The following is a 60,948-nucleotide window of genomic DNA, read 5'->3' on the forward strand; positions in this document are numbered from 1 at the left end:
TGGTCACTGGGAGGCTGTTATTTATCAATGCCCCACCCAGTGGCACAGGCTTTCAAACCCGTTAGTGGCACGGCTTGCTGGGACAATCCCTTTGGCTACAGAGGCAACATCATCTGATGCCTTTGCTTCAGTTTTGTTTTCAGAAAATCTCGAGTAGCCTGACTCTTAATGGGGCTCAGAAAACTCACCAGCAAAGTGGCTGTTCTACCTAGACCAGCGGTGCTCCAAGTCTTTGCAGATTTTCGGTAGGAAGGGCTTGGTTTCTGATGCTCTTTCTCAGGTCACGTAGTCCCTCACTCCCGGGGCTGGAGCTGTCTAACTGAAGTCAACTGCATCACTTGTCCATGGGGTGCTATTTGGCATGAGTAAGTGGGTCAGAATCTGAGCATCCAAGATTATTTAACAAAATATTTTCTTGTGCCTGGCATGGTGCTGAATTCTGCTCTGCTTGCAGCCAGGCCCTCCCAGGGAACAGGTCACTGGGTCATGGTACCCACTTAAGGAAGGCAGCTGAGGCATTGGATTTCGTGTTGTTTATGTGGCATGGTGAAACAGGAGAATATGTGTGATCAGTTACAGAACCCTGCCCCGAAGGGCTAGCCACACAGGGGACTGCTGGAGCTAAGGTGAACTCACACACCTGGAGAACATTCGCATGTGTGCTAGGTACCTGAGCAGCCTGGGCTAAAGCTACATCCTCTTGTTATAGCTGGAATCCTCTTGTTTTGGGGGCTTACATGCAGTCGGCTACTTGCACACGCAGGGAAAGAAGTTACTCTCCTACCCCACAACTTGATGGGAAGGTTAGAGTGGATGAGAAGCTGGGTATGAGTCAACAGTGTGCCCTTGTTGCCAAGAAGGTTAACAGCATATTGGGTTGCATTAGTAGGAGCGTTGCCAGCAGATTGAGGGAAGTGATTATTCCCCTGTATTCGGCATTGTTGAGGCCACATCTAGAGTACTGCATCCAAATTTGGGCCCCTCACTACAGAAAGAATGTGGACAAAATAGAGGAAGTCCAGCAGAAGGCAAGGAAAATGATTAGGGGGCTGGGGCACATGACTTATGAGGTAAAGCTGAGGGAACTGGGCTTATTTAGTCTGCAGAAAAGAAGAGTGAGGGGGGATTTGATAGCAGCCTTCAACTACCTGAAGGGGGGTTCCAAAGAGGATGGAGCTCGGCTGTTCTCAGTGGTGGCAAATGACAGAATAAGGAGCAATGGTCTCAAGTTGCAGTGGGAGAGGTCTAGGTTGGATATTAGGAAAAACTATTTCACTAGGAGAGTGGTGAAGCACTGGCATGGGTTATTTAGGGAGGTGGTGGAATCTCCATCCTTACAGGTTTTTATGGCCTGGCTTGACAAAGCCCTATCTGGGATGATTTAGTTGGTGTTGGTCCTGCTTGGAGCAGGGGGTTGGACTAGATGACCTCCTGAGGTCTCTTCCAACCCTAATCTTCTATGATTCTATGACTCAGTTTGCCTCTGGAATACAGGTGGGGCATCTAGTTCATCCTCAACAGACAGCGAAGGGCATGTATGGTGTAGCATATCCGTTAAAATAAGTGCATGGATATCCAGAAGGCTTCTGCCATGAAGGCGCTGCCAGCAACTGGAGACCAACTCGGCACAAGTGGAACCAGAGTAGTCCAGCACTGGGAGTCCAGTCTGGCACTCGTGGAACCAGAGCGGTCTGCCATTGGGAGTCTAGTCTAGCACTGCTTGAGCCAGACCAATTTGGCACTGGTTGAACCAGATTGGCCTAGCTTTGCTGGAAACAAAGTGGCTGGGTCGCATCAGACCATTCCACCTCCTTCAGTTTATGCTAATAATTAAAAAAATAGAGATGCAAATGAGAGCAGTTAACAGCTGGCTAATAATGATCTCATCCTGGCAGAGTCTATCTTTGTCTTATCGAGGAAGCCCACCTTGCGGGACTGTGATGCATCCTGACAGCCTTGGGAGTGATGGATGGGTTACTTTGTTTGCTGAGTAAGATGCTGAATATTTTATGAGCCACCTTGTTTTGTTTTTAACCTGCCTTTTGCATCGCCCAATCTGTCACCATCGCTAGACAATTTAATCACCATAATGAGGCTGTCACAATGGAGCGGGCTCTGCTGCTGTCTGTGTCGGTGGGGAGGGAATATTCCTTCTCTCTGCTGCTCCTTTCTAGAGTTCATCTCCTTTAGCCTCCTCAAGGCCTGTCGGGGTATGGGTGGCCCATAAAGCTTCTCCAGCCCTGGTCTTGAACCTGACAGACTATGAGGCACAATGTATGCTTAGGAGTAGGTGTGACCTAGTACCAGTTTTTCATAATGTCCCCCCTCCTTGAGTCATCAGCAGAGTTCGAACCTAGGGCCTGCAGTACTAAGCATGAGCCTCTACTACCTCAGCAGCTTCTCCAACTGGCAGCTCTAGCAGGCTCGTACCCTCTTACCTAGACCAGCCACTAGAGGGAGACAAAAATCACACTCTGCTAGTATGGATTACTTCAGGGTATGTCTTCTGTAGCTGCACCTGTGAGGGGTCAGCACATGGACATCTGAACAAGGGGCGCTGATCTGCAAGCTCCTCTGCCAGATAGCTGGGTTATTTGTACACCTTGTACTTCCTGCACAAAGGAGACTTATGAGGACTAAGCTGCACAGAAGAATCACAAGCACCCACTTCTAGGGGTGCTGGAACTTGGGGTGCTGGGGGGACTGCCGCAACCCTTGGCTTGAAGTGGTTTCCATCTTATCCAGTGTTTACAGTTTGGTTTGATGTCTCTCAACCCCCCCCCCACTATACAAATTGTTCCAACGCCCCTGCCGATGTCCATAAACTATGGTTCAAAGCAGAAGATTCCAAGGAGTGAGACCACTGTCCTGCTGATCACCAGCTCAGTATATTGACTAAGGATCTGGTGGTGAAGTTAACTAGATAGCTTTATGGAGAAGTTAGTGGCTGAACATGACATCAGTTTGGTAAATCCACATTATTATTTCTCCTACCATAGTGTCAAGGAGCCCAGTCATAGGCCAGGCCCCCAGGTGCTAGACATCATCCAAACACAATACAAAAAGCCCAATCCTGCCCCAAAGAGCTGACGATCTGAGGTTTACAGGAGACAACAGCTGGAGCCAGACAGACAGATGGGGGAGCACAAGGAAACAATGAGACACTATTGGTCAGCGTGACAGGCAGTGGTCTCAGCGCACCAGTGGTCAAACCATTGCCAAGGTTTGTGCAGGCATCACAGGGAAGGAGAGTTTTGAGAAGGGCTCTGAAGGTGGACAATGAAGTAGCTTTGCAGATGTTTTTTGGGGAGCTCCTTCCAAGCAGGAGGGGAGCCCAGGAGAAAGCACAAAAGTCCTTCTTTAGAGATGTAACAAGTGGGCGATAGAGGCTGGCATTATGGGCCAATCAGAGGTGTGGTTCAACATTTCAATAGTGACTGAACGATGATCGGTCAGGTGGGGAGATCTGTCTGCTACTTAAATCTCCACTTAGCAAAGGACCAGTCCAAAAAGTGGGGCCAAATCATTAGTGCCAGTGTCCCCTGGACGGTGAAGGGTCTGATGGCAGATCGGCATGGCTGACATGCCATGCACCGGGGCTGCTGTAAAAGCATGGGCGGCACAACCTGCAGGGGGCTGAGTGACTCCTTCACCTATCTGGGGTCTCACCTTGTTGTGAGTTTGTAACTGAGACTGATAAACTGTGGAGCCATCCGTGTCACCTTCCTCAATGACAAAAGGAATCAGCTGACAAAAGAGGTGAACACAATCCATGAGTTCTAGCTTACTGAGTGGGTGCAGCATCCCCACCCCACCAATGACCATTGGCTCAAACTGTGGCTGCCCTGGCCTGGGAGTTTATTCTGAGGGCCCTTTGGAGAACTGATAGTCAGAGTAGCCCAGTCAAGGATGAGGGGGAGCGGCAGGCCATATGCCAGGGGTGCTATGGCACATTACAGACTCATACAGCTGTCTGCACAGCAGCCATTAACCCTCTCTCACATTCTGCTTCCTACCTAGCTCTGACCCTCAATTTTAAATCCCCAAAGACACAGAGCATTCTCTGATGCTCCCTCGCCCCTGCATTTTTCCAGTCCACAGGTTCCTTCTCAGCACTCAGGTGCCATTTACTGTCTCCTCTCCCCTAACCTGGCTGATCCAGGAGGGTACAACGATTACCTACTCTTTCTAGGTAAAAAGGGAGCAGATTCTCTTTACTCCTCCATTGCAGAACAGCCTGTGATTTACTGCAACTTCCCTACTGTCAGTCTGGAGAACTGTAAGGTCAGGGAGCAGTGAAGGAGGCTCACCATCAAGCACAGACCGGTCACTGTCTGTAATACAGGCTGGCTGCTTTTATAACAGTCTGCCTAGTGATGTCTGCACTGAAAGAACAGACTGAAAATACCCTGTGTGGTTGCTGTGTGAGATGAGTCCCTATAAAGAGCAAGAATGGAACCGAGATCTGTTCTGACCCTCTCTGGAGCCAACATCCGTAATGTCTGAACCTGGAGATGGGATTGAGGTGTTAGGCTTCCATTATTCTGCCTTCCCTCTAAATCTCTGCCACTGGGACCCCTTACTGAATGTTCTGCTTGCCATTTATCCCCGCTCTGGAAGTACAGATATGTCAGAGAGAGAGAAATCTCAGCCATAATGCTGCATTGCTCCCATGGTTTGTATTTAAATCATGTTTCGCTGGCCCATGGAACAATAATGTCCCCTTTAAAGGACAGTCTAGCCTGCTCAGGGTAACTCCTCTGGTAATTTTACGGGCTTTGATAATTGGGCTCTCGGTTTGTAATTTCTGGCACGCTCAGGTGTGAAACCCCAGTGTGATTCCTTGGAGACGAGTTGCTATTTGGCAGGTGTGTGCTACTCTGAAGATTACAGAGGTATGTCATTTCCTGTGGCTGTCACACATCCTAATTGAAGAGGGCAAAGTCTTTTCCACACATCCTGTCCTGCCACCTCCCCTTGAAGGGCCTAGTTTTATATGGCAGCCTCTTTCATTCCAGAGTCTTCACACCCACTCTTCCCCCAGATTTCCAGACTGGAGAGAAATCTGGTATGAAAGAGAGACCCTTGGACCTTTGAGCCTTCTCCCTAGAGGTCATTCTGGGGTGTGTTCTGCAGGAAGCATTACTGGCGCAGAGCTGAAGAGAACCATTCACCAGAGAGGAGCACGGTCTTTCAGGTGTAATCCCTTACAACCCCTCTCTGAAGTAGGTTAGTATCATTATTACCCTGGATTTTTTGATAGAAGAAGCACAAATTGATCTAAGGTCACTCAGTGAATCAAGGGTGGAGCCGAATCAGAACCCATATTGAGGGTCCAAAGGCAGGTGCAATCTAGCATAAAAATATATTAACAGAAATACAGCCACAGGAATGAGGGACCATCCTTGCTGCCTTTTTGCTTGTAGCATGCTTGGTAGTGAATTTAGCATTTACTGGTTTCTCATCGATTTTTATGTCAAGATTACATTTCTGTCTTGAAGCCTCTTCTCTGCTTTTCCCTGCTGGGTTTTCACTGCTTCGGTGCATTTGGAGAACAAATAATTTTGAGTAGAAAATAACTTGCACACTCCGGATACACATGCACTTCGATGCCCGGTGCTGCTCTAGTGTCCACAATAGGAATTATTCTCAAAGGCTTGGCTCCCAACTTCCATGAAAAATCAGATGCCCAATTCCCATTATCTCCAATTTGTACTTTTGAAAGTCTCTCCCTATATGCAGAATAAAATGAGATGGAAATACTTCAAGCCATGTGAGTGCCAGGGGATATTTTGGCAGCTTCTCTCTGTCTACCTCAGGATTTCCATCATGTGAAGGGACAGAATTTGTCAATATGTGTGAGCTACCATCCTCAAACTCCCCCGCCTACTGGGCTCCATGCAGTGCCCCCTGCTGCTCCAGGATTTGGGACGTGATCGCTGTGAGCAGGGACTGTCTCTATGTGTTTGTACAGCATTAAGCACAAGGGAGCCCTGGCACTGCTTGGCACACTTGCTGGGGCTCAGGCACTGTCCCACTGCTATCCCACCTTCTGGCAGTGTGCCATCACCACCCCAACCACTGGGGCCTGCATGCTGCTCCATTGGTATTCTTTGGCCAATTTCGTGCATTGTGTAGCTGCATTTGAATGATGTATTATCTGCTGGATTATTGATGGAGATACACAATAATCATATTGTGAACAGGTGGGACCTGCTCTGCTGCAGTGATGGGATCTCCCAGGTGGGTTAACATCTTGCCTTGCTCCACTGCTGGATAAAATCCCTTGTGCAGATTTGCTCATCTGCAGAAAACCTTGTTTGTGTTTAACAAGAGACGTGTGTAATGAAGAAAACATAGATTATTTTGTTTGTGAGAGGAGATGAATTGAAATAGGCTTAAAAGAAACCACAAGTACAGCTTTGCTCTCGGTGATGAGATTCCCGTGTAATGCCAGCTTTCACATAAGCTTTTGCCTAAAGCCCGAATCCCCGTGAGCATGTTGTCTAGCTGCAGAATAACAACAACCTGAGTAGCTGCTGTGGATTGATGTGAAGCCAGAAGCACCCCTTAACTCTTTGCAACACCTCTTGCAGGAGAAGAAGCTGTTTTCAAACTAATGCTGCTTTTTATTTTGGGCTGGTGCAATGTTTGAGTCTGCATATGCAGAGACCAAGGAGCAGGCAGGTCATAGTGTCCCTCTGTATAGCTCTAGAGAAAATGCACCTGAGATGGTTCTGAGCACCACCTTACCAGAAAGATATTGACATACAGGAAGGAGTTCAGAAAGGAACCATTGACTCCTAAGGAGACATTTGAAAAAGCTAAAGATGGGAATTTCAATGTGTCCACCTAATTGAGTTAGGAGCACACAGTCCATTGAAAATCAGGGCCAAAGTAACTTAGGCACTTTTTGAAATCATCCTCTAAATCTGGATAGATAATGGCTAGGAGGGTAGTGGTGACTGGGACATGATAACACGCTAAGAAAAACTGGAAGGGTAAATTCCCAGAAGGGAAAGGAGTTGTATAGGGTTATACAAGGAGGTATAACTAGGAGTCATGGGATGGAATTAAGAAAGGGAAATTTAGGACTAATGTCAGAAGAAACTTACTGAAAGTGAAATGCATTAGCCTGTGGCATCATATCCCATGGGAAGTGGTAGTAGTCCCACAGCCTGGGACATTTAAAACCAGGGCAGGATGAAGCCCTGTGAAAATGATCCTTTGTTGTCTGGCTAGGACCAGATGGGGGCATAACAGGGCTTTTGCATCTCTAGTGCATTGGAGCAACACATTGGATTGTGTCAGCCATGGGAACAATCTGATGATGGTCCCAGTTGCATGGCATTTCTCTAAAGTCACTTTCTTGGAAAACCAAATGCAATTAGTTGGAAAGAGGAAAGGATCAGAGCCATGGTTTATCTGGAAAAATTGTTATAAATGTAAAACTCTGCTCTGCTGCCCACCACAGGTTAAGGGGGCCTCCCTTCTCACATTACCTCTACTCCATAGAAGCACTTGTGCTATGGGACATCATCCCCCTAATGCTCCCTGATGCAGGGACTGTTGTAATACTTGGACCCACAAATTTACCCTAATTGTCAACTCGACTGTGAAAAGTGAGCGAAAGTTCCTAAGATGTCACAATAACCCATAACAAGTGTTGATGGGAAAAGGGGCAAAAAACAAAACCAGAAAGACTGAATTAGCCAAGACTGTATATTTTGCCCACCTCTTTAAGATGAAAGTGGCAACTCAATTAAAGAGGCAACTCAATTCAATGCCCCAAGTTTGCAAGGTCTTGGTGTGGCTGCTAAGACCTTGTGCTCTGCCTGTGTTCTTCAGCAGTGAGGTTGCGAGTGAAAGTCAAACCCAGAGACGGGGGCTGCATTTTCTATCTTTTCTCTCCCTCTTTTGTGTGTGTTCGTCTTGTTTCATCTTCTGGGAAACAGGATCAAACTTTAACAACAACAGCTTCAGTCCATCTTAATGAACTCTTTTCCCCGAAAATGATTGTTAGGACCATCGAAGAGACTGCCAAACATCGCATTTTTCCCTCTAAAGACTCTACCGCTAAAGTGAAAAGGAACAAGGCATGTTGTTAAAATAAAGCCTATTTAATACTTTACATTTCAAATGTTTTAACTGGTTTTCCTTTTTCTGTACTTTTACTGAAAAGTTAAAAAGAATTTGAATGGTATGTCTGCCATGGTACTAAGCAGGTTGAGGCAGGGGTGCTGGAACAATTTTTATAGAGAGGGTGCTGAGAGCCATTGAACAAACTGTAAACCCTGTATATAATGGAAACCCTTTCAAGTTGGGGGGTGCTGCAGCACCCCCGTACTCCTAGGTCCAGCACCTATGGGTTCAGGTCTCTATATATCAAACCCCAAGCCTTGTTTAACATTGTTTAATGTTGGACAGTAAAACAGAGTCATGTTGACACTTTTGACTCTTCGGGTTCCTTGATTCCTTTTAAATTAATACAACATCACTCCCGTTTGCACAGATGTCAGACCCGTGATCCATCTCCCTGATCCTCTCTTTAACTCTTCTGAGTTCTGCCCTTTTACAATCTCTCTGGGAGAATGAGATCAGATCCAGAGCTTGTATTTTTTTCTCACTGGAAGTACAGACCCATACTGCTCATCCGCAGCAGAGCTGCAGGCAATCTTACGCCTCCAACGCCACGAAGCACAAACAGGATATAGAGCAGGCTAGACCATCTCACATGGCAGATGGAACCATGAGCAGTCACTGGGGCTTAGATAACATGCACTAGAAATACATAGAGAGATGGACTGGGTCTCTTAAGAACAGAGATTAAGGGTTCCTTAAAACAAATCAATGTTGGTGCTAGTTTCAATAGAACAGAGAATTTATTAGAACTCCATACCTATGTGGATGAGAACATCCTGTTGCATGTGACAGAACTATAAACCAAAAACCTTCGTAGTGTGGAAGGGATCTAAATCCTCCTGCGGAAGATACAAATGAACCTCTAACTGGATGGGGTCAGGCAGATACTTCTAGGTGCAACTTAGTCCACAGTTTACCCCCAATGGGTTCTTGCTCCAGTCTCTGAAGCATCTGATGCTGGCCACTATCAGAAACAGGATGCTAGACAGCATGGACTGACTGATCTGGCAAGTGCTACATCCCCATGTATGGGATCCAAGCACTGGGATCTGGCTTGGCCCTGAATGCATGTCCTGGGTGCTGCTGCTCCATACTCATGTTCAGTTTTGACTCCAGTCACTTTTAAAAGATCTGGATTTAACTCACGTTTTCATGGGGTGCATCATACTGATGGCTTCAGTGGTGCACAGCTCCTGGCCGCACATGCACACACGGCTATCTGTAAGACACGACTGAGACATTTCTCAGCAATAACTGTAACTGGGGTTCTCAGGGCATAGTTAAAAGAGTTAATTGCCTCTACCTGCGCATGCCAGAAACAACACAGCAATTGGCACCTTGTGTATTACCCTGGAGCTCACCCAGCCTTTTATCTTTCATGCATTGAAAGGGTCAAAGAAAACAAGCTAGGCAGGAAGCTGAGGATGCCCGTCTGTGGTGTAAGGAATCTTTGAAGTGCTGCTAAATCACATTAAGCGTGTCTGTAACAGTTTTATTTCAAGGGGAATTATTTTGCCTTTTCTAACACATTAATAGATACTAAAGTCAATTAAAAACTAGTCTTGTTCCAGGCTGCTTTGTAAGAGGTGATATATGGAAGGCTCTGAGAGGGTTATAAAAAGGGCAGCTTGTTGCCTGATTATTGTGCAAGAACAGTAAGAAAAGGAAGCTGCATTCCAGGCCTTCGGAGCTCTTGCATCTTGCAGCTGACATACACGTCTCGTAGCATTTTAAAGACCTGCCTTTTAATTGGGTTGGGAGGAAAAGCTGTCTCCAGAAGAACAGAAAGGTGTTACTTTTCTAGTGGCAGCAAAGGGTAAGATTTCCCTGAGCACTATATATATTACAGGACCCGACCCAAAGCTCATTCAATTCAGTGGAAAGACTTCTGATTTTAGTGAACGTTGGATCAGGCCCATAGAGATGAATGACAGACAGACATGGAAAGATGTTTAGAATCCAGACATCAGAGGGGTAGCCGTGTTAGTCTGGATCTGTAAAAGCAGAAAAGAATCCTAACAGATGTTTTGGAGCATGAGCTTTCGTGAGTGAATACTCACCACTACATGCATCCGACGAAGTGGGTATTCACCCACGAAAGCTCATGCTCCAAAACGTCTGTTAGTCTATAAGGTGCACAGGACTCTTTGCTGCTTTTATAGAATCCAAGGATTGGGTCCATTGAGTTCTAGCAGTTGTAAATCAGGCTAAAGTTGGGCCTACCTTCCTGAGAGCCAGATGGATCACTTCAGGAGCTTTCAAGAGGAGCTTTTGGAGGAGTCTCATCTTGTGTACATGGAGGCTTCATCATAATTAAAAGGAGAAACATTAAAGCATATTAAAGATGTGACTAAACAGAAGGCAGAAATTCAAATGGCCAGGGACTGTGACTTGAGCCAGACCCATCTTTTTACTGAGCTGTTTGCGCTTTGATCCCTACGTGTAGATTTCCAACCTTTTAGCGCTCCTCTAATGTTAATTATTTCCTGCCCAGGGAGCCAGATCCAAGCTGGAGCTGGTATGGAGTTATCCGAACCAGGGCAGGCATCAGCAGATGGTAATTAACTGGCAACACATGCAGTAAACCAGGATTTGGAAACCACAGCCAGAACTGCAGAAGGGCCTCTCAAGGCAGTACCTGTGAAATGTTACACATTTTGCAGCGATGTACACAATCCTGTTCCTCGACCAAGCAGGCATTGTATCCTGCCTCCTGCCATGAGAAATGGCTCCCATTGTGTTGTCAAAGATATAGTCCTGGGTCACCTCAAGGCCTTTGCTCTGTGGGATTCTGAGCTTCTCCCAGACGGAATGTGCAGTGTGCGGTTGAAGAAGAGCAGAAAGAGGCATCTTAAATTACAGGTCACCATGTGTTACATCCCTGCTGTTGCAAACACTGCTTAACAGAGGTCCAATGCCTGATTGTCAGGGTAATTAAGATCTGGTAATACCTCAGTAGTTCTGATGCTGGGGCTGTCCCTGACCCAAACAATGGGATCTATACCATAGGTTAGAGCATGGAGCAGGTATTCTGAGTGCTACTGCTCTAACCTAAGGGATAGAGCCAGTGTAATCTAGCAGATTGGGCACTGCACAGAGACCTAGGTTCTATTCCTGGCTCTGTTACTGACTTGCTGTGTGACCTTGGACAAATCATTTCCTTTCTCAGTACCTCTGCTTTGCCTTCCATGCTATGTCTATGTCGTCTATTTAGACTGTAAGATCTCTGGGGCAGGGCCTCTCTCACTCTGTGTCTGTAGAGTGCCTAGCAAATGGGATTCAGGCCTCAACTGAGACTTCTAGATGCAACCATAATACAAACAATTAATAATTATAATATTAAAGTTCAGTAGCTAAAATGCAGAAAGGGAATTGTCTTGGCCTCAGACAGATCTTCCCAATTTGCATAAGATATAAGGAACTATCAATTGTAATATATATTACAATATAAGCTTCCACTGTGCTGCAAATACAGACCACACACATGACAGCAAAGCGACAGCCAGATGACTTAATTATGGCAAAGCAAGGAACTGGCATTAATGTGGCAGAAAAGCAGCTTGTTACCTGGCCAGATTTAATAAAGGAAGACTCTGGTTCTATAAGGATTTGTATCAATTGTGGATCAAGAAGCCTTGACTTTTCACCGAGAGTATAAGTGAAGCTGCGGATCTGACCCTGAGCTGCTGTTGGGGTTCTAGAGATCAGTAAGATGTTCTGTATAAATGCATTTAATGAACGTAACCCTGATACCTGAGGAATATGCATGAGTTTGCCCCTGAGCAGGCTTGCAAGGCTTGAGCATCTCATTGTTCCCCTTGAAAAATCAACAGTTTAAATAAAGGGGAAACATAATGAATGAAACTCAAAATTTTCATAAACCCTCAACTTAGGGAGGGAGGAACAAACAATTCCACCAGTTTGACAAACTCTAAATAGCACCAACTTCTTGTTTTCCCGTCTTCCTCCACTAACTCTCAAGTCTCCAGATATGGGAGAAATGTCGATAGGAGAATTCCATTCTTTGCTGGGGTCACATTAATATAGAAATCATAAACATAATACACACATCTCTGAGCTCCTCTGATCAAAGTGCTATAGAAGCACAAAGTATATTATATACAGTAACATCTGTCTTGAGTGACCAGTCAAGACACTGATAAAAGTCAGCTGCTTGATCAAGCTGATCTGCTAATGAAGGTGGATCGGAACTGATATTTCCAGGGAAGTCTCCTAGGGAGGGAGGTTGTTTAATAAAGATGGTCTCTTGTCTGGGTTTCACTGTAATAATAAGCCTCTATCAGGCACTGTGGAGAGAACTAGGGACATACAGTACTAGTGAATTAGGCCAGCTATTTTTGGTATTTCTGGCCTGGAGTAAATAAACTGGAGATTTCACTTCCTCACTTTGGGATGGACTCAGCAGAAAAACTGATAGATCGCGAATTTGTGCTTATCTCCAAAATGAGGCTTGTGGAATGTACAGAATCAGTGTGCTCTTGCTCTGCAGGACATGAAGGATGAGATGCCTGCTTCCAACAGCTCCCTAGTGCTGTTAGAAACCTAGTTTAAGAAAATCGATGGACTGCTCTGTAGGCTTATGTGGAAAAAGAACAGACTCTGCTGGAAAATTGTATACTAGTATTGTGCCAACATAATGATAAATTATGCTATTGATTCTCATGGCTGCAGTCCCTGCTGCCTTGGTTTATGGCTATGACTCATCCTTACACGCAGCCATAGAAAAAGAACCTGTAGCTTATGTAAAGATCAGATAATCTGATACCAAGAAAGCAAAATTCTTGGCTGAATTTTAGGGAAGGAGAATGCTGTCATACACCACAGAGTAATTAAATCACATACACCGACCTGGGACAGAGAGAAAAACTCCCCTTATGCAACTGTAATTAATGTCTTTGTCACTGAAAGTTCTACAAGAACAAGTCTCTAAATGAGTGGTCAAGGTGGCTCCCGGCCAGCAAGAAACTAGTTTGCTGATGCTGGCAATGCTGAGGTGCTTACATCATCTTCACTTCCAGGAAGAGAGCAGCTTACAGATACATGTGATGCATTTGCTCATCTCCCACCCACATATCCAGAACTGCAGCTGTAGCAGAAAATGAACTCCCTAGAGAAACTGTATCTGCACCTCAAACAGCACTGTTCTGTTCAGCTTTATATATGCAGTGTTGTTTTAGCTGTGTGGGTCCCAGGAGATTAGAGAGACAAGGTGGGTGAGGTAATTTTGTGTTGGTGATAGAGACAAGAACTCTAATAAGGAGCTCTTCGCCAAGTCTGGGAAAGGTACTCCAAGTGCCACAGCTACAGGGGTGTTAACAGGCCACTTCACCTTGAATGGTCCCTTACAAAATGTGCTAACTACTTATGCTAAACTATCTGTTTGATCTTTATTTAGCTGTGACACTCTAAGCATCTTTCCCAGACCTCTCTAGCTCGAAAGCTTGTTTCTCTCACCAACAGAAGTTGGTCCAATAAAAGGTATTACCTCACCCAGCTTTATATAGTATGTCCATTGCCATGATATCTGAGAATGCTGTATGGGCCAATAACTTTCTTGTGTCCTAGCAAGATTATTCTGTATTCATTGCACAGCATAATGTCGGAATGTTGGGGAGCATGTGACTCCTTCCTCACCGAGCAGATTGGAAGTGAGCTTGATTTGTGGAGGTAACATAAGCCCAAGCATTTTACCTATAAAAACATACAGAATGGAAAGTTACTGTCCTGTCTATAGACTCCTGATAAACTTATTTCATTCATTTACTTTTGTGGCTTGTCATGGTAACTGGATATCAATAAGAACGGAAGCTATTAATAAAATATTGAACTATTTGTAGCTTCAGAGGGGTTCACAAGGTCTTGTGTTACTCTAAAGAGCTGCCTGCATAAAGTGTACATCTCCTCTATATTTGGAACATCAGATATTTAACAAGCCTTCATAAATTATTCATCTTATGCCCTATAAAGGTTACATTTAATTTGCATTTGTCAATTCCCCTTGTCAGGGGGTTACAAACAAGCCCATTTATAATGTTTTATAAAGAACTTCAAAGTACCATATTTAGGTGTCCTCTGTAATTAAAGAAAGAGACCCTCCCTATTAATACAGGACAATTATAATTGTATCATTGCATTCTGCTCTGACAGGGGTGGAGCTGGCATGACAAAAACCAGCAGTCTGCCTAATTCAGCTTCAGACAGAGAGCTCTAAGCTGAGAAGTGGGAGTATTTATTTTTTTTAGTGTTGGTTTGCATTTTTTGCAAGAAATGTGCTGACAGCATCTCCTATTAATACCATGCAGTTCTTGGAGGATGAACATGTTCCCAGTTGAGTTTTATGATGTTTTTCTTTTCTTTATTTTCAAACAACTAATTTCTCTACTTTACAGTCTCTTCTCCCTCCCAGAGGAAATCACCTAATGGTAAGATCCATCATTTGTACATGACATGACTCATGAACATGTGACAGACAAAATGTTAGATTCAGCTTTGCTTGTGATGGATCAACAGAACTAAGAATCAGGCAAAGCCTCTGGAAAGCATCCTCTAACACCAGGAAATCCACTAGCGACCTCATTATTACCCTGAGAGACACTCAGATACTATGGTGGTGGGCACCAGTACAAAGCCCTAATACAGAAAAATAGACTCTATGCTTCTAATGGTAAAAATTCACAGGGAAGACCTGTGGGAAATTAACAGGAACTTTCCAGTAACAAGCATGTCTGTGAGATGCAAACAGCTTCCAAGGCCCAATCTCCTAAATGCTTTATAATGGAGGGTACAGTACCTTTTGTGAAATGAGGTGAGCACTCCTCATCCCAACTAGGCTGGGGTTTAAAGAGTTGTGTTCTATTATTTTCCTTGCCCAAGTACTGTATTGGGCTGTGCGCATGTGCACTGGGGTGTGTCAGACCTGACCGTGTTTATCTCTTACTTTTCTTTCTTGAGTCAATGGAGTCACCTCTTTAAACTGGTGAGGCAGAAAACTGTATTGTGGTGAAGGTTAATAATTCTGTTGCTGACCCTGCTGTGTCTGTCGCACACCATCCCTGCATGCACACAGCCACAAGTTACCCCATCATAGTACCTGACAAGGACATTCTCCAGGTTAGTGTGGCTGTGTGGGACTGAGAAGGAAGGGACACAGAGGTACCAGTCTACTTGGACATATGCAAACACCCTGCTCCCCCTTTCTCATAATCTGTAGCCCACAGCTACAGCAACACATAAACAGAAATAAAGGCTTCCTTAAGTGGCTGGCTTTTAATTTCTACCATTTGGAACTGACCAGTCGGCTTGCTGTGAGGCTGAGGCTGAGGCTGCACCATGGTAGTCCTGGAACATATTCAGACAGCACACTTGGATTGGCACATTATGTAGATCAGCATGTGCACAACAAAACAGCCCGGTCTGTTTTTCTAAGTGAAAGTAGCCCTGAGAGGAATTCAGTGTGCCTGGCTATTCATACTGCAAATCATTAAAGGAACAGCCTATTATCTCACATAGACTAGCAACGTGGGGCCAAGTCACCTTATCATTGTGGATGATATTGCTTTGCCCTGGGATTTTGGGAAGCTCTCTCTGAAAAGCTCCTGAAGGCTAGATAGCAAAGCCAGCTCATACAGAGAGAACATGCTGAGAGCATCAAGCAAACAGGGACAGCTAGGTAACAGTGGATACAACAATGCAGCAGCTGCTACACTATGAGATCTCTAAACAGCTGGGAAGTTATAATGAGACATAAATGGGAGATTTTCACTGGAAAATGCATGCCAAACAAGGCTCATCCCTAAGGGTCTCAGTGTCAAAGTGCTGTCTCATGTGTTACTCAAAAGGATAGTTGGGCGACCTCACTGAAGTGCAGCCACCAAAGTAAGTTAGTTAGGGCAGGCCCAAACTACTTCAAAACTATCTGATGTTAGGGCCCCATAGGGCTGGGCAAAGTCTTCCCAGAGCTTGTGTCCAGCCTCTCTCCTGGTTCCTGTGGTCCTTAAATGATGACAGGAAGTTGCCTGTCCCAGCACACACACCAGACTGACAGTGATAGGCTAAGTAGCACAATTTCAGTCTGGATTTTGAATGCCCCAGAGTCCAAGGGGACATTTCTCCATGTCTTGGTTCTGTTGTGCTTCTGTCCCCTAGTGCATGCAGTGTTGTTGTAACCTTCACCTTGAACGATCCCTGGAAATATGTGTAATTACTTATGATAAATGATCTGGTTTGCAAGAAAGGAGATTGCATTTAGCTGTAACACTAGGAATACCTTTCCCAGACCTCTGGGAGACCTCTGTATGGCTCGAAAGCTCGGCTCTCTCACCAACAGAAGTTGGTCCAACAGAAGATATTACCTCCTCTACCTTGTCTCTCTGGCCTCTACTGGCAGCCAATGAATGTGCTACAGGCTGCCCCCTGTCAGTTATGTCTTGAATGAAAAACTGTGGGGAGGTGTGTTTGTGCTCACAAATGAACATGTGGGGTGTGTGCATGTGCCCACACTGGACTGTGTGATATGTGTTTGTTGCTTTATCTTTTCAAAATTGAGCCCCGGTGCTCTCTGAACACAGGACATTTTCTGCTGGATTAAAGGCACAGCGCTGCATTACTTTGCAGTCCTGTTCTGCTGCAAACACTGGCTGTTTAAAGCAAAACACACTCCACTTTCATTTCTGGAATAAATATGTATTAGGTGGTAAGGAGCTGTTTATGTCACACAATGAATATACCAGCAACTACTCTGATGCGGAGGATAGTTGGGAGATACAATGCTGTGTCTATTGAAGTTGGCTCCTAATAGCAGGGTATAACACTACTATATGTAATTATAGGTATGCACAGGGTAGTCACTCTTCATGCAACTTTGTGCTGTATGGAATCACCCTCTCCATCCTCTTCTGTCCTTTCCGTGCTTCCTGGAGATCAGCTGATGGAACGAAACTGCAGGTGTGTGCTTGATAAATGTATTTTTTAGTCGTCATCATAGCATGTTCTTATGTGCCCTTGTGATGACTGTCCAGCTTCTCCCACCCCTTGTCAGGACACTTGACCTCCATGCCATATGATTACTGGGTTTTTGGTCCACCTCCACAAACATGGTGAATTGTGTGCAGACTAGCCTTGCAAACCAGCGAGCACTTTGATACTGGGAAGCCCTGGGTTTTCCTCTCTGGAGGGCACCATGAGGGGACACTCATCTTTACTGGTTTGTGGGAAAGGAGATTGCTACGGTGTAGGAAGTAAAATTCCAGACCCTTGGCATAGGAGGAGAGGAATAGCTCAGTGGTTTGAGCATTAGCCTGCAAAACCAACGGTTGTGAGCTCAATCCTTGAGGGGGCCATTTAGGGATCTGGGGCAAAAATCTGTCTGGGGATTGGTCCTGCTTTGTGCAGGGGATTGGACTAGATGACCTCCTGAGGCCCCTTCCAACCCTGATATTCTATAATTCCTTTGTCCAGTTTGGGACTGCAATGAGGTAATGCTCACCTGACTCTGAAGGGGGAGTGGCAAAGCCAAGAAAGAACATGATAAAAGGGAGAGACATTTGCCATACTCTCTCTCTTACATCTACACACACCACACCAAGCAACTGAAGCATTGATCAAAGGGGAGAGCCTGGCTAAAGGGCAACTAGCCAGCCTATGGGGAAAAGCATCTAAGTTTGTAAGGGCTCTGAAAGCGTTAAGATCAACTTGGAATGCATTTTGCTTTTATTTCATTTGACCAAATCCGACTTGTTATGCTTTGACAAATAATCACTTAAAATCTCTCTTTGTAGTTAATAAATCTGTTTGTTTTTTCTATCTGAAGCAGTGCGTTTGGTTTGAAGCATGTCAGAGACTCCCTTTGGGATAACAAGCCTGGTGCATATCAATTTCTTTGTTAAATTGATGAACTCGTATAAGCTTGCAGCATCCAGTGGGCATAACTGGACACTGCAAGACGGAGGTTCCTAGGGTTGTGTCTGGGACTGGAGATACTGGCTAGTGTAATTTGATTGCACAATCCAAGGAGCAGCTTACATGCCAGAGGCTGTGCGTTCTCAAAGCAGAGCAGGGTCAGGCTGGCTCCCAGAGTCAAGGATTGGAGTGACCTAGCAGATCACGGTCTGGATAACACAAGGGAAATGTCACAGAAAATCAGTGGGAGCATTCTCTTCCTTTTCTTGGTTCAGTGACTGTAGCACTTAATTGCAATGGGAGATGGTTCAAATTGCAGCACAGCCAGGTGGAACAGAGCAGGGACAGGGACACAGTCATTTTCAGTTACATCACAGATTGCTCATTTTCACTTCAGCAGCATAAATCAACATTATTTCTGTGATCCTGTAAAGAGGAGGCAGTTGCCAGTGATAGCTACGGGTGCTGCCACCAGGTAATTACAGCTGAGCCCTCAAGAGGACATGGGAGTTGGAGTGAAACTGAGACTGGAAATCAATGTACGTGAAGGCCTCTGGGTTTACCTATGACCTTGATGCCTCGACAATGTGGGTCTTGTCTAGTGAATCTGTTCACTGATGCATTCCTGCCTATTATTCTCTTATTCTCCCATCAGCCTGTCTTTTGGCCCTCTCAGTGCTCAGCCCCTCTGGCAGTCCCCAGGGCAGCTCCACTTCAGTCTGGCTCTTGAAGTATTCCATTGGGTCACAGAAATGTTAGAAATCACGTGCAAAGAATTGTGCATGAATCACGTTAGAAGATCCACACTCCTCAGGGAAGGGGAAGAAATGATGTGACGCTTCTCTGCAGAGCCTGGGAGACCACACTGGCCCCCAGCAACAGCTTTTCAATCACTTGTATTTGCACTCATTGGTGAGTGTTCGATTTAGCTTCCCCTCTCCACCAAAATATCATGACCCAGTTCCCCTAATGGGTCAGATTTGGTCAAGATGATGCCATGTTCTCTCTGGTGCACTGGAATAAAGGGGCTGTGTTACAGGAAGGTGATGTTGGCTGAGTCTTTGGAGTCTTTGCTGTGCCTATGTCTTGAGCAGCAGAATTCCTTGGTTTGATCAAAATGTAATTTCTCTCCCTTAACCTAAACCTGTCATATGTATTGCTGAGTACTGCAGGATTCTAAGGGGAACCAGTGCTGCCCTGTAGTGGGCATGGGACTGTCTAACACCATGACAAACACTGTTTAGTGAGGGAATCTCCTGGATCCTGCCAGCTCAGGTTAGTGTGTTCAGTGATTTCAGATCACACCAAGGCAGCAGGCTATGCTGAGCCCCTCAGACTTCATGCATAGCTTTACTTGACAATGAGGCAATTGCATTGATCCTGGAATAGGCAGGTGAAGTGAAATTGCCTTATCTTGCTCCATAGCCATTGCCTGTGCACCATGGTTTGTATAAGCTGATAGGGGATGCTCAAAGAAACATAGCATCTCTGGCTCTCTCTGTGTATAGACTCGTTGCGCACTGCTGGCTCAAGATTTGGAAATTTAGCTTCTCTCTTCATGATTTTTGTGCTATTTGCCACATAAAGGGAAGAATCCAGCATCATAGATTGAATAAAGAGGTGGAGTGGGGAGAGAGAGAGAGAGATGTTAGCTCTCTAAAGCGTGCACAGCACTTCTGAGTTTGGCATAGCAGAACCACATACCAAGAGAGAACTGTGCTGTATCTGTCTGACTCGTACAGCTGGCCAGAGATATGTGTAACTGTTGATAGTTGTGGGGGGTGGCGTGGGGGGCACAGTTTAAAGGTTCTGGTGGTATGAAGCAGGTTTCAGGGCAGGGTATATATTCCCTGGCAGAAATCGGGGGTGGGGGGGGGTGGGGGGAGCACATGACCCCACATCCCCATTCCCCACCCACACCCACACATGCATTGCCTCTGGCTCTGGCAAAAACAAGAGTTAAGGGGAAGACTCTGAGGTGGAAATTCTATTCCAGGGCAGCAGGTTATAAAACTTATGGCATTCCTCTTTAAAGCAAGAGGGAATTTCAGGTCAAATACACAAAAGCTGAGGCTGGTTTTATCTGGCCATGTTAGATTGTGTCCTGGCATAAGAAGATAAGACGGAATGACAAAAATAACTGATTGCAGTAAACCTAACATGGTGATGAACTGATGCTGACATTAAAATGCTCCCATCACATCCCTACTGTTTGTGTATCACTGCTTTTGGTGAATTCTGATGGTTTCCTATGAGATTTATGGTCTAATCAGATATTCTCCTATCACCTCTTTGTTCAGGTAGCAGACAGGACAATCAGGACTAGACCTGGAGCTTTTGGGGTATTTTTAAAAAAATTAACAGATCCCAAAGAAACAGCAGCAGAACCATGTCAGTACGTGAGGAATTCACTCCTTGGTTACAGCAGCATAACCCTCAGACAGCAGGAACAGTTTGTACACATTCCAATCAACAACAGTCCCTCACACTTCGTTACTCTGGAGTCTCTTGTATTTCAGCACAGGATTTCATGTAAGTGTGCAAGTCAACATGAAATCCAAACAATACCAATTACTTCACTAGTGCTGGATTTCCAGTGGGATATTAGAGCATGTATTAGTGCCCTCAGTTTTTTGCTGAGTGCAGAAAGAGGCCTCCCTCTTGTCATCTGGCCATTCTGATCTCTCTGGCCTAAAGCAATTGTGTTTTCCATCAAACGGCAGCCATTTGATATAACTGACCTGTCTCAGCTGTCACAAAACCTGATGCACTTCCCTCACTCCCCAGAGAGCACCCACATGGATATTCCCTTCCCTGGTCTGCTACTATTAACAGGGTTATGGCACTTTCATCCTTTAAAATCCTCGCAGCTGGGCTCAGTTCCCCGAGGCAAAGTGTAAACAGTGCAAGTAGGAAGTATGGGGGTGTCTCATTCATTCATCAGTCCGAGGACAGATGCATGGACCCTGCCAGTGCTCCTACAGAGGAAGTAAATTGTTCTGATCCATCATTTCTGCTGGCAGAGACATAGGATGTGCTGAGGTAATGTAGCATTGCTTGAATGACTTGAGGCCCCGGTGAACTTACTATGGAGGTGGCTTATTTACCTGTTAAACATCAATAAGCGTGACAGCCTGACTGCAGTGGAATTGTCAGCAATGTCCTTCATTTCCTTACTCCCTTCCTTGCAGAGCAAAGCCTCAACAAAATACAGTCACCCTCTCTTCTCCCTTTAGTGCTCTCTAAGAGCACCAGCTTTTTGATCACAGGTGTGAGAGCTGGGAAAGCTCTGCTAGGCCATCTGGTCCAACTCCATACTACAGCAGGATCGGTTCCCATAGGCCATTTTTTTCTAGTGGTTTGTCCAGTCTAGTTTTCAAAGCCCAAGCAACAGGACTTCCTTGGCTTCCCTTAGGAGACCATTCCCTAGGCTGAAACATCTCACTGCTAGGGAGGTTTTCCTGAGAGCCAGCCTAGAGTGCCTAGCTCACTTTAGACACTGAATGAAGAATAAAATAATACATGTTCTCTTTCTTGATTCAGTCTCACTGTACCTCAGTGTACAACCCCAAAACATTGCTCCTCTTCTTGGCTTTTACATCCTTCAGATATGTTCAGATATGATTATGAACCCATCTCCTAGCTACATTATAAAAGTTTAGCTCTTTTAACCTTACCCTAAACATCAGTCCTTCCAACCACTGAACATTTTGATTGTTCTTCTCTGAGCTCCCACCAGTTTAGGAGGGCAGGGGGCCCTGGATGTGGGAGAAGTTAGATTTATAGGACCCTGTAAGGCTAATTCTATCGAAGAGGGATTACTTATGTCCAATGAAGACTCCCTGAAAATGGATAATGGAAATGATGAACTCATGCTTGCTTTACATAGTTTTTAAAATCAGTCTCCTCATCCTAGGGAATGCACTTGCGGCATTTCATGAACACTAGCTATAAGAGTGTGCCCAGAGAAATGTCATGCACTGTACGTAGATCACTGAGTGTATGTCAGACTCCAGAGGAATTCACCACTCCAGCAAATCCTTGTTCGAAGTATTGCACTAGTGAAGAGTAATTTGGCTGCTAGCAGAACAATGCTGGCTTCTCCCTGTTGCTCTGTTAAGGGTCATTGTGACAGATGCTGGTGTCATGTGCAGCTTGGTCAGGCCTCAGTGTCAGCAGGCATGACTCTGTTTAATGCACTTTAGGTACTTCTTATATTTAACTATAAATGTGTAAAAAGGACTGGCAAAGCTACGGTAGGACAGGAAAAACTTTCCCCGAGAAAATGGAAATATCTGTGAGAAAAACAATTGGTCAATTCAAGCCTATTATTGTTATGTAACCCTTCTGCCCTTCTGAGCAGGCAGCAACAAGGGCCGGGTTCAGTATCCAGGGGTTCCGTTTCAATAATACAATGCATAACCGGCTCGAGCCCCCACCCAGTGACCTGGGACATTTACATACCACACCCCCCCGGGCGCCTCTAGGAGGCAATACTTCCCCTTTCGCAAGCACAGAGTCTGAGTGTAGCAAAATCCTTTTAATAAAGGAAGGAAACAATGCAGCATCGCATTGGAGAAACACCACAAACAGGATTATAACACAAACCATAAACAAAAACCCACTTCCAAGTATGTTTGGCAATGTCCTTTCCCCCTTAGGGTCTTAAGTCCAATCACCCCAAAGTCCAACAACCCAAAAGTCTCTGGTCAGTGCCACCCCAGAATTCAAGAGTTTATCTGCAGAGTTTTACCTGCCCAGCCTGGGTGGAAATGGGGGGAGTCCACACAGGGTGTTAAGGGGCACCTTATGTGAGCCAGGGCCAACTGCTCCGCCTCTCCATGGAGTTCTGCTGCAGCCTTCACCATGACCAGCTCCACCACACCAGCTGTGCCGCTCCTCCAGCTGTCCCTGCAAACCGCTTCACTCTGCTCACTGTTCCATGGGCTGCTCCAACACGCTGCAAACTGCTCTGCTCTGCCAGCCGCTTAACGGTAGGTCTTCAGGCTCCCCCACTAGTTAACACAGCACTCAGTGATTCTCAGCTCAGCTCTTTCAGTGATTTCAGCTCTTAGTAGGGGAGCCCTGCTGCTGGTGCACCATTGGCCCAACATGAATTCAGCTCAGCAGTCTCTAGATGGACTCCTAATGGAATCAAAATTAGCTCTACTCTTTAACAGTGGAGAAAGGAGGATGTGCAATTGGTGTTCCAGGCCCTCAAAAGGGACCCATACCATCAGGTACACACACCAGTCCCCAACCTCTCTCAATTCACTGGGTTTTGGAACCCATGTCCATTGTCTAGCAAGTGTCATTTAATTTATATTGAGACATCTCTGTCATAAAGCAGTCTCGTAATTCCTCATTCACATAATCAGGTGGCAACACTTTATTTATCCTGCCCCAATAACAAAGAAATTGGGAATCCCAGAGCTGTCAAAATAACCATCTCAGGCTGCCTTGCTGGGTGTGCCCATGCAAATATTTGAGATTTCACATTTCCTGACATTCTTTCCGCACTTCCCATAATTCACCACCAAATGTCAGGGTAGAGCTCATCCTGACTCTGCTTACAGTTATAGGAAACAATAAACATGGGGTTTGATCAACCTGCTACTGGCAATGGTGTTTGTTGAAGTTCCTCACAGTGCTGCAGCCTTCCTTTCAAACTTCTGCAGCACTTTGTCTTAAGGTCCCACGTTGTACTGTTGTGGGACGTTTACACTGGTGCTTGGTAAGACCTAGCCTACTTTGGGCTAAGTGCGAGTCAGGGAATTTTCACTTTTCTGTGAAACATAAGGTATTGCTGCTGGGGGCAGGATCCTGGATTAGATGGAGCAGTACTTTTACCGGGTATAGCAACTCTTATGTACACATGTAACCTCTCAAAACATACCAGCACCTTTCAGAAAGCCCAGCTTTTAAAAAGCATAAAGTCCTTTACTGCCACCGACTGGCCAAAGTGAATTACACATCTCTCTCTCCTGGCTTCAAAAACATAACTCTTTAGATTACAAGATGCAGGGCATCCATACAGTGAACGTGCAGCCCCAAAACCTTTTCAGACATTTTTCCCTTTGTGTATTTTATTATATTATAAGGGCTGAATAGATCTAGTGACTTTGCTCCTGAAAATTACATCTGATGTAAATCCCTGTTCTCCCCTTCTCAACACAGCCTCAGAAAGTGAATATAACAAGATGGGCAGTGAATAATAGAAACAGGCATCACCAACTCAGAACATTCAGGGCCCTGAGAGAAGCTGTGTAAGAGAATCTTTGGGCCTGCACTTGTACGTGGGAGCACAGTGCAGACAGGGATTCTCATCCATGTCATAGTCAATAGCTTTTCAGAATAAATTGGGCAAGCGACCATGGATTAGTAACTGGTTAAAAAATAGGAAACAAAGGGTTGGAATAACACTCACAATGGAGAAACATAATAGGGACCTAGGGGTTACAGTGGATGAGAAGCTGGCTATGAGTCAACAGTGTGCCCTTGTTGCCAAGAAGGCTAATAGTATGGTCCCCTAGGATCTGTACTGGGACCTGTGCAGTTCAACATATTAATAAATTAATTGAAAAAGAGGTAAACAGTGAGATGGAAAAATATAAAATTAGTCAAGATAGTTAAATCCAAAGCTGACTGCAAAGAGTTACAAAGGGATCTCACTAAACTGGGTGACTGGGCGACAAAATGGCAGATGAAATTTACTGCTGATAAGTGCAAAGTAATGCACACTGGAAACAACAGTCCCAACTATACAGACAAGATGATGGTGTCTACATTAGTTGTTACCACTCAAAGAAAGAGATCTTGGAGTCATCGGGGATAGTTAACTGAAAACATCTGCTCAGCGTGCAGCAGCAGTCAAAAGAGCTAACAATGTTAGCCATTAGGAAATGGACAGATAAAAAGATAGAAAATATTATAATGCCACTATATAAATCAATGTTATGCCCACACCCTGAATACTGCATGCAGTTCTCGTCACCCCATCTCAAAAAATATGTATTAGAATTGGAAAAGGTGCAGAGAAGGGCAACAAAAATGTTTAGATGACTATGGAACAGCTTCCACATTAGGTGAAATTAAAAACACTAGGAGTGTTCAACTTAGAAAAGAGAAGACTAAGGAGGGATACTATAGAGGTCTATAAAATCATGAATGGTATGAAGAAAGTGAATAGAAAAGGTATTTACCCCTTCACATAACACAAGAACAAGGGGTCACGCCCTGAAATTAATAGGCAGCAGGTTTAAAACAAGCAAAAGAAAGTACTTCTTCATACAATGCACAGTCAACCTGTGGAACTTGTTGCCATGTGATATTGCGAAGGCCAAAAATATAACTGGATTCAAAAAAGAATTAAATATGTTTCTGGAAGATAGATTTATCAATGGCAAGATTATCAGGGATGCAACCCTATGCACTGGATATCTCTAAACCTCGGACTGCCAGAAGCTAGGACTGGCCGACAAGGGATGTATGAATCGTTCAATAATTGCCCTGTTCTGTTCATTCTCTCTGAAGCATCTGGCACTGGCCATTGTCAGAAACAGGATACTGGGTTAGGTGAACCGTTGGTCTAATCCAGTGGCCATACTTCTTATCATGCAGACTATAGATATATTGCACCAAGAAGAAAATCTGTTCCCTGGCTATCAAGTAAGTGAATGCTTTTGAGCCAGGGCACAGAGAGTTTGATGGGAGGAATTAGCTTGGCTTCCTCCATATACACCACTCATTGGTCCACATACTAAGGGTTTTCCTTGGTAAGAGACTGAACATTAGGGTGGGAAATTTTGATTAAAATGAAAAGTTCTATTTAAATAACACTAATGGAGGTTGCACACTCACAACGGGATATACCAGGCCCTCTGAATGTGTCTAACAAAAATAAATACTTCAACTTTTCATGGATTTCTCCGCTCCTTGAATGTAACCACAGAAGAGAAGGACCACAGAGTGCTAGCTCAAATGTTACTTTTCTCCTTGAAAACTGTCATGACATACAAGGCTAGAACTCTTTTATGACCAATTTAATCAATGAGCCATGCAATTCCTATTTGGTGGAGCCACACTGCATCTGCATTGTATGTTGTGAGTCTTAAAAGGTAGATTTTTTTTAAAGAACTCAAATCTAAGGGAAGAGAGGCATCAGAGGCCAAATGCAAGAGACACGCTCCCTGTGTGTTGTCTCTGCAGTTCACTCAGCAGCATCTGAAATAACGTAATTCTGAATATATCTTCCAATATGCTACCATCTTTAGTTGGAATTAGGGCCATTGAAGCTCACACACGGCATCAGAAGTGAAAACTAATCAATATAAACAAATCAATATAAGACTATGGACTATAACGTGGATAGAAAGCTATCTAGATTGTCGGGATCAATGGGTAGTGATCAATGGCTCCATGTCTAGTTGGCAGCTGGTATCAAGTGGAGTGCCCCAAGGGTTGGTCCTTGGGCCTGTTTTGTTCAATATCTTCATGAATGATCTGGAGGATGGCGTGGACTGCACCCTCAGCAAGTTTGCAGATGACACTAAACTGGAAGGAATAGTAGATACGCTAGAGGGTAGGGATAGGCTATAGAGGGACCTAGACAAATCAGACATTTGGGCCAAAAGAAATCTGAGGAGGTTCAACAAGGACAAGTGCAGAGTCCTGCACTTAGGACGAAAGAATCCAATGCACTGCTACAGACTAGGGACCGAGTGGCTAGGCAGCAATTCTGCAGAAAAGGATCTAGGGGTTACAGTGGATGAGAAGCTGGCTATGAGTCAACAGTGTGCCCTTGTTGCCAAGAAGGCTAATCGCATTTTGGGCTGTATAAGTAGGATCATTGCCAGCAGATCGAGGGAAGTGATCATTCCCATCTACTCGGCATTGGTGAGGCCTCATCTGGAGTACTGTGTCCAGTTTTGGGCCCCATACTACAAGAAGGATGTGGAAAAATTGGAAAGAGTCCAGTGGAGGGCAATAAAAATTATTAGGGGGCTGGAGCACATGACTTATGAGGAGAGGCTGAGGGAACTGGAATTAGTTAGTCTGTGGAAGAGAAGAATGAGGGGGGATTTGATAGCTGCTTTCAACTACCTGAAAGGGGGTTCCAAAGAGGATGGATCTAGACCAGTTGTTCCCAAAGTTGTTCAGCCACTTGTGCAGGAAAAGCCCCTGGGGGGCCGGGCCGGTTTGTGTACCTGCCACATCCGCAGGTTTGGCCGACTGTGCCTCCCAGTGGCCGCGGTTTGCCGTTCCAGGCCAATGGGAGCTGCTGGAAGCGATGTGGACCAAGGGACGTACCGGTCACCACTTCCAGCAGTTCCCATTGGCCTGCAGCAGCGAACTGTGGCCACTGGGAGCTGCGACTGGCTGAACCTGCGGATGCGGCAGGTACACAAACCGGCCTGGCCTGCCAGGGGCTTTCCCTGCACAAGCAGCCGAACAAATTTGGGAACCACTGATCTAGACTGTTCTCAGTGGTACCAGATGACAGAACAAGGAGTAATGGTATCAAGTTGTAGTGGGGGAGGTTTAGGTTGGATATTAGGAAAAACTTTTTCACTAGGAGGGTGGTGAAGCACTGGAAGGGTTACCTAGGGAGGTGGTGGAATCTTCTTGCTTAGAGGTCAGGCTTGACAAAGCCCTGGCTTCCTTTTTTAAGGTCAGGCTTGACAAAGCCCTGGCTGGGATGATTTAGTTGGGGATTGGTCCTGTGCTGAGCAGGGGGTTAGACTAGATGACCTCCTGAGGTCCCTTCCAACTCTGATATTCTATGATTCTCATCCAATTACACACACACAGTAAATTCAAAGTTTCCAAGGTCACATTCCATGTCATTTTCCATGTTGTGCTCCAAACAGTCTGAAATACAGAGACTGATGGAAAACAAAACTCCCAGAGTAGGGTGACCAGATAGCAAGTATGAAAAATCAGGACAGGGGTGGGCGATAATAGGAGCCTATATAGGAAAAAGCCCCAAATATCAGGACTGTCCCTATAAAATCGGGACATCTGGTCACCCTATCCCAGAGAGCAGATGAAATACTAATTAAAGTATAATAGTTTTGTACAGTCCTCTTCATAATGCATTAGGGCAACAGCTTCAGTAACAAAGATATGGAAAATATCTGTTGCCCTTCCCTTGGCCAGTGCAGGATTTTCCCCTATTCTGTATAGGCAGCTGACACTGCAGTGCAAGTAATTAGCACAGTCAAATGATAACTGAAAGTCTGATTGATCTCACTGGTGTGCTCACTTAGTAAAGTGATGGCCGTTCATAATTTGTGTATCATAGTGTATTCTTCAGTACTTTGTCCAGTCCACTTATAAAAGTCTTAATAGATGGTGCTTCACCACTTGTTTAGACAGGACGCAGAAGCCATAGTTAGCATTGTCAAGTCTCTTACAAATCTTCACCTTGGATACAAGATGCAGTATTAAAACATCAGGATTTTTTTTTAACTTTTATTGACCCTGTTAACATTATGTTCCCAGCTAAGACATGCTGCAGAGGAATGGTTTTGGGCTTCAGTCTCTCATGCAAAGAGTTGATTCCTGCATGACACGAACATTGATGGCATAGGACAGCAGAATCCAGCATTTCTGTTGCAATGTTGCTATGCATTTCCTTCAGACATTGCAGGGATCTTTTGATTCATTAGCATATTTGGAGGCAAAGCATAACCAAGGCCTGTTTCCATCAGTATTCTATTTGAATATTTATGTTCTATTTCTCTGTTCAAGGGTAATGTATTGTTCCAACCCCCTTGGGGTGGTGAGGTGCTCACTATCTGTCCAGCTGAACTGCTTTTGCCTGAAATCCAATCAAGACTCTGAATTCCTCGTCCATCTGCCTCTCCCCCTGGCCATCAACACAAGACATTTTAGCTGCTGAATTATCATATTGTGAAGTTGGATGTCAATGCATATAAATAAGTCAGTGCTGCCAAGAGCAGAGTCCAGAGTTGCAATTAATGAAGGGATGGCAGTTGTCATGTGGCAAAGAGGGTAACAGCTGCTGCTCATTTTCGGTCATGGTAATGACGGGCTTTGTAAAGTCAGGGGAATGATACCCTCCTTTGAAGTCTAATCAGCTGTAGTGAAGCAGAGACACATGTTCACTGGAAGTGAGATATATACCTAAAGCCTCCTACAACTGCGTCCATCTTAGACCTGATCAGCCCGATTTCTATCAATCAGACTTGGCAAAGCACCTGTAGTAATGTGTACAGGACACATACAACAAGTATAGCCATGGGATGGGGAACTCCACTATCAGACTCTACTTCCATAGACAGAGAGCAATGGAAGCAGAAATATATGCAACGGATTTATAACCATGGTTAGGGTCATTATGAGTGGACTAAGAGAATCCCACTGAGAAAAAATAGTGGATCCTGGAATTTAAGGTTGTCTCTGCAGTTTTTAACGTATTTAGTGCTGTTTCCTAAAAATCTAACATTTCATGAAAAGATACTAAGTTTTTGCCTAGTGTCTTTTCTATTTTACTCTGGTTTTCTCAGGATGGGTTCTTATCTAAGAGTTCCATAAATGAATTTTTCTAGCAGAATACTTGGGCTGGAAAGAGAGAGGGATTTTTTCTTTTCCTTCAGTGCTGATACTTTGCCATTTAATTTCTTTTAAACTGCTATGCACCATTTGACAAAGGAATGCTGTGGAGACATACAGCCCTAACTTTTCTCTTGGGAAGACAGCAGACACATTTGCAGCTGTGATACATCAGTTAAGTCTCATTCACACTACGTGCAAATCAGAAACACTTTGCACTCCTGTAATACCTTCCATCCCAGGATTTTACTGTCCACACTAATTGTAAGGGTTATCCTTAGCATCTTTACATAAAAATGGCCATATAGGTTAGAGCCAATGATCCACATAACCTACTAGCCTGTCTTCCAACTGTGCGGTGCCCAGTCACCCAGTTTAGTGAGATCCCTTTGTTGTAAGTCTCCACCATCTATGTTGGACTTCATTGTCTCCGGTAATTTATACTATCACCTCACTGTTTATGCCCCTTTTCCAGATTATTTATGAATATATTGAACAGCACTGGTTTCAATGCAGATCCGTGGAGGACTCGGTTATTTACTTCTTTCCCTTGTGAAAACTGACCATTTATTCCTATCCTTTGTTTCCTATCTTTTAACCAATTACTGATCCATGAGAGGATCTTGTCAAAGGCTTTCTGAAAGTCCAAGTACACTATGTCCACTAAACCACCTTAGGCATAATTTCCCTTTACAAAAGCCCTGTTGACTCTTCCCCAACATGTCTATGTCATCTTCTTGCCTTTCCCTATAATACATAAAGTGTTTAACAGAATCTCACTCAAGACACAGGTCCCAGGGCCTAGGCTATAGTTGAGGCAGGTAGACCTGTTATCTCTTGAAACAGATAGGTATGTTGACTGTCCCTCAGAACATGATTCACAAGTGCATTAGGGATTTTATCCTTTATCTCTGATTGTAATTATTTTCACATTCCCTCATATTTTGGACATTAGGAGTAGAAAGTGTCTCACTATTCTGATCTCTTCTCTGTCACATTAGTTGTCAGCTGCTACTCATTGGGCTTGCACTCTGCTTTATATCTCCCAGTTTCAACCTATTGTTTACTGCCTTTGTTTCTGAATTTGGTAAGAGTCTACTTTAGCAACGCACATTTCACTGTGGTGAGGTATATGTGCAGGATGATAGTTCTGTATCAAACCTTTCTGAACTTTTCTTCCCAGTCACTCAGACATTGGTGTTTTTGGTGTATTGTATAATTTGTCTGGGAGGGTTGTTTGTTCCACTACTCAGCAGTTTAGTGCCCCTGGGCCACAAGAGTGATATTAGATAGCAGTGAATTTTAGTTTTGTTTGGATTTCATTTTGGGCTCTCTAGTGTTTTAGAGAGGGGAAGTGTTTGCTGCTTTGGTTGAGGTGGCACCAGAAGGGTGGAAATCATCAACTTCTGCTCTGCAGCCCATTGTTGCTGGAATAAATGTTGTAATAGTTACTTCCAGAGTTATGCATGTAAGGTTCCTGTGATATTTTGTCCCTGTTAGCATAGTTGCTAGACTTGGGTCCCTGCCTTCACTCCATACAATACAACAGGGTTTATATACTGTCCAGTAGGTTTAGCAGTAGCAATATCACTGGATTGTGTTTCTGTAGCGATTTCTGTATGGCAGAGAGAGCCTGCATAGCTTTTTCTTCTAGTTCTTTGAACCAACTCAAATCTTGATGTGTTTTTAGCATGGCCCAGGTGCCTAATTTAACATGCACTCAATTTCTCTGTCTCTAACAAAATTTGTTTTCAAGTTTTTCCAAAAACAATGTGACTTTGTGGATATAGGTTGCAGGATGACCTTGCAAGCTGGAAAATGGATGGAGACCTCTTGTGTGCAATAGTATGACCAGGTTACCACCAGACAGTAGTCATTTTATTCCTGGTTGTTTAGCTGGTGCCCTACATAGTGGATCTAGTGAAGCAGGTAGGTCACTGATACATAGGACAAGGAGGACCTGGCTCAGTGTTTATTTTCACCCTTCATTGGATGGGCTGGTGCAGGGATTTCATTGTGCCAGATGTTTTCCCTCAGATTCCATTTTGTGGCAATTTAGGTTTCAGCCTCAGGTTCTGGATTCAGCCTGGAAAGTTCCTGGAGCAGATGAGCATCTTCCCTTAGTGTGTATTGTAAATGTCTCTGAATGGATACGGGGGGAGGGGAATCTCCTCATAAATACGGGGGTGTGTGGTGGGGGTGATCTCCTCATGGATACGCGGCTGCGGGGGGGAATCTCCTCGTGTGGATACGGGGGGTGATCTCCTCATGGATACGCGGCTGCGGGGGGGGGAATCTCCTCGTGTGGATACGGGGGGTGATCTCCTCATGGATACAGGGCTGCGGGGGGGAATCTCCTCGTGTGGATACGGGGGGTGATCTCCTCATGGATACGCGGCTGCGGGGGGGGGAATCTCCTCGTGTGGATACGGGGGGTGATCTCCTCATGGATACAGGGCTGCGGGGGGGAATCTCCTCGTGGATACGGGGGGTGATCTCCTCATGGATACGGGGCTGCGGGGGGGAATCTCCTCGTGGATACGGGGGGTGATCTCATGGATACGCGGCTGCGGGGGGGAAATCTCGTCGCTACGGGGGAGGGAATCTCCTCATGGATACGCGGCTGCGGGGGGTGATCTCATGGATACACGGCTGCGGGGGGAATCTCTTCGTGGATACGGGGCTGCGGGGGGGAAATCTCCTCATGGATACGCGGCTGCGGGGGGGGGGAAAATCTCCTCGTGGATACGGGGGGTGATCTCCTCATGGATACGCGGCTGCGGGGGGTGATCTCATGGATACACGGCTGCGGGGGGGAAATCTCCTCATGGATACGCGGCTGCGGGGGGGGGGGAAATCTCCTCGTGTGGATACGGGGGAGGGAATCTCCTCGTGGATACGGGGGGTGATCTCCTCAGGGACATGCGGCTGCAGGGGGGGAATCTCCTCGTGGATACGGGGGGTGATCTCCTCATGGATACGCGGCTGCGGGGGGGAATCTCCTCGTGGATACGGGGCTGCGGGGGGGAATCTCCTCCTGGATACGGGTGGCCGGGGCAGTCTATCTCCTCACGAATATGCCCGTGAGGGGGCGATGCCTTTCACGGGCACTGGGGCAGCGAATCGCCTCCTCCCCAGGGCTGAGAGCGGCACCGGGCCGGGCATTGCTGCCCTCTCCCCACCTCAGGCCTCCAAGAGAGCGGGGAGGAAACGGCTGCCCCGCCCGCCAGTAGCCCTAGACCATAGAGGCGGAGGCGCTGCCTCCCTCCCAGGCCCCAGCCTGAGCCGCTCTAGCCAGCGCCGCCATCTCTATGGCCAGCGCCTTGCGTGCCCCCCAGCAGTGTGGTACGTGACGTTCCCGACGCGGCCCACCCCCGGAAGTGGATCGCGCTGTGTGAGTCGGGGCCGGGGCCGGGGCTATGGGGGACCCGGCGGGCGCCGACGAGCTCGCGAAGCTCGAGTACCTGTCACTGGTGTCCAAGGTTTGCACCGAGCTGGACAATCACCTGGGCATCAACGACAAGGACTTGGGTAGGGGCCGGCGGGGAGCGCGGGGCGGGCCGGGTGGGGCGGAGGCGATCCCCGGGAGAGGGGGGCAGGAACCCGGGAACCCTCTGGAGGAGGAAGGGGGCGGGTGGGGCGGAGCTGATCCCCGGGAGAGGAGGGCAGGAACCCGGGAACCCTCCGGAGGAGGAAGGGGGCGGGTGGGAGGTAGCCCCTGTGGTGATGCGAGGCTGGACGTTTGCCATGACAGGAGGCTGAAGTTGGATCCTGGATCTCAGCTCCTTATTCAGAGGCCAACATTATTTTCAAGTATCAGGGGTAGCCCTGTTAGTCTGTATCAACAAAAACAACGAGGAGTCCGGTGGCACCTTAAGGACGAGCAGATTTATTTGGCAAAAAAACAGGAGTACTTGTGGCACCTAAGAGACTAACAAATTTATTTGAGCACAAGCTTTCGTGGGCTAAAACCCACTTCATTGGCTGCATGCAGTGGAAAATACAATAGGAAGCTATATATACACAGAGGACATGAAAAATGGGTGTTGCCATACTAACTATAAGGAGAGTTATAGTTATATTTGGGCAGCCTACTTTTTCAGATGCATAGAGTGAAAATTACAGATACAGGCATAAATATATAGTGGCACATGAAGAGAAGGGAATTACCTTACAAGTGGAGAACCAATGTTGAAGGCCATTTCAGTCAGGGTGGATGTGGTCCACTCCCAATAATTGAGGAGGAAAAATTTTTTTTGTAGTGAGCCAGCCACTCCCAGTCCCTATTCAAGCCCAAATTGATGGTGTTAGGTTTGCAAATGAATTGTAACTCTGCAGTTTCTCTTTGAAGTCTGTTTCTGAAGGTTTTTTGTTATTGTTGTCAAAGAATGGCTACTCTTAAATCTGTTATTGAATGTCCAGGAAGATCGAAGTGTTCTCCTACTGGCTTTTGTATGGTACCATTCCTGATGTCTGATTTGTGTCCATTTATCCTTTACATAGAGACTGTCCAGTTTGGCCAGTGTACATGGCAGAAGGGCATTGCTGGCACTTGATGGCTTATATCACATTAGTAGATGTGCAGGTGAATGAGCCTCTGATGGTGTCGCTGGTGTGGTTGGGTCTTATGATGGTGTTGCTAGAGTAGCTATGGGGACAGAGGAGGCAACTGGGTTTGTTTTCAAGAATCTCAATGTAAGATTTATATTTTTAGAAATTTCATCAGATTAACAGGAGTGACTGTGGTAAAAAACTAAATCTGTAATTATGTAAATATTTATTAATTATATAATCAAATAAGGAATTGGGAACAAGGAACCAGCTTCAGCCTCATTGCCCTGACACTTCCATTATTGATTGTTTGTATTGTGGTAGTATCTTTGAGCTCCAGTAGTTGTGCTAGGTGCTGAACAAAGAGAGACAAAAGACAGTCCCTGCCCCCAAAGCGTTGACAGTGTGAGTTAGAAAATGAGCTCTCAACTCATCCTGAGACACAATCCCTCCAGGTCTGGGTTCCTGAAAATGAACTTAAGGCAGTGTAGAGTGTGAAACTTTCACTGCTGCAGACCATGCATTCCATGTTCTGTGGCTAGATGAGGGACATCAGGTTCCCAGGTTGCCAAGCCAGCCCCTTTCCTCGGAGTGAAATGCACTTGACCTGACTTCAAATTATTTTTGTTTCACTGTTGATCACCTTTTCTTTGCAGCTGAATTTGTGATAAATCTTGCTGAGAAAAACACCACATTTGACACGTTCAAGGCTGCCCTTACAAAGAATGGCGCCGAGTTCACAGTAAGTGAGATTTGAACACAGAGATCATCTTTTATTTAAAAGAGAATTGCAAGGATTAAGTATTTGTGTTTATTAATGTGCAATTATTTTCACTTAATAGTTCATGTATGCTGGCTTCCAAACACTTCTGTCTAATTAAGCTTTATTTAACTTTGCTTGATGCAGTCTCTGAAGCGCTATGCAATTTTGAAGACTCATCTGGGCTCTTTGGTGTCTTATTACTATGCATGTGTAGTGCAAGAAAAATAACTTGTCATGAAAACAAACTTTTTATGGTCCTCACACACCAGGTAGATAAGTACCTTAGAAACAGGTCAAAATTATTGCCCTAGTTAGAGCCAGTGACTGGTGTGGAGAGTTACTTAAATGGAATTTTCGTAACATTGTAAAGTCAAGTCACTTTTTGTCTTGGTTCTCTACACCAGGCAACTGAACTTTTTTGGTGTATGTGTGATTTCTTGTGACTATGGCCCTATACTTCTGCATCTTTAGAAGTTGGGACTGAGCTTTTTGTTCCCTTTCAACAAACCCTCCCTTGTGCTAATGTGCAAAAATATTGCAGTCACTTAAAAAAATCTTCTGTGCTTTATCAAATTTTTCAGGATTCCCTCATTAGTAATTTGTTACGTCTCATACAGACAATGCGGCCTCCAGCAAAGCCATCTACAGGCAAAGGTAAGTACAGTCTCACTGTTCCAACAGCTCAATAGAAAACAGTCTTAACTGTTTCAGCGTCCGTTGGACATTGTGGGTATGACAGAAGAAATCGCTATTCTTAAATTTTATATACTATCATTCCAGTGGAGTTCTCTGTATTACATGAGTCACTGGTGCAAAGCTTTTGGGCTACTTGAAGAGAGCTTTACTCATTGCAGAATTCAGAATATTGCATATTTCACTATCTCACTTAATCAGAATTTCCTTTGTGAGGGGAAACGAAGTTATTTTTAATTCAGCTTTTAAAAACTGCAGTAAAATTTACATTGAGCTGAAATGAATACTCAGTTTCAGAAATGATAGGTTGAAAACTATTCTAGCCATGTGATAAAGGTGCACTTCTAATTTTTTTCTTCTTTTTTACCCTTTTTTTATTCTAAAACCAGAGGTAGTTGTCAAACCTAAAACAGAAAAGGAAAAGCTGAAGGACCTGTTCCCAGCCCTTTGCAGGCCAGACAATCCCACCATCAGGGTAAGGATGCAGTTACACACATTAACAATCAGTGAACGGAAATATGATACTTGTTTTCTGTTTTCTCACTCTTGGTTTGCAGTTGCTACGTTAACATGACCATCTATATTGTGCTTCTAATGCACAAAATGTGACAGGGCATGAGAAATGAAAACACAGAATAGAGTCGGAAGTAAGTAGTTGGTTTGGGATTGCTGGAGGTTAGTTGCAGGGAATTACTGTTAATATAGCTCTCTCAGGGCAAACATTGCTTTGCAGAACACCCAACGACACAAGGGTTCTACCCTGACAGATTCACAGTGTAACTCAGACAACATAATAAGCAGATAATATTTCAGGTGCAAGACTGCATGGTGACACTGAGACCATTGTAGTACACTTCATTTAAGGAGCGATTTTGAAGGAGCATGTTTGGCACCTAGGATTGAAAGGCCCTTATACACCTAGTATGAGGGGTTGCATGATAGAAGGTACAAAGAGCAGGAAAGCTGAAGATGGTAGATAGGAAAGAGGATCCAGAAGAGTGCAGAAAGTGAGAGGCATGGAGGAGGCAGAGGAAGAGATGGAACTGTGCAGAGGTTTGAAGGTGAGGTGGATGAAATAAATTATTAGTATATACTTTTAATCAGATTGGGAACTGTAGTAAGCATCTACTTATGGAGAAGTTAATTTTTGTCAGGACTTTAGGATTAAAATCTAGGCTATTGAAGTTGCCTACTAGTAACATGTGTATTAAGGTTTCAGTAACAATTTAAAAAAGTTAGTCTGTAAATTCTTACCTCAAGGCAGAACTGGTAGAGCCATGTAGCAGAGAAGGGTTTGGCTTTGAGACTCCTTGTTTAATCATTCCCATATCTTTGCTTCTTTACATTGCATTTTCTCTGTGATCTTTTCTACTACTTTCCTTCTTTCTGGATATAGAAATGAGAGTGATTGTCCTGTTGCATAGATTAATGCTCTGTGCTGGTAATAGGATTTTAATCAGCTTGCTTACAGAGGTATTATATGTGTCTACAGACTATGCTGGATGAAGATGATGTGAAAGTGGCCGTTGATGCTCTTAAAGAACTTGAAGCTTTAATGCCTAGTGCAGGTGGGCAGGAAAAACAAAGGAATACTGACCACCGGTAAGTTTCCAGTGCATCTCTGGGCAAGGGCTAGCCAGTAAGTTTTCTGTCTGCATGACCTGCTCTTGTATGAAAGTTGAACACAGATTGTTAATGTTTGTCAGGGCAAAAAAAAAGAGGAGGAGTCGAAGTCATGACAGAGACAGGAAACGGAGACACCGATCCCGTTCCAGGTCACGTTCTAGGACTCGGGATAAGAACAAGGGGAAATCCAGATACCGCTCAAGGAGCAGGAGTCTGAGTCCCAGCAGGGACCGGAAGGATCGAGAGAAATATGCAGAGAAGAGTAATGACAGATGGAGGGACAAGCATGTGGATCGGCCCCCACCTGAAGAGCCTTCGATTGGAGAAATTTACAACGGCAAAGTCACAAGTATAATGCAGTTTGGGTGCTTTGTGCAGCTGGAAGGACTAAGGTACCCATCTGATCTTCACACTGAGCCATTACCACTTCTTGTACCATCACCCTTCCCTTGTGTATTATAAACATTGGCTTCAACTTCTGTTAATATGACTTAAGGCATCATACCTTTTTTATTAGGCTCAGGCAAGTATGCCAATGATACACACTGCATTTCATGACCACAGTGAATTTTCTGTTTCAAAAAAATAAACCTGACAGTAAAGAATGTTTCTCTTTCCAGGGACAATTTATAAACATGCTAAAACCTCTGAGCACTAAAACATTTTAAAACATTTAAATGCTAAAGTGATATGGGAAGGGCTGTTTCCCAGAGTAATATATAGTATCTCGTGCTCTTCTCTCCACGTGTGACCCACAGGAAACGCTGGGAAGGCTTGGTTCATATTTCTGAACTTCGCAGAGAGGGACGTGTTGCTAATGTTGCTGATGTTGTGAGCAAAGGTCAAAGAGTAAAGGTCAAAGTGCTATCCTTTACTGGATCCAAAACCAGCCTGAGCATGAAGGTATGGAAGAATTTTATTGATATGTATGTTGAACACAGATCAAATGATGGTGGGGAGAGAGAGTGTTTACAGTTCTAGTTTACAGCCAATGGTGAGCTGGAGCCGGTTTGCGGGAACTGGTTGTTAAATTTAGAAGCCCTTTTAGAACCCGGTAAGTTGAAATGACCGAGGAACGTAGCTGGGGGGGAACAGGGGGAGCGACCGCTGCCTCCTGAGCACATTATCCAAAAGCAGTGCCTTGGGCACCAACCCTGTGGGTGCTCCAGCTCCCCGGCCCCAGCTCACCTCCGCTCTGCCGCCTCCCCTGAACGCTCTGCCCCGCTTCTCCCCCTCCCCCCTGCTTCCCACGGGAAGCCTGGGAGGGTGGAGAAGTAAGAGGTGGCTTTGCGCTCAGGCCTGCGGAGGCTGACCGGAGGTGAGCTGGGGCAGGGGTGGTCAGGGGACAGGGAGAAGGGATGGTTTGATGGGCCACGGATCCCAGGGGATCATCAAGAATGAGAGGAGGGGTTGGATGGGGCGGTGGGGGGTAGTCAGGGGACAGGGAAGGGGGGTGAATGGGGAAGGGGTCCTGGGGGTGGGGGGTGTCAAGGAATGCAGGGGGTTGGATGGGGCAGGAGTCCCGGGGGACGGGGGCGGGCCACGGCCCCCTTGTGGGGTGAGGAGGGAACCAGTTGTTAAGATTTTGGCAGCTCATCACTGTTTACAGCAATATGTGAAATACCAGTTTGAATCCCTTCAAAATACATATTTTAATGCTTAAAGCTGGTAAGTTATAGTTCTGTATTTATGCCACCTATTGGTTCCTACTCCCTGTTTTCTCCACATGTTCTTTTCAGATGCCTTGCATATAAACATTCTAAACATTCAAAAGTGTTTATACCACGCATTGAACCAAACAAAGTGGTAACTTTGAAGTCTTTAGTCAGGTGCCCAGCCAGACCCCAAGCTGTCACTTATGCCCATCTCCATTCACTGTATGAGAAAGAGGCATTTTATTTTAAATTACAGGCCACAATGTGCTTCTGACCACCGACTGTTTAATCACTTCTGAGATGTTAATTTAAAAAATAAATAATAGTGAAATGTCTTCACATATGGGCTGTGTTTGGCTGTGGCCTCTCTGGGAAACTGAGAGATCCTTGCCTTTACATGCTTGATAGAGGAAGGAGGTCCAGGCCAGGTATCTAAGGAAAAGGTGGGACAGTGATTAATAAATCTGTCAATCATATTTGATATAGGATGTTGATCAAGAGACTGGGGAAGACTTGAACCCAAACCGACGCAGAAACCTGGTTGGAGAGATCAATGAAGAGACCTCGATGAGGAACCCAGACAGACCCAGTCACCTCTCCCTGGTGAATGCCCCTGAAGTGGAGGATGATAGCCTTGAACGGAAGCGTCTCACCCGGATTTCAGACCCAGAGAAATGGGAAATCAAACAGGTGTAAAGCATTACCATCTCATACTGGGATGTCTGGGGCGATGTCAATCAGTATGGTTGTAGGGGAGCTTCGCAGACTACCATCCACCTTCCCATTTTTCTTAATAGACCATGGTTTCTTGGGTACATTGTCCTCACTGTTAATAAGCTCTCTGAAATCTGGGTTTCCCAAGCTCTGACCTCATAAGGCTTTGAGTAATCTTTGGCTAATAGTGTGATCCAGTTAAGTATAAGACAGGTGTCCCTCTCTGCTAGTCCCAGGAATCCATAATGGAATGTGGAGCCTTTCGCTTCTATATCCCTGATTCATAAATCTGTCCAGTGCTGTTAATAACTGAAACATCTTTGTTAGAAGCATCACTTGTCATACCAGCATCTTTCACCAGCACTAAAATCCAGGAAAGACAAGGTGTCAGAGATTAAAAAGCCATACTAATCCATCTCTGCTGATGCTGGGTTGTTCCCTGCAGCACATCTACTAATGTTGTGTCCAGAGAAGTTTTAAAGTCACAACTGAATTCTTTCGGGAGACGTCTATAACCCAGTACATCACCCTGTTGGGATGTATTATCTGATAAATTGTAAATGTCCCTTTCTTAATTTCATCCTATTTCTCCTATTTATACTCTGTTGTACCTCAGTAATAGACACAGTCCCCTCAGACAGTCCCAGTGCCACAATGTCCTGGGAGAACTTACACTTCCTGTCTCTTTGCAAAGTGAACCCTCCTTCCATCCCAGAGAGCTGTAGAATCTTAAATGAGCCAATCAACCCTTGAATGACGTTCACATATGGGAACTAATCCTTCCCTCTCCATTCCCTTCCCAGATGATTGCTGCTAATGTACTCTCCAAAGAAGAGTTTCCTGACTTTGATGAGGAGACTGGAATCCTCCCCAAAGTTGATGACGAAGAAGGTAATATTGTCTGGTAGTTTCACTGTGGGTTTAATAGATTCCTTGTGTTTCTGTGTATGTGATCTATGCAAAAAGGAGCTTCTGATGCAAGCAAGTGTAAGGAGTTTCATAGTTAGCAGTAGCTCTAAACACCTGGAGCTGACAGGTGTGCTGGTTCCCTTTGGTTAATGAAGTGCTGGTGACCTTTGGCCAGGAGCTGTCTCTTTACCTGTGACATTTTTACCTTTGTAGAATATGTAATTATACAGTAAATAGGATGCACAGAAAACACTTCAGTAATGTAACTTCCTTTTGCTGTGGCGGAAGTTTGTTGAAAAAAGCTGCATGTGTCTCCTTGTTAAAACTGAATTATATGTGGGTTTTAGATGAGGACCTTGAGATTGAGCTGGTTGAAGAAGAGCCACCGTTCCTGCGAGGGCATACGAAGCAAAGCATGGATATGAGTCCCATTAAAATAGTGAAGGTAATGGATCAGACTAATGATTGAAAACTTGTACTCTAGTTTTATGTAAATACTCAGGAATTAGCAATGACAAGTGGAATCTTGGGATCCATAGCCCAGAAAATCAGGAGCGCTGGGTTGGAGATCTTTTTCTTTTATTATATCTAGTTCTGTTTTCATTTAATTGGTAACAGTGAAATGAGATCATGGAATAGAAATGCAAGGTTAACATGCAGCCTACATTTCACAGAAAAAGAGTTAGAACCAAGTGGTGTTCTTCTACCCCACTCATCCTCTTGTTTTTGATGAGGTGGGGATAGCCAGGAAACTATCCTTCCCACCTCATTACCAGTAATCTCATCCTTGATTGGACTATGAAAGGAGTCTCCTATTTTACAGTCACAGCCACTGGCATCTTGGAAATCTAGCCATCAAAAATATTTCTGCACTTGTGAAATAATAGTTTTAAAAGCCTTTTAAGTCGCTGTGGGAAAGAGATTGCCTTCAAGCTCAAGGACAGATGGGCTGGGCTGTAATAAATTTGTACAGAGGAGAGGGCTCCAGTAAAGGCTACAGGACTGGACAGTGCTTGTAACTGTATGTTGTTTTTGTTCCTCAGAATCCTGATGGCTCCTTGTCCCAGGCTGCAATGATGCAAAGTGCTTTAGCTAAAGAAAGGCGAGAACTCAAACAAGCTCAAAGGGAAGCAGAGATGGACTCTATCCCTATGGGACTTAATACTCACTGGGTGGATCCTCTTCCTGATGGTGTGTTCTGACTTGTCCCTGTTTAAGTGTCTATTGTGCCATTCATTGTGGGAGCTGACCCATTCCAGGAGAATGTCTTGGTGTCTATGTGTGTGGCCACTTCACTTAAGTCTTTTTTCATCTTGAGCCTAGCTTTTATGTTTAGTCTTTTAGTCAGAGTGTGATGGGAGACTGGACTGGGTGTATTACCAAGTGTTGCACAGATGGAACTATGGCAAAAATTGTAGTAGGCCCAAAATCACAATCAATATGCTAGAACAGCTCACTCAGGTTCTAAACAGGCAGATTATAGTGTTGTCTGTAAAATGCCTTTTTACTGTGTCTAGTTCATTACCACATTTGTGCCATGTGAACTGAAGTGCAATAACTAAATTCTCACTTCTTTTTTTCTCTTAGTGGATGGGAGACAAATAGCTGCCAACATGCGGGGTATTGGAATGATGCCCAATGATATCCCAGAGTGGAAGAAACATGCATTCGGTGGCAACAAAGCTTCCTATGGTAAAAAAACCCAACTTTCCATCATTGAGCAGAGGGAGAGTCTCCCAATCTTCAGACTAAAGGAGCAGCTGATTCAGGTAAGACCCATGCAGGAGCCACCTTCTCCTTGGAGTGGGAAGGATTAATATGAATGTTACTGCGTCTGTTTATTGACAGGTTAGTAGCTACTTGAGAGTTTTTAGAATTAAATGGTATTTTAAAATCATAATTTTTCTCTATACATCTTTATAAAACTGCTGGTGCTTCTTAAAGCAGTAGGGCCAAAATTGGAGCTAAGATCCCAAATGACACAAATCTTTTTGGCAGAGTGAGTCATCTGAGTGGTTAAAGAGTTTACTGGCTTGCTGGTTAGTAAGACCTAGGCTAGAACACTTTGTCTGAGCCAGCATGAGTGAGGGCACTTGGGGGCTACATCTAGTCTTAGATTGACTGTATTTAAAAAAAAAATCCTAACAAGTCCTTTAACATGTCCTCTTTCAGGCAGTTCATGATAATCAGATCCTGATTGTTATCGGCGAGACCGGCTCTGGGAAAACGACCCAGATCACCCAGTACCTGGCTGAGGCAGGTTACACGTCAAGAGGAAAGATTGGATGCACCCAGCCTCGTAGAGTGGCTGCAATGTCTGTTGCCAAGAGAGTGTCCGAGGAGTTTGGTTGCTGTTTGGGACAGGAGGTAAAGTTCTGTGTTGGAGGAGGCAGCTGCATAAACATGATGAAAAGCAGGGAAAAATCAGTAACAGGATAACTAATCTGCTCTATGGCAAGTTTGGATTGAGGGGCTGGCAGAATAACTCAGCCTGGGATTATCATTGCCAACAATTTTATTTCATAAGTTCATTTAGTTTAATGTAAGGGGCAGACTCATCATTACTCATTCAAACCCATTGTTCTGCTTCCATCTTGTGTTTGGTAGGTTGGGTATACGATTCGATTTGAAGACTGCACCAGCCCTGAGACTGTCATCAAGTACATGACGGATGGTATGTTACTGCGGGAGTGCCTGATTGACCCGGACCTGACCCAGTACGCCATCATCATGCTGGATGAGGCCCACGAGAGGACCATTCACACTGATGTGCTGTTTGGGCTTCTGAAAAAGGTAATGTTATGTTTGGCCCCGGGCTCTCCGCAGGTTATATCAGGAGGGAACCCAGGAGGAAGGCAGACATGTTTGCCTTTTAAGACCCTCATGTCTTAAAACAGTCAGTTGTGAGAACTGAGCTGTGGTTGAAGGTGACTGTACCTTTACAAGAGTAGCTCACCTGGTCTTAGCTCTGACTATAAATGAAATAGAGTTTTGGCAACAGATGAAGCTCATTTAATTCAGAACATTTCTGGGGGTGAATAAGCAGCTGTCTCAGAATAAGGAAATAGTCTCACTTAACGCATTCTGCCTCTCACAAAAGGTCTCTGTGCTGGGATTTCCCTTAACCAGGAAGAAAGGGAAGCGTATTTGTAAATATGGCCTTAGCTTTAAACTGCATGAGATTCTTGGCTTTTGCCTCTCTGAGAAGGACAGTGTATCCTCCTTTGCATTTAGATGATTCTGCGAATCTGCCAAAGCCCCTGAGATGATGGAAGCCTCTTGTTACTTGGAATAATGTAACTGAGTGAAGGGGCTTGTTGAAGCCCTTATTTGTGGCCTTTGTCACTATTAACATGGTATGGGAACGTTCTCTCCTGCTACAGACAGTACAGAAACGTCAGGATATGAAGCTGATTGTAACTTCAGCGACATTAGATGCTGTGAAATTCTCCCAGTATTTCTATGAAGCTCCAATCTTCACGATTCCTGGCAGAACATACCCTGTGGAAATTCTGTACACGAAAGAACCAGAGACCGATTATCTGGATGCCAGTCTGATCACAGTGATGCAGATCCATTTGACGGAGCCACCAGGTAAGTGCGATTAAAATTTGGCGGTGGCAGGGTCCTGTGTCATGGGGTCATATGGCTTCATAAGGAGCACATCTGAAGGGGAGATCTTTCTACATGGAAGAGAAGAGGGGAAGAAGGAAGCAAAGGGAGTGGTTAGGTAGGAGTTGTGCGGAGCAGGATTAATTCTGTGGACATGTTCCTTTTTGTAGGTGACATCCTAGTGTTCCTGACGGGTCAGGAAGAGATTGATACAGCTTGCGAGATCCTCTATGAGAGAATGAAATCTTTAGGACCCGACGTGCCAGAGTTAATTATCCTCCCCGTGTATTCAGCTTTACCTAGCGAGATGCAAACCAGGATCTTTGACCCAGCCCCACCAGGCAGCAGGAAGGTAATCCCAGGCAAAGGGCAGCTTCCCCCTCTGATGAAACACTTAATAGTGGGACTTATTACACTGTTCATTCCATTCAGAATCTTATGTGCCATGGGTTGGGGAGGAGAGAAATTATAGACTGTGCTCTGTAGCTTTGAAACAGCAGCTCTTATGTGGCTTAACTCACAGAACTTTTCTTGGCCAATTCTCCATTCATTTTTTGGCATTTAAGTAGTCTTCTGTTTTATTTTAACCCAAACCCTTTTGTGCAGAATTGCTTTATAAATAACATTGATGCAGCAGAAAAATTCTTTATTCTTTAAAGATGCTGCCTTTCAAGGGCATTGTTGTCCTCTGTGCAAGTCTGAATTTCTGAAAGATCTGTATGGAAGCAGCTCCCAGAGGATCGCAGTAATTCTCCTGAAGCACATTCTGTGGTGGTTTCTTGTTTCATAAGGGCTATGTTGCAGACACAGGCAAAATAATACTTTTTATGGATCATGTAAAATTCTTTGAGCAGAAATTGGTAACCTTTTCATGGTTTTTATCAAGGAGTTCCACTGTGTTCACATCACATACTGCCCTAAAGCTTAAAACAGGTTTAAAATCTGGCCATTTTTGTGGGTGAATGGCGAAAGCCGCTCTCACATGGTGGCAGGAGAATAATCAGTAATTTTAAATCATAGCAGTTGTGTCAGCAACAGACTGCACTCTTGCTTACAGGTTGTCATTGCTACCAACATTGCCGAGACCTCCCTGACTATTGATGGAATCTATTATGTGGTGGATCCTGGGTTTGTGAAGCAGAAAGTTTATAACTCCAAGACTGGAATTGACCAGCTGGTGGTTACACCAATTTCCCAGGTACACAGTATGTTTGATAATGTCTTGGTAATAAATCTGTGGCTTAGAGGAAATTTTATGGAAACAAGGTGGGGAAATAAATACCACTTTCCCACACACAACGCCTTGCATCACACTCAGACTATGCTTAGCGCATCATATCCCTCCCTGGATTGTGTTGGGAGCCCCAGTAATAATGCCAACAGAATTGCAAACAACTAACCCTTCATTCCTCTCTCACTTAGTCTCTTGATTGAATCATTGTCCTGGATAATGCTTACCTGCCTCTGAGATGTAGTATTCCCTCTGAAATCCTATAGGCACAGGCAAAGCAGCGAGCAGGAAGAGCTGGAAGAACAGGGCCAGGAAAGTGTTACAGACTCTACACAGAGCGTGCTTACCGAGATGAAATGCTAACCACCAACGTGCCTGAAATCCAGAGAACAAACTTGGCCAGCACAGTGCTCTCCCTTAAGGTAGGAATCAGTATCTCATTGTTTTGCTGAAATACAGGCCGATGTGATTGTAATTTCCATTCTTTTACTAAATGCAAATGGATAGGAAGGAACACTGTACCATTGGCAGAACTATAGCTTACTCTCCAGTTCTTTCTCCCAGGGTGTTGTAACTTAGATTCAGACTTAGTTTTACATATATCAGTCCCACAAAGGCCATTCTTTACACACAACCTGAAAGCCATATTTCATTGCAAGTTCTAGAAATGCAAAGCCCCAGGAGTCTTAGTGGAATTGTACATTTCCGTGCCCTGCTATAAAAAACAAACAAAATAGGGTACATTTCTCAGGCCATCATCTCACAGCATGGCAGGGACTTCTCTTTTGCGGTGATGGTAGTTGAGTCCTTCAATTATATGTATTCCCAAATACTCTGGAGAGCTATAGAAGACCATACCCATGTGAGAGTCATAGATATTAGAGATGGCACAGAACTATCACCACACGCATCTCCCTGGGGCTAGTGCAGGATTGTTCACTATTGTACCTTTACTAGAACTTTTTCTTGTTTTGATCTTTGTCCCAAGGGATGGAATAATGTGCCCACTGGGATTTGTGGTTATACTGGAGATAAGGCATGAACCTGGGCACAAGAGCTCATCAATGCTGCTTAGACCTTGGTTTTGGCTTTTGACTCATGTTTTGTTGCTTCTGGAGTTGTCTCTTCTTATGGAGCCTGGTTTCCTGTTTCTTTCCTGGTGTTTCTTACTCTCAGATTTTCACTCTGTTTCAGGCTATGGGGATCAATGACTTGCTCTCCTTTGATTTTATGGATGCTCCCCCGATGGAAACGCTAATCACCGCCATGGAACAGCTCTACACCTTGGGAGCCCTGGACGATGAGGGGCTGCTCACTCGACTTGGGCGCAGAGTAGGTTAAATATTGTGTCTCTTAACACTGGCTGTATTGTGTTCTCAGGCTGGCCTGGGTGTAGCTGTCCATAGGGTTACCTGGCACTGTCAGTGCTTTCTCTTTGTGCTCTTGTGTGTTGTTAGTGGGTCCAAAGCCACACTTCCCCACTAGCAAGTGGCCTTTGCAGACAGGTAGTAAATAATAATGTATTTTCTGCTTCCCAATGGAGCAGTGCCATTTTCTCTAATAAGTGAGTTCCATTTTACAAGTGTCTAAAAATCTCCTGTAAGTGTTGGGCTGCTCTGATCATGTAGATGGCAAAGGTCATCTGCTCTGTGCCGAGTAAAGCTCCCCTAGGTAGTGGGCAGTGCCATGGTAGGGAAACGCTCAATGGCATCTTCTTCTCTCCCATTAAGGTTTAGTTAGAGTCTCCAAGTGAAACAAATCTGGCCTATTTTCTGATCTTGAGACCTCTTGAAGCCTTGCTTCGCCACCACTGAAAATATATGTCATTGTCCTTTATTCCTGCAGATGGCAGAGTTCCCCTTGGAGCCCATGTTATGTAAGATGTTGATCATGTCTGTACATTTGGGATGCAGTGAAGAAATGTTAACTATAGTCTCTATGCTGTCTGTACAGAATGTGTTCTACAGACCAAAGGTAAGGAATTCAGGGCTGTGTGCTGTAGTGCCCAGCTGTGGTTGCGTGGTGGGAAGGAGGAATCTGGTGGTGGTTATTGAATGCATCTGGGGTAATGGTATGTGCGTACCTCCCTGACAAGATCGTATTTAAAGGGTTCATTTGATTACGTATGGCACCGCTGATTCACCTCTTTTTGTTACATGCCCCCAAGCTGTGGATGTTTGCTGCCACTTTGCCCTTGGGGAAGTGAATTTGGAGGCTTTGATTTTTTCTTTGCTTCCCAACAGTAAATGAAACGCAACATTAGAACCTGCCATCTCCTGCTTTGGAATTCGGAGCCATTCTTATAGGGTGACTGGTGGAACCCCGTTCCTCTCCCAGAGAAACAGAAATGGTTTCAGAATGAAGTTACACATCATAAGCCCCTCCTGCGCTGACCCTCTTCCTGCACCTCTGGGCTGCAGGCTCTGGTGGTGACATGACTGCTTCATATCAGACCCCTTTTGGATCTGTTATTTCTTCATTATAATGTCCTATTGCTGTCTAGTCCAGTGACCTCAGTGTTTGATCGATATCCCAAGGCTACATCCATGGAATTGAGAAACCACGGACCTCTCTGCAGAGTCTATTGATTAGGCCTGGTCTACACTGAAAAGTTATATTGTCATAGCTACATCAGCCACACACCCGACTGACATAGCTATGCCAACAAACCCTCCAGTGAAGACGCAGCTATGTTGACAGAGTGCGCTTCTGTTAATGTGCTAATATCATTCAGGGAAGTGGTTTTCCAAAACTTACAGGAAAAACTCTTTCTGTTTGTGTAGGGGGGCTGTGCCAGCATAGCTATACTGACATGATTATGTCATATAGTCTCCATAGTGTAGACATACACTCAGTCATTGAAAGTCAGATTTCTAAGCAACAGAAATTTGACTAGTTCTGTGCGTGCAACACAATGCCAGCCGACAGCGTAAGTGAGCCAGGGGTCCTGTAGCATCATTTCAAGAATAGCTGGGGTGAGGAAAGAGAAGGTGCCTCAGGAAAAACACACTGTTGCAGGTTCTCTGCTCTAGCCCTCCCTTGTTGTGAGAGGGGAGAGGAGGAGTCTGCAACAGGTCTGTGTTTTCAGGTAGCAGCTGTGCTAGTCTTTTTCAGGTTTAACATTTTGTGTCATAATGGTAATGCTTTAATCATAGGGGTCCAGTTCAGCCCTGGTATGGGTGAGGGACCTCCCATTGACCTGGCAGGGCTGAGTCTGATCTGCAGTGCTTTGCATTTAATCCTTTACAAAAATGCCAGTATGCTCTGTATGCATCACAACCTCGCGCTGGTTAAACATGGGACTGTCCATTTCAGTAGCACATAAGAACATGCAGTGCCCCATTGCCAGGGGTACATGATACTGTCTCTAAAACACACGTGATGGAAACGTGTTTTGTGTGTTAGGATAAACAAGCACTTGCTGATCAGAAGAAAGCCAAGTTCCACCAGACAGAAGGAGACCACCTCACCCTGCTGGCTGTCTACAATTCCTGGAAGAATAATAAGTTCTCGAATCCCTGGTGCTATGAGAATTTTATCCAGGCCCGGTCTTTGCGCAGGGCACAGGACATCCGTAAACAAATGCTGGGCATTATGGACAGGTGAGCAAATCCTGCAGAGGGCAGGAACTGGTTCTGCTTTTTTTTACCATTCTCGTCTTTTAGCAGCAGCTGATTGGTGCTTGCTGTTTGGGTATTATGGTGTCTGTGCCTTGAACACCAAACATGGGGGCCCTCTAAATTCTTTCTTTATGACTCTCTTCTGGCAGACACAAGCTGGATGTGGTGTCATGTGGGAAGGCGACAGTGCGAGTCCAGAAGGCCATATGCAGCGGTTTCTTCCGAAATGCAGCAAAGAAGGACCCCCAGGAGGGCTACCGGACTCTCATTGACCAGCAGGTGGTCTATATTCACCCATCCAGTGCCCTCTTCAACAGGCAGCCAGAATGGTAGGAAAATAGGGACTCTTAATTCTAAGTTTAATTCTCAGTTCTACAGCTAGAAAGTCCTCAGCATGGGCTATACATAAAATACAGATCAAAATCTGTGAATGCGCCGATACTTGAGTGATGGGCATGGAACAAGAATAGAGAGCAAAGATACAGACTCTGATTGTTCTCAGCTCCTGAGCAGACGTGTACAGGACATATGAGATGCTACAACTATTGCAAACCAAGGCTGTCTGGAGTCCTGCCTCCAGCTGTCCTGTTGTGCCTCTCCTCCACGTATGGAGTTCAACGCAGCAGCATAAGTCAGCGAAAGGGGGATCCTGACATGAAACCAAGCAGCTCCATGCTGCAGAATGTGGGAGGTGGATGAGAGAGGCTTTCTGCTGGGGTTGGCTCTTTTGGGGTCTGGTGATCCTGGAGGGGTCCTGATGTTGAAGGGGGGAAGGAGAATTAGAGAACTGGACCCTGGGGGACAGGTCTCGAGCACCCCTCACATGAGATGAGGTCTTCAGCCCCAAAGACCTTGTCATTGTTAAGAACCATTAGTTTTCCCTTCTGCAAGCATTAACACTGCTGCCTTCTCTCTCTGCAGGGTGGTCTATCATGAGCTGGTGCTGACCACCAAGGAGTATATGCGCGAAGTGACCACCATTGACCCACGCTGGCTGGTGGAATTTGCACCAGCCTTCTTCAAAGTCTCTGATCCAACCAAACTGAGCAAACAGAAGAAGCAGCAACGGCTTGAGCCCCTGTACAATCGCTATGAGGAGCCCAATGCTTGGAGGATCTCTCGTGCATTCAGGAGGCGATGAGCCTGGCTCTGGCATGGGTTTTTGGCAAAGTGTTCCTGGTGGATGAGATTCTGCATTGTTTTAAAATCTCCTTTTCGGGACACATGCAGTTGAACCCAAATCCAGTTGCAGCTGAAATCCCAACTAATTCAGGCTTTAGTCTGATTTCCTATTCACTTTGTAAATATCTTCATTAGAGGCCAAAAGAACTGGACAATATCACTGATTCATGTCCTCTGCCCTTCAACTGCTACAGTTAGCAGGTCACTTCTCATGTCCAGGCTCACTCAGGTGTGTTGTATCACTTCCTCCTAGTTCCAACCGTTTGCAAATCTGAAGGCTTAGAAATCTGGGCACTAATCAACAAAACTAACAAATGAGGCAATGATCTAAAAACCAGTTGTTTGTTAACTTGATTGTCTCCCACCTGACTGGATCTTCAGATGCTAGAATGGCCTGAGTTTCTAGCCACTCTGAAGAGGGATTGATTTCGGCTGACATGTCTGTTTCTGCTCTTGGACAATGACCAGTTTTCTTTGGCAGACTTCACCACTTGTGCTCAACCTCCTTTAACTTTTCCATTTTCTTACTTGCTGTAACTATTTGTCTCTTACTTGAAATCAAAAACTCCTGCAGCCAGCTGTGGAGAGAGATTTAGTATCTGTGATTTGGAATAAGGTGGAAGAGATCCCCTGAAACCCAACCCAAGTGTCTGTTACACTTGGACAATGGCACAGGTCAGACTGGTGGTCTTATCTTTCATCAGCATCTCCTGTGCACTGAAAACTAGAATATCACATGTTAATTAACCACATCCACTCTGCAGCGCAGCTCAGTCTGTGAACTTAAATGGTTACAGATGTCCCAGAGAGAGATTTTCTACACAATGTGTCATGTGTTTTGTTTCCTCTGACAACATTAGCTGACATCACAACTGCTCTTTTTTATACGATATTTTTTTAGGGCTAAAAATAGATTTCAGCAAAGACCTGCATAGAACAGTTATGAAAATGTAATTCCAGAATGACTTGCCAATGTGTGTGTTGTCATGTTGAAGCTGTACATAAACGTGTTTTATTTTCTTTCTGTTATGGTAATGCCCATGCTCAGACCTACCTTTTCAAAGCTGGAAATAGTTACCTGGCTCCAGAGCTAGAGACCCAAACTTTGTAACTTTTCTCAAGCTGGTGTATATACGAAGTGACTGGTGAAAAGTGCACAGAAGAGCTGACTGGTTTGATTTGCACCTGACTCTGTGAGCTACAAGACAACACAGTGATTGCTCACTGAAAATTGGGTACATTTGAAATCTGCATCTGTCTGTGAAGAGGGTAGTGAGAGGGATGGCATAAATATTGTTTGTTTTTAATATGTTGTACAAATGCCCTAAGTTCCTCAGAAGCCTTCACAAAGAAATTATTATTAAAATAAACTTCTGAAACAGGAAACTGTTTCAGCATCAAATATGCACAGGGGTTTGTCCTTTGGTGGTAACAGAATGGCATCCAACGTGGTAAAACCTCTTTGTGCTGCTGTAACTTTTACACTGATTCTGGTGAAACTTTGTATTTGAACCACATTTTTTAAAAGCCGGTGGAAGATTTGAGATATATTCACTGAGGGCTCAGGTCAGACAGCAGTGGGGCTCAGGGGGCTTCAAAACAAGATCTCTTAATTCCAAATTGTTTTTATTTCTCTTCCTGTTTGGAATAGCATTTTCTGTTTCCTTGGCTGGCTTGGGAGCTCGGCCCTTCTTTGGTAGGGGAATCAAAAGACAGAATTTTGTTTTCTCTTTTGGAAGTCATCAGTCATGCTCTTGACTGGGAGTAGCTCTGCTCTTGCTGTAATTGGTGAGTAATATGCTCCTCATTTGCAGTATTTTCCATGTGAACTGTTGGGCTCCAAGGCAGCGTGCACATGCCTTCCAGAACTGAACTATGAAACAAACATGTTGGTTTACACACAACCCTTTGCAACAGGCTTTATAGACCTGTCCTGCTTGGAGATGTATCCACTGGCAGATGCTAGAAAGTGGTTACCTCAGTCACTGTACCCATGGAATTGGAGTCAGAAGGAAGCACAGTCACTACAAAGGTTTCTAGTCTAAGGGTATGTCTACATCTACAATTTTGCAGCGTTGGTTGTTACAGCTGTATTAGTACAGCTGTATAGGGCCAGCGCTGCAGAGTGGCCACACTTACAGCAACCAGCGCTGCAAGTGGTGTTAGATATGTCCACACTGCAGCGCTGTTGGGCGGCTTCAAGGGGGGTTCGGGGAATGCGAGAGCAAACCGGGGAAGGAGACCAGCTTCGCCGCGGTTTGCTCTCACGTTCCCCGAACCTCCCTGCAAACCACAGGGAAGGAGACCTGCTTGCTCGGGGTTCGGGGAACGCGAGAGCAAACCGCAGGGAAGGAGGCCTGCTTGCACGGGGGTTCGGGGAACGCGAGAGCAAACCGCAGGGAAGGAGGCCTGCTTGATTACCAGAGGCTTCCTCAGGTATGCTGGGATACCTGCTTATTCCACGGAGGTCAAGAAAAGCGCTGGTAAGTGTCTACACTTGATTACCAGCGCTGGATCACCAGCGCTGGATCCTCTACACCCGAGACAAAACGGGAGTACGGCCAGCGCTGCAAACAGGGAGTTGCAGCGCTGGTGATGCCCTGCAGATGTGTACACCTCCTAAGTTGCAGCGCTGTAACCCCCTCACCAGCGCTGCAACTTTGTGATGTAGACAAGCCCTAAGGTTAAGCAACTGTTCAATGATATCTGTAGATTCTGGGGCTAGAAAGGATCATTATGAGCATCTAGTTTGTCCTCAAGTATAACACAGGACATAGAATTTCACTCAGTGATTCCTCTAGGAGGCCCATCTGCGGTTACTCTAAAGAATAAATATTTCAGCGGTGTGCATGTAACTAAACTCTGGGAAAAGCAAGGTGACAGAAGGTCTGAGGACTTGTCTATGTTGGAAGGTTATACCAATATAAGGTAAAATGTGATTTTAAATCAATATAGGTATACTAATGTAAGCCCCAGTGTGTAGGCACTTGGATTCTGGTATGAGTGGTGTTAGCTTATATCCATTTGAGAAGGTGTTTAAACCAAAAAAGCCACTTTTTCACTAGCATAAATGTGTCAACAGAGGGGGTTAAACCGGTATAACTGGTAAAAACTTTCCCATGTAGACAGACCTGAGGGAACTCTTGACCCAGAGCAGTGTATGTAGAGCCATACACATAGTCTCCTCATCCATCCCTCTCCACCACTGGAGATCAGAGTCATAGAAATGAGCCATCTCCTTACACTTCTGCAGCCCTGGTTGTGGTGCTGGGGATGATAGCAGAGATCTTTTCATGAACATGATGTGATAGGGTGTACTGGCTCTAGCTTCTCATCCCTGGCAGCAGCAGGCTTATGCGCATGGGTGTGGGGGTGGGAGAGAACAATATGCCCTCAGGCCAGGGTGGCTCTCTGCTTCCTGTTGCAGTTGGACGAAGTGCTTGCATAAAGCCATAAGCTGTAATTAAGCAGGAAAATGGCTGCCAAAGCATCCTTGTTAACTTTATAGCTGGTGGCGGAAGGCAAGTTACAGTTAAGCACAGGGAAAACCAGGGATGCAGATATAGGAACCCAAGGATTAAAAATGTATAACCAAACTGCTACAATAGTCAGTGGGCAGGCTGCCATCAATGCTCAGGATCTGGGTAGGCAAAGGGCTGCCTTGCCCTGCCCTCTGCTAGCTGGCTATAGCATCATGTGTCCTGGTATCAGCTGCTTTATTCAAAAGGCTTTTCTGTTGAAGTCCAAGAAGCTGCAATCTGAAACACTGCTCTTCTCTGGAGCTTTGGGCTCTGACAAAGAGGAGCTTGCAGCCTCTCCTGCCCAGTTCACGTCAAAGTCTCTATGGACTTTCCACTTCTAGAAGCTGGGAGTGTTAACTCGTGGAGCACCCTGATGCAAGGTGCAGTAACTAGCCTCAAGTAAGGTCACTCCCACTGGTTTCTCAGAGATTGGTGTGATGCTCTCCTACCCCCAAGTACAAGAAGCTCCAGCCTGCTCCCCTTCAATTCTGTTGAGTTCAGTGGTGAATCTTTGTGGGGGGACACAAAATGCAGTGCACTTGTCCAAACTCCAGCTGCACATGCTGAAGATCTGCAGTCCACTTTGTATGTGTTGCCTGCATACAGCCTGCTTGTCACATAAAGTATCTTGGACAAAAAATATCAAACTTCTCTCACACGCACACTCTCTCTCCAAATAAATCAACCTTTTGCCCTTAATCCAAGAAAGATAAATAAAACTTTTACAGGCAGCCCCACACGTGTTCCATCCGTTATAGCAACTGCCTTCCCCTCATTTAATGGGCTTGTTACCAGACCCGTTGTGACAGCAGTATGCTGCCATACAATGAGAGTTTTGTTTTCTCCTAATTCGGTTTTCATGAGATTTTGTGACAATTAGAGAGAGGGTCACGATACTGACCCATTAGCAGTTTGGTGGAATTTCTCATTTATGAATGTATTGTTCTTTCAGGCCAGCTGGGAATATGATAACTGAGTATCTGAATCTCCGAAATGTGGTTTGTAGGTGTATGTTCTGCAGCATACATAAATCCTGTAGCTGGTCTGACCATAGGCTTGGGGTGAGGAAACCTGCACACTAGTTTATTTAAATTCAGAACAATCACACTGTGCTTGTGGCTGGTGAGCAGTTGGCTCAGTCAAAGTGCAGTTATACACCAAAAAATGCCACTCAAAACAGCACCTCCCTGTTTGCTGTAGATGTGTGTCCTGATCCTGTCTGTGTTCAGTGTTATCTCCCTTCTACTGGGACACAGGCAGGGGGAAGCTATTTGCCCAGGGTCACTCTGAGTCAGTGGCAGAGATTAGGTGCCTGACTCCCAGTCCTGTGTTCTAACCGCTCTACTTCTCTTAGTTCGTGCTCACTTAGCACAGCTTAGGCACTCACGTACCCTGGAGACTGAACTGTGCTTGCTGCAGGTTTGTTCAGACATGGTGTCTCACACGGGCTTGATAGAATTGTGCTGGAGAGGATGTTTGTTCCTTCCAAGATGGCTGAGGTTGGCATGATTTTAGCACAGGGGACAGGGCCGGCCCACAACATTTCATCTGAGGCAGGGAGCTCAAATGATGCCCCCATTCCCCCTTGCTTGGGCCAAAACTTTGAAAGGTCTCAGTTCTGCCTTTTTCCTCTTCTACTCTCATGGTACTGCTCTGCTGCCTACCCCAATAAAGGAGAACTAACAACTTAAAATGCCTTGTTCAAAAATTTTAAGTAACACTTACATTTGCTGTTCAGGTATTTAAAAGTTAACTTTTCTTGTCTGCATAGTAAACACTGGCATTTGTATCTGAATATTCGAAGCGCTGCTTTCCGTGTCTTCTTGGTTGCAAAGATTTGAACTGCTTCCTGAAGGTCCACAGTCTGGGCCAGCTCATGCTCTGTTGAGACGGTTGCAAGGCCGACCAGCCTCTCCTGTGTCATTGTGGAGCGTAGATGTGTTTGTATTAACTTCAGCTTGGAGAAGCTGCGTTCTCCACTGGCAACTGTTACAGGAAATGTTAGAAATATGCGCAGAGCAACAAAAGCATTTGGAAAGAGGGTGGTCATCTTATTTATGTACATATATTCCAGAACAGCCTTTGGAGTTGATCCTGCTGAAATGTATCTTGAAAGGGCTTTCAGTTCATCACCTAAATCACTCGCATCAATATCGCAGATGTCATCATGTGTCAACACTGTCTCTGGTGCCCTGCATTGCTGGTGTAGGTCTTATTCAAGTATAGTGAAGAGTTTTGGAATATCATACTACATCCCAAATATACTGCTGTGGTCCTTGGGCGGCATGAAATGTTCTTCAACTGACTGTATTGCATAATCTAGCACCTGGTTAAAGAATTCAACTTTGAATTGTTGTTTGGGGTCTCTTATGGGATTAATCCCGCGCCTCGTAATCAAAATGTCGTCTTCTTCGGTGACTTGTATTTTTGAATGGATGGGAAAATAGCTTCAGTTTGAAGTTCCTCTGCCAACTTCTGTTCACTCTTCAGAATGTTTTGAAATCCCTCATCTATCCGGTAAGACTGTAGGTAAGACTTTGCTTTGTCCAGTTGTTCCATTGCTCCAGATATTCCAAGGTCAACACCTTGGGAGTCTCTTGTGTACAACGTTTATTTCAAACAGTATGTCATGCCACAACACTAAGCCCGACAGAAATTTGAAGTTCTGTATGTTTCTGGTGATTCCATTTCCCTCTGCCACTGTTCTCCCACGAACAGTTCCTGTCATAGCATTATCCTCCATAATGGCAACTATGGCATCATCTGTCTTTCCAATTTGGAGTTTGATAGGCTTTATTGCCTCCACTCGACTTTCCCGTTGTGTGGCACTTAGTGGTTTCAGTGTCAGAGAGGATGTTCCCAGATGTTGCTTCAAAATTTGCCATCGATGAGTGGATGCAGAGAAAAATACATAGATGCTTTGAATTACATTACAAAATTCAGCAGCCTCATTAGAAACTGATGCTGCATCACTGGCCACTAAGTTCAATGAATGAGAACTACATGGAACGAAAAAAGCTCAAGGGTTTAACTCTTGGATCTGTGTCTGCACTCCTCTGTTCTTTCCTCTCATGTTGGCACCATTATCGTAGCACTGACCTCTGACGTCAGCTATTGCAATTCCCATATCGTCCAGCTTTTTAAGAAGCACATTTGTCATAACAGCTCCTGTAGTATTATCAATGTCAATAAATTCTAGAAAATGCTCTCTGACAGTCACCATTGCAGGGACATTTTCACTAGGTTCTGTTGTTGTTACAAAACGCACCATTAAAGTCATTTGTTCCATATGGTTGATGTCAGGTGTGCAGTTCAGAATAACAGAGTAATATCTTGCTGACTTCAGATCTGCCACAATCTTCTGTTTGACTTTTGTTGCCAGTAACCGTGTGATCTCATTTTGAATTGTTTTTCAAGGTAATGGTGTGTGTACATTTCTTGGGTGGTGACTTTTCGTAGATGCTCCTGGAATACAGCATCAAACTCAGTCATCAGCACCACAATTTTAAGGAAGTTTCCATTGTTGCAGCTGATCTGAAGTGCCACGCAGTGCTAGGTTTTGGATAGCAAGCATTCTCACAATGGCAATGAGCCTTTTCAGAACATTTTGCCAGTAAAGAGACTGATGCAATCTTCTCTTGATACTGATAATCTATGTTGGCCTTTAACCTTAGTCTCATCTCAAGCTCTTTCTGCCTATGGAATGCTCTTGGGTGATTTGCTGCTGCCTTATGGCATGCCAGATTCCTAGCCAGATTTTTCCAGTCCTTTGTTCCAGTAGAACCCAATGTGGCTGGAACATTAGACTGGAAGAGTTCACAACAGAAACACTATGCAGCATTCTGTTTTTTTGAGTATATAAGCCATGGCTTCTGCACTCTGTCACCATTGGGGATTTCACACCAGTAATGTTTTGGATGGAAACTTCTATTTTCATTGTCTTTGGGGAACGTGAAGTTTTTCACTTGCTGTGGCCCATGCAGTACAAGGAAGTCCCTCAGGCTACTGCTCAAGTGGGTCCACAGTCCTGGGTCATCTAGACTTAAGGAACTAAACTCAGCAGCAGCTGTTTCTTGCGCCTCCACCACACTTCTCTGATCTACACTTTTCATCAGGAATGTGCACGGTTACATCCATCTGAGATGGAGATATGGATGCTGCAGTAGCTGCCAGGTCACCTGCTCTCTGACAAACTGGAAGATCAGGCATCTCCTCACCACTCCCATCCTCACTGGGGCCGGAAGGCTCACCGTGAACATTTGTGTCTATGTATCTCAGGAGAGCTCCTTCTTGTTTAGATAGAAAAGCTTCCTTTGCTTGCTTTCTTTTTCTGAATGCTGCCCCAAGGGGCGTTTTCTTCTTTCGCTCATGACTGCTGTTCTGTGCCAGCTATAGTGGCTCTCAACACTCCGTTGAAGGGGACAAATAAGCAGGCTGATAGCAGGGCCTGAGTGAGGCAAGATATCAGTGTCTTAAGGGCCTAACTGGCTCCTACTACTTCAGTTGACTGCCAGTTCTCCTCAAGTGGGTTCAGGGAAGCAGCAGGAAACATGAAGCTCCCTGAGAAGCTGGTGGGAATCAGTCCAGGCTCCTGGGGGTGCTAGAGAGGTACATAAGAGGCTCCTCCTCCTCTCTCTCCCTGTGGCTCCTGCTGCATTGTTATCCCCGTCTCACATTTTCTCCTGCCTGCCTGTTATGTCTCTTGTGCCCTCCTTCCTCCAGAACAGCACTCCACCATCTCTGTGCATCCAGAGCAGAGAGAATACATATTGACCAGCAGCAGACACAATTTTCTACACTCTGGGTCCTAGTGGTGCCCCCCACAGTCTAGCACCTGAGGCGGTCCCCTCAGGGTAAGGCCAGCCCTGACAGGGGACAACAATATTTGAAAGAGCAACTTTACTATCAGAAACCACGAGAGCCTCCAGTGCTGGCAGCTAGGCCCTAGGATGGTGTGTGATCTATGGCAGTGTGTAGATGCAAACCACAGTGTTTGGTCACAGCCATAATAGAAAACTGATTCAAGTCCCATGACTCAAACCAGCCCGAGTGACAGGGTTTCTGTCTAAGGAGAGCAATGGCATAAGGCCACTGTTTGATTTCCTTCAAGTTTGGAAAAATAAATTCAAGCCACCTATTTGATTCCATCTCCTGATGGAGAAGTCTGTGACGAGCTTTGGGCTACAGCTGCTCGCCCTTCACTCTCTCTCCATCGATTGGATACTTGATTCAACACAAATACATGTGAGGTAAGCAGCCCAGCCTGCGCATCCCACTTAGCGCTAGACCCAGCATTCAAAAATCATGTGACTGTCTTAAAATCATGAGGTTGGGTTTTTTTAAAGTCACTGTTTGGTTCTTTTTCTTTGCCTTTTTGCACTTGCTTCATGTTTTTCAAGCTTTTCTTCACAACCATGAAGGCTAGAAACTTACTTAAAAAAACCAAAACCAAACAGATTGTCAGGCACTCTCTTGCTTCTGGAAGCTGCGGCTTTAAGAAAAACAATTATCGTGAGATTCAGCAATGCTGGCATCTTGGCTGGAGCTCAGATGGGCTGCACAACCTTCAAGGACGCAGTCTGCCAAGAAAGGCTGGGTTCTGGCTGTGCTATGAATGATCTGTTCCTGCAGCAGAAGGAATGGGGCGCTACTCCGGAGCAGGTTTCTCACTGTTATATTAGAATGGCCACTAGCTAACGCGATAGCTCAGGATGGAAAACACTTTCCGTTACAACCCTCGTTTCCCACTTGCAGAACTTCCTGCAGCATTCACCGCTGTGGTGTTTGCTACAGATATCTTTCCCAAAACAGGAGTTCTGAGCAACTTCTCTTCCAAGTTTTTTTAATTATAGGAGAATGAAAGAGAAACAACATTTTTGTTGGAAAAAAATTTCTAAGCTTCCCTTTATGTGCAGGGCTCTGGCCAGAGTCTGACCCCCCGCAGAGGCCTGCCTGGGCCTCTGCTTGGTTTGTAGGAAGTGTGGTAGGGCTTTCTAATTGGGCAATCAGGTGACACTAACATGTCATGTGATAAGGGTGCTGACCCTGTCAACCCTGACCCCAGTCACATGACGGGTGGTAGGCAATAAATTCAGTCTAAGATCAGTGGGGGTGGTGTGTGCAGTCAGTGATAGGGGAGCTTAGATGGGTTCCTCTGTTGAACCTAAAGATAGGGCAATGGGTGGGGTTTGCCTTTTCACCCTGCAGCCTCCTGGCCCCAGGCAATCCCTTGTGTCCCCTCAACCAGTGCAGCTGCTGTAATTCTAAAGCCTGAAATCCGGGTTTGGGTCTGATCTAGCGCAGGATAAATCCCCTGAATTCAGCAGGAAAAGGAGGCAGCATCTACCCCAGCTGAGGATGGTTGTGAGGGGCAGAGGGGTAGAAATGCCAATGTTGGGTACAGCCCTGTGCTCCCCTTGGCTGACTTGTGCCTGCTAATATGTGGCAGAAAACTGTCACTTCTAGGGCTCTGGCCTTCCCTCCCCCCTATTTATTTTCCCAACGATTTCCCTGGAGAAGGTCCAACAGGCAGAGTTTGCACAAACTGCAGAGGTTTAAAGCAAATCCCAGAAGGGGGAACTACCAGCTCCCAAATCCTCTGCCATTAACAAGCAGAAATGTAGAGCCTATGAGAGGATAAATAGTGGGAAAGACAAGCTGAGGAGCCAGGGATCCTGTTTCCATTGTGTGTGGACAGGTGGGGGGATGTGGGGAAGGTTTGTGTAAAGCACCATTACTCGTCTGTGGTTTGTAGCAGTCAGGCTGTGGTGGAGCTGCCCTGGTCCCATCTATTTTCTTTGGCCAGGAGCAGAGCCAGGGTGAGGAATGATGTCAGTGACAGCTGGAGCGAAGCACCCACTTTCCTGATCAACAAGGGCCTAGGCAGTATTAGTTACATAAAACTAGTCTGACTCTCCCTGAGTCCAGCAGAGGGAGCGCTGTGTTCAGCATTCACACACAAGGGGTGCAGAAATTAAGGAATTTCCCCACGCTGTGGAAACTGGTAGAGGTTTGCCTTGGCAGTTTGTGTGATCAGATCCTTTGGTTCCAATCTATAGGAGCCTGTAGCCCATAAGATTTGGGTTCAGACAAACTCCAAATCCAGCTGCAAAATGCAGCTGGAACGAGCAAGTTTCACCCTGAAACCCTGATTTAAATGCAATGCTATAAAGTGACTGCCAATCACCTGCTCTGCTCCTGTGTGACAAAAGAAGGCAAGTTTCCTGCAGTCTCT

At 45.1% G+C, this 60,948-nt stretch overlaps 1 protein-coding gene across 1 annotated transcript; it reads left to right on the forward strand.

Annotated features, from left to right (window-relative positions):
* The first annotated feature begins 33,000 nt into the window (after positions 1-33,000).
* Positions 33,001-51,599, forward strand: DHX8 (DEAH-box helicase 8). Its single transcript, XM_050935106.1, has 23 exons — positions 33,001-33,168; positions 34,845-34,930; positions 35,533-35,605; positions 36,034-36,119; positions 37,137-37,246; positions 37,351-37,662; positions 38,029-38,173; positions 39,412-39,615; positions 40,443-40,530; positions 40,896-40,993; positions 41,592-41,739; positions 42,136-42,317; positions 42,721-42,915; positions 43,156-43,341; positions 43,932-44,142; positions 44,331-44,512; positions 45,218-45,358; positions 45,658-45,813; positions 46,586-46,723; positions 47,237-47,365; positions 48,797-48,993; positions 49,161-49,340; positions 49,933-51,599. The coding sequence occupies exons 1-23, from the start codon at positions 33,057-33,059 to the stop codon at positions 50,150-50,152; spliced, it is 3,579 nt and encodes a 1,192-aa protein (XP_050791063.1). The 5' UTR covers positions 33,001-33,056; the 3' UTR covers positions 50,153-51,599.
* The last annotated feature ends 9,349 nt before the right edge of the window (positions 51,600-60,948 follow it).

This window comes from Gopherus flavomarginatus, chromosome 25 (assembly GCF_025201925.1).
Source record: "Gopherus flavomarginatus isolate rGopFla2 chromosome 25, rGopFla2.mat.asm, whole genome shotgun sequence".
In the NCBI taxonomy this organism is placed as follows: Eukaryota; Metazoa; Chordata; order Testudines; family Testudinidae; genus Gopherus; species Gopherus flavomarginatus.

Coding starts and splice junctions, on each gene's coding strand:
- DHX8 (XM_050935106.1), top strand. CDS start 33,057: ATGGGGGACCCGGCGGGCGCCGACGAGCTCGCGAAGCTCGAGTACCTG. Junction 42,318..42,720: donor TAAAGGAGCAGCTGATTCAG/GTAAGACCCATG, acceptor GTCCTCTTTCAG/GCAGTTCATGATAATCAGAT. Junction 44,513..45,217: donor CCCCACCAGGCAGCAGGAAG/GTAATCCCAGGC, acceptor TCTTGCTTACAG/GTTGTCATTGCTACCAACAT.